At 44.7% G+C, this 71,903-nt stretch overlaps 2 protein-coding genes across 3 annotated transcripts; one reads left to right on the top strand and one right to left on the bottom strand.

Moving 5' to 3' along the window:
- Positions 1–20,068: 20,068 nt before the first annotated feature.
- LOC118583508 (calmodulin-like protein 3) lies at positions 20,069–20,518 on the bottom strand. Its single transcript, XM_036186882.1, has one exon. The coding sequence runs from the start codon at positions 20,516–20,518 to the stop codon at positions 20,069–20,071; it is 450 nt and encodes a 149-aa protein (XP_036042775.1).
- A 27,272-nt stretch (positions 20,519–47,790) lies between these two features.
- Positions 47,791–48,237, top strand: Calml5 (calmodulin like 5). 2 transcript variants are annotated; one of them, XM_036187058.1, is made up of 2 exons: positions 47,791–47,817; positions 47,857–48,237. In XM_036187058.1, exons 1-2 carry the CDS (start codon positions 47,791–47,793, stop codon positions 48,235–48,237), a joined length of 408 nt encoding a protein of 135 aa, XP_036042951.1. The 2 variants fall into 2 exon arrangements, with proteins under 2 accessions (XP_036042951.1, XP_036042950.1); XM_036187057.1 differs by having other exon boundaries at positions 47,791–48,237.
- The last annotated feature ends 23,666 nt before the right edge of the window (positions 48,238–71,903 follow it).

Raw genomic sequence — 71,903 nt, 5'->3', positions numbered from 1 at the left:
GAGAAAGAAAAGACATCTTGTTGTGGGTCTGCCTGTCTGCTGCAGGGTAGACAACTGAATCTAGAGAGGCACACTCCATTTCAGTGAGATGGAGAACCTCTCCCACCATCAGGAACAAAACCCTCACTACTGAAGTGCGCACGTGCGGTACCTACTCTCCCCTCTTGTCCTTATTTGGCCACAGGTGGAAGAGAGTTAAGAGAGAAAGAAAGAAAGGAAGAAAGAAAGAAAGAAAGAAAGGGAGAGAGAGAGAGAGAGAGAGAGAGAGAGAGAGAGAGAGAGAGAAAGAAAGGGAGGAAGAAAGAAAGGAAGGAAGGAAGGAAGGAAGAGAGAGAGAGAAAGAAAGGAAGGAAGGAAGAAAGAAAGAAAGAAAGGAAGGAAGGAAGGAAGGAAGGAAGGAAGAAAGGAAGGAAGAAAGGAAGAAAGGTAGATAGATAGACAGATGGATAGATAGATAGATACATAGATAGATTGAAAGACAGACAGAGATTTGGGTAGTACACCAAAATCATGTAGTACAATAAAATCTGTGTTAGAAAGACATAAGTTGTTGGTCTTAAGTTCTGTTGCTGTAATTACATCCAAATCAACCACTGGTGGTATACTGAGCTCATCCCCCAGCAGTGATGCCTGACAGATAAGCCAGTGAAGCAGTGCTTCTGAAGAGGGGAGTTTCTTGGACAAGACCTATTTCTGTCTGTGTTTATCCACATTATAAATGTCTCCAGACAGAACAACACAATACTGATCTTCAGGGATACCTAACTGGGGACAGCAGGATGTCATCTTTTTTTTTTCTGGCCTTTAGCTCTTTATGTAGCCAAGAATGACTTCATGCTCCTAATCCTTCTGCCTCCACTTACTGGGCACTGACATTACAGGAATGTGTCACCACCACACTTGATTTATATTGTGTGGCAATTAGGGCCTTATACATGTGAGGGTAGTGCCATACCAACTGTATCCTGAACCTGGTATCTCCATAGAAACTCTCCCCTTCCTGTCAAGCTTATAATTACTGCTCAAAGCAGTTGATTGTAATGAGCTCCCAAGAAGTAGGCCACCCACTGTATAACTGCAATTTCTCCATTGCAGGAAAGGAGTTGGGCCTGTAGGGTGTTGTCAGGAAAAGGGGTTTCGAGGTGACTTCAGAGTAATTTTCTTTCCTGCTCTGTGATTATTGTCTGTTGCTTGGTTGGCTTCTAGGAGCTGGGCAATCTCCCCCATCCAGCGTGGTTAGTCTGCAGTTTCTCTCTGGGTCATCTGCTCTTCCTTCACAAGCAACCACACTCATGGTTTCAGGCAATGCCCTTGCTTTCAACTGTATGATATTCTCCTCCAAATTCACCTCCTCCTCTGTGGATAGCGCCATCTTGACCAGAACAGGCATGGTGCAAGCTCTTCTAAGGTAATTCCAGGGATGCCCAGGATCCATCAATGAACTCTTAGCCACACTTGAGGACCCGGTGTATCAACACTATCTCTCTCATGGTTCCCTATTTGTTCCATATGCAGCATTAATTAACAAGTTAGCGTTTGATACCAGCTAGTTGCTTCTTCTGTGATTTTAGGGGCCTTAAGTACACCCTCCATCTTGTGTAACCATCACCTGATCAACCATTCATTTCCAGGATTTTTCTGTCCCCCTACACAGGAAAGCTCTACACATTAAACCATAGTCCCGTCTGCCTCTTGTATTTGAGGACCGTTGCCTTACAGAAATCTAGGCAGCACACAATGTTAAGATGCCCTTGGAAGTATACAAGGTATTGACCGTGTTCCTATCAAGTTTGATGACATTTTCAGAGAAACATGAATATTCTTCAAAGCTAAAACAACCAGAAGACTAGATGTTAAGGTGTACTTTACAGTTCTTGGGTTAAACAATGCTCGAGAATGAAATTCTGTCCTTCTCACAAACATGGTCAGAACTTGAGGTCATTGGTTAAATTTGATAAGCCAGGCATGGAAGATAAATACCACATACTCTCACTCCTTTGTGTATCTTGATCTTGCAGAGGAATGAGATGGACAGTGGGCATTAGAGCCTGGGAAGACGGTGAGACTGATGGGACAGCAAAGAGAAATTCAATTGAGAGGAAGAAAAGAGGAAAAATTATGTTTTGTATATACCACGGTAGGTTAACAATTAATTAAAACATTCTTGAATATATTTCAGAATGACTAGGAAAGTATGAATTTCCCCACACCTAAAAACAGTGTTTAAACAGATAGAAATGCTTATTATCTTGATCTGATTATTATACATGACTTGCACATATCAAATCATCATAAGGTACCCCATAAAGATGTATAAACTTATCTCAAACAATTTTTAAAGAGATACCATGAGGACATCACTCTTTCCTGGACTATAAATTATGTAATCTATGACATAAATTCTGATTAAATTAATTTTATTCTACTAATATGCATAGTCATGTGAATAAAGTGTAAGCTAAAACAATGGGTTCTTCTCCTGAGAGTGCCCATAACCTAGTGTAGGGCTGAGAGGATTGTCCTTATCATCTCTCTCTCTCTCTCTCTCTCTCTCTCTCTCTCTCTCTCTCTCTCTCTCTCTCTTTTGGTTTTTCGAGACAGAGTTTCTCTGTGTAGCTTTGGAGTCTGTCCTGGAACTCACTCTGTAGCCCAGGCTGGCCTCAAACTCACAGAGATCCACCTGCCTCTGCCTCCTGAGTGCTGGGATTAAAGGTGTGTGCCTCCACCACCCAGCTTATAACATGTCTTTGTAGCTTTTTGCAATCATGGTTTTTAATTATGGTGAGCAGAGCAAAGGAACTTTATGCTCGGATCTTCTTAAAGTCTGATCCAGAAAGCTCATTCAGATAGAGAGATGAGGAGATACAGAACTCTCAATGCAAAACATATACTAGCTATCTTAGAACAGTAAGGGTGGGTCTCTGAATATCAAATTGGCAGGGGCCATCTTCCATCTACTTGGCAGTAATCATTTATGATTTAGAATCTTGAGAAAGACTTGATTAGGTGCATGTAATTCAAGGTCTCATGAATTTTCAGTCAAGTTATCATTAAGAGCTAACATCACATGAAGTGCACTTACGTGATTGTTGGCAGGTGTGAGCTACTGATGGCTGTTAGCCAGTGATCTTTGCTCCTTACCAAGTGACCTCTTCAGAATCTGCTGGAAGTTCTCATCTATATGGCAATTGACTTTCCCCAGAGCAAAAGATCCAAGAGAAAGAGGAAGAGCACAAAACAGAAGCCACACTCTTTATAACCCAACCTCAGAAGCAACATATCAGTTCTGCTACATTCTGTTGGTGACATACACAAACTCCAGTCCACATGGCTACAAAAGGGTTTGAATGCCAGCAGTCTGAGATCACTAGAGACCACCCTGGAGGCCGTATACCTTAGTTTCAAACCCCCTGTTAAATCTTTCCTTGTCAATGTCATCAACAGCCCTCCTGTGTCCAAGTCCACTGGCTTATTCTCAGACTTCAGTTTAGAAGACCCTTTGAAGGCCGTATAAAGACTTTTTTTTTTTTCATTAAAAGATTTTCTATTCATTTTACATACCAACCACAGATTCCCCTGTCCTCCCTTCTCCTGTTCCCCCTCCCACCTTTCCCCCAACCCACTCTTTATTCCCACCTCCTCCAAGGCAAGGTCTCCCATGGGAAGTCAACAGAGCCTGGTACATTCAGTTGAGGCAGGTTGTAAAGACTGTTTTCTTGTGCCATGGTTGCAATGCTCTCTCTGAAGTCCATGTTGACATTTAACTGCCCATATGGCAGGAGTAGGAGGCCGGGCATCAAATGGCAGTTAGGTCTTGGGGCACTGCTCTCCTGAAAGGACTAAGGTCATTATGGTGGGACAGAGTTAGTTCTTGTGCAAGTGGCAAGCTCCTGATAAAATCCTCTTTAAAGGGATGACTCTGTTTTGATTCCCTTTATCTTGGTGCGGATTGCCTTCTTTGTTGCCCTGTTATGACACAGCACAAAGGGCCTCACCAGACACCAGTACCATATTCTTCTACTTCCTGATCACCAGAACCATGAGCCAAATAAATTATATTACTTATAAACTACCCAGTTTTAGTTATTTGTTATAGAAGTGAAAAATAGACACTAGATTTCCAGTGTTCTTCTGGCTTATTTCTTTTGTCTTATTGCCACCAACCTCCTATGTATTTTAATTTATTTATGCTAATTATCTCACTTGCAGCTAAGTTCCATGTGTGTGCACGGATTCTTTCTGTTTTCATTGCTATTACAGCGATCCTTGAGAAGGTTGGTACCAGCCATAGTAGGCTGGACTCCCTCCAGGAAAATAAGGCAGTTCTAAGCCTTCTTGGAACAAACACTGGAACTTGAGAAAGGGCTCTTTTGGACAATGGGATTTTATTTAGTTTTCTGTGGCTACTCCTTGGATATTCTGTGTGTGAGTCTGAAAGTTTATAAGTAATCTGCCCCACTCCTGGGAGGGGTAGAAAATCACACTCAGCTGAGTCCTTATCCCCAGTGAGATACCTTTTAGAGGCCTCAGTGCAGGCTGGGTTTTGCTCTTGATGTTCTCATTAACTAGACCAGGGTGCTTCAGCCCTGGTCTGGCAGGACTTGGACTGCCTACATTTTTAACTCCAAGAGACCCAAGGAAATTCCAGGTAGTGGAAAGCTTCCTCTTGGGTATAGGCTAGAGGTGAGATCTGAGTGTCCCCAGAAGGTGTATGTGTGGGGGGAGTGCATTCACAGGAGTGGTGCATGTGTGGGTGTGTATACAGTTGTGTGGAGACCAGAGGTCAGCATGAGGCATTTGTACTCAGGTGCCATCCACCTTGATGTCTGAGTTAGGGTCTCTTTCTTGGTTTGGAATTTGGCAAAGATATTTAGTTCTCTTGAGCTGGGATTACAGATGTGTACCACCATATCTGTCTTTTTCTTTTGGGTTCTTGAAGTTAAATCCAGGCCTTGTGTCTGCTTTGCAAGCACTTTATAGGCTGAACTCTCTTTGTAACCTCAACTCCTTAACTTTGTGAGGTGATGAGTCTTTGCTGAGAATTAAATGTTATGTTCCTCCAACTTCACGTATTTTAGCCCTAACTCCATTGTAACCATATTTAATGCCTTTAAAGAGGTAATTAAGGTTCATTGGCAATGATAAGATGGGGCTCTAATCCAAAAAGATTAATGACCTTATTGAAAGAGACAAAAGAGACTTTGTTTTCTCTCTGCCCCTTGAAAGCAAGGTCAAACAACAGTGGCCTGCAAGTCAGGAAGGCAGTTTTTACAAGAAATCAAATCCTGCTGGTACGTTAACCTTGGATATGTCAACCTTCCACGTTGTGAGAAATGGCATGTCTGCTATTTAAGCTACATGCTCCATGGTATTTAGTATGGCAACTTGTGCATAATGAGACAGGCCTCCATCCCCACGTCCTACCTGTCCTGGCTGACTATCAGTATCTGGATCAAGTGGTCTCCTCACTCTCCTCAGACCCTTTTGGCATGTGTTCCAGGTTCTGGCTTTGCTCCACTTGCTATTTTGAAGACGTTCTCTTTCTCTTCTGGTTCTGTAAGCCCACTCTCCCTCCATTGACAGCCCAGCCTTCTCTTTTGCAAAGAATTCAGTGGCCCTAGGCTCTCCCTCTTCTGACCTGGCACATTCATCATAGTAAACATCATATGTTTTATTACTTGCATGTGATCTTTTATCTGCAATGATGGCTTTATGTCCATAAACCCCAGAGAAAGGGTTTGTTTGAGGACAAGTTCTTTGCTTTATTCTTTATAGTAAACCAAAGTTATGTAGAAGTCATTAATACCAAAGGACCTGGTAGGACCTGTGTGTGACGTGGAACTGTTGGACAAGTTACCACTGTTCTGGCCTTGTGTCCTGGTCAGCAGCATGAAGGCAAAGGGTCCACAAAAGCTTCTCAAAGTTATGGAAGGTACTTGGAATAGACAGAGAATCAGAGGAAGAGGAAGTAACAAGGAGACAGAGCGGGGGTGGGTGGGTGGTGGTGGTGGGGTGGGAGGGATTGGGAAGGGGGAGACGCAAGAGAGTGAGAAGGGAGTTAGTGAGAGAGGCAGAGATTCTGATATAAAGAGAGGACAGAGAGAAGGAGAGGAAAGATATGGATGAGGAGGAAGGAGAGGAAGATGGGAGAGAGCAATCACAGGGAAAATGAAGCATGAATAAAAAGCTCTGGGAAGACTTAGTTGAAGATGATGAGACTCAGAAAAGGACAACATGGAAAGGCAGCAGAGGACACTCCCAACAATAAGGAACATGGGGAGGACCATGCGAAGGAGGGTAGAAAGGAGAGCAGGCCTAAAGATGGAAGAAAGGCTCATCATCATCTTAGCATCTTTTGCTGGAACTCCTGAAGAAGCCTGTTTATGAGTCTTGGACATAAATCTGCTCTAGCCTCAAAAGCTTGGCATCTAGGCAACTGGAAGACTTCTCTGTTCTCCCAAGGGGGAAAAGTTATTCAAGGTTATGCAAAGGGTTGAGACTAGTTAGAATGTCATAGCATTCAGGCTTTCTCAGACATGCACTGAAATCAGCCTGGGATCAGAGAAAGAAGGTGCCTCCCAAGGCCATGGGAGGGGTTTACTTATGCTCACTCAAGCACTTTTCAAATTATTTGGGAAACCAATCTATTTTAGCTGCTATCATCACAAGGAATTGCTGTCCCCTTCCCTTTCTTAGGTGCTTTGTCCTATTGTAGACATGGCTTCCTTCTGAGCTACAGCAACTGCCATCTGACATTGTGACTTGAGGGTTCAGAGCTTTGTATCTTGTTACCTTGTGGATGTTCCCCATGGTTCTGACTTCAGAAGGATGAAGAAGCAGAAGAGAAGATGTTTGTAATGTACAGAGCTAGAAGATGGCCTGTAGGAAACACAATCATCAAGTGTATAAGAGTGGAGAATTTCCTTCCTAAGAAGGCCCAATGGTGAATGTAGCTCTTGTTTAACAGTAATATGAATTATAATGAGGCTTAGACAATTAATTACAAATTATGTACTATGTATGCATATGTCTTTTTCTTCCTCTTTTGAATTTTACATCCAGTATTAGAGATTTCCTCCCTCTCTCCCCCTTTCTCCTTTCCTTTCCTTCGTCCCTTTCGTTCATGTATGTACAGATATATGTGCGCATGTGCGTGTGTCTGTGTTGGTACATGGACATGGGTTTGACTGTGCATGTGGAGGCCAGGAGGCAACCTCAGTTATTGTTCTTTAGGTGCCTTCCTCTTCTCCTATTTATTTATCCCTATTTGTTTGTTTGTGTATTTATTTACTGTGTGTGTGTGTGTGTGTGTGTGTGCCTATGTGTGTGGGTACTTGCCTCAAGTGTATGTGTGGACATCAAATGACAGTTTATGTGGATCAGTTCTCTGTTTCCACCATGTGGGTTTGAGGATGGAGGAGCTCAGATAGTCAGACTTGGTAGCAAGCACCTTTATCTCACCAGCCCAAGGGTTTTGTTCGATTGTTTTTTGTTTTGTTTGAGATAGGTTCTTCCAATGGCCTGGAGCTTGCTAAATAAGCCACGTCTACCTGTGCCACAGGGATCCACCTCTCTCCACCTCCCCATTCTTGGGATTGTAAGCATGTGTCATACCTGGCTTTTAATACATGGGCTCAGCAGCTCTAAGTCAGTCTAAGGCGAGCACTTGCCTGATGGAGCTATCACTCCAATCCCATGCTGGAGATATTTTAGTTATGAGATGTGTTTGGCATATCTCTGTGTGTTTATATGGACTAAACATTAGGACATTAGCTGTCTGAAAGTAGGGGACTCTCTGTCCTTAGTGCCTGACACGTATCAGGCATTCAACAAGTAACTGTAAGGAATGAATGAAACACATATTGAAACGAATATCTGATTGTTTGTTTTCTAAACACCATCAACATAGCATTGTCTTCACTATTGTAAAGGAAACTGTGACAGACTGAGAAATGTCTTTTTTCCATCTATTACCCAGGTCAGTGCAGGATGGCGATGTGTAAGGTATGAACATTATGTTCTGAGTCTTGTAGATCCCTATGTTCTAGTTTGGAGAAATGTGCCTTAGCTTTCCTTTCAGCTTTCCTGGTGTCCCCAAAGCTTTTTTTTTTTTTTTTTTTTTTTTTTTAAACATGAGGCTTGGTCATTGCCAAACCTCTCTGCATGTTTTTGTTCCTTTTCAGTGGAAACTTCAATTTGTCCGCAGAGCTGAAATTTCCTCACAGGCTTCAGATTACAAATAAAGGCTTATTCTGTCCCCTCAAGTCTCCTTTGGGAATACTTGCCTTATTTTACTTTTTAAAAGTTGTCACTGTGCCAAATTGGGACTTGCACAAGACTACCGAGACTCCAGACTGAAAGCCGAATAATTTCCTTTTAAATTTAGGTAGAGAAGTTTGACCCAGGATTTTTATTTGGATAGCCTAGTTCTTGGAAATGCAGCTGGTATCTCTTGGGATCATTCAAAACAGCTTCCCTGTATAATTCTCCTGTAAACCTTGCTAGAAAGGACTTTCCATGCAAAGTGCTTTGGTAGGGATGTCAGGAAGCACAAAGGTGCTTTTATTGGATCCAGGCAAAGCCCCCATGTGGGGTAATTTGCTCTGGTTTGGTTTCCCCAATAGCTGTCTCCAAATTCAATCTTTTGTAAAATTCTTTTGCATGTCTAATCTAAATCTCACCTGTTTCAGACAACTTTTTTGTTTGTTTAAGACCATTTAGTTCTTTCTGGGAAAGAAGTATTCCTCACTTTCCACCTAATCTTTCTTTCTGAATTAAAAGATCCTAGTCTAATCACTATAAAGTATTTTTGTACTTGTCCTGGAAGAAGTGGAGACATCCTGTACTTGATCTTGGCTGAAAGGTGGAGAAGTGGTAAGGGTGAAGATAGTTTCAACAGACACTGTACCTTCTGCTATTGTCTATGAGACCACTGAAACAACGGACTCCAAGAAATTGGAGTTTTCCCTGTAGTTCTTCCATGCTGGGAGAAAGAAAAAGGTGTGATGGAGCCTGGTACCCATTACAAGGGAAGCTTATCTTCTAGGAAGAGATTGACAGCTTGGCAGGCAGACTAGATTCAGACAACAATGGGTCAATGACAGGCAAGACCACATCTTGCCCAGGACTGCTTAGTTAAGTATAAATCTTGCTCTCTACTTGAAGAGTTATTTATTAGTTTGTTTATTGAATGGGTCTTACTATGTAGCTTTGGATGGCCTGAAACTTGCTGTGTAGACCAGACTGGCATCAAACAGAGATCTACCTGCCTCTGCTTCCTGAGGGCTGGGTTTAAAGACATGTACTAGGTGTTTTATTTTTATATTTAACCCCTCTCTACATGTGTGTATGTGTGCTTGTGTATGCATGTACACATATAAGTACAGATGTCAAAGGAGGCTAGAAGAGAACACTGTGTCCCCTAGAACTAGAGTTATGGTTGTCACTTGATGTGGATGTTATGAGTGTTACCTTTGAGTCACCTCTCTAGCCCAGTAATGCTGTCTATTTAAATATAAACTTTATGTCAGTACCCCAAAGCACTTGGGATTGGAGGAAGGGTCAATGGACTTCTTAGTTCCTCTTTCCATTGTGGCTGCATTGAAACCCCTTTTCTGCATTTTACTATAACTTGTCTCTTTAACTGGTGTATGGAGTACAGGTGGTCCAGACAAGGTTGGTAATGCTATTAGGACTCAGGTGCTAACACTAACAGCTTTAGTAACATTTTCTTCCCTGAGAAATTTAATCAACTTTAACCTGAGCTCCTGCTTGCTCCTCCATTTCTTGGTGGTGTTGAAAATGGAAGATGCAGTACTCTAGGAGAGGGATTACAGTCTCTGGCCAGGTGGATTTCATAGTCTGGGTTGTTAGGACTTTATTCCCAACTATATCTGTATTCTTGTCTGTAGTAGCCTAGGGAAAAATATGTGGTTCCAAGCCTGCTATGATCACCTGAAGATCAGGCATGACTGTGACTAGTCTGACCAACCAGTCCTGTAGGTATTGGAAAGTGTGGCATGATACTTGGATTCTCTCAAGTTCCCAGATGATGTGAATAGTCAGTCATCTGCCCTTTCCATTCAGAGTGTGATGTGTCTGTGCTTTCTGCACAAAAGAAAAGGTTGAAGCTATGTCCACATTCTGGGTGGAAATAAAGACTGGCTCATCGGCAAAGGTCTGGTGGAGAATAGAGAGCTCTGGTGGGGACAGATATTCACTGGTGTGGAATGTCCTCATGGTAGGATCTTTCTAGAGCTAAAGCTACAAGAGTGAGCAGGAATGGCTGCATATCTCATTGAGTCCAGTGCAAAAAGCAACTGCAGAGTCCATTGTTTGACACAATAATAGCAGAGTCTTAAAAGAATCACGGGCTTTTCTGCAAATGGCTCTACATCTGCAGGTATACAAGGTAGAAGAACTCAGGTTACAGTTTTGCTTTGCTCCCTCTACACCCTCCCTGGCATACCTTGTTTGTTCTTGAAGCTTTGTGCACACTGATGTTTTCCCAGATCCCCAGACAGGACCTTGCACTTCATCTGTAAGTGCTAGCACCTGAAAACCAATTTATCATCTTGTCCTTCCTTCCAGGTCCTCAATCACCAAAACACTCTTCCCTTTCTCAATTTTCACTTTCAGAGATTAACAATAACTATCAAGACATTTGCCTGAGTCTTTCTTGCCTCTTCTCTCCTTGAATTCTCTGTGACATTCTAGCTTTTAATGTATTTGGATAATGTCTCTCTGGCATTAATCACCTATTGCTTTGTCCTTGCTCCAAATCCACTGAGATTTGCCTTTTACTTGGGTTAGTTCTATCTAGTCTCCTTGTCTTCCCCAACCTCTACTCTTTATCTTCCAAGAGCTATCGTTGTATTTTCTCTTTCTCCTTGATCAATCCAAAACTCACCATTGCCTCCAGTATGGCCCTCTGAGTCCTGCAAATGGCAGAGCAAGCTCTTCCCGAGCTTTCACATGCCCATCTTACCATCACCACCACTAACATCTCTAAATAGATCATACTTGGGTGTTCCATTTGCCCCAATCAACTTACTTATTTTTTAATAACAACTCTAAGTTGGGTTCTTTACTGCTTATCTGGCTGTGAAGATGACTAACCAGATAAGTAAATGATTTAGAGAAAAGGAAGATGTTAAACATACAGATCATAGAAATGGGATAGAGTGTGGAGTTTATGTAAAGTATGAAAATGTAGGGAGGGTCTCTAATCTAGCCTGGGGCTGAAGTTAGGGCCATTGGAAAGTCAACTGGAGTTCTCAGTACTTCCAACATCAGAATTTGATGCATAAGGATTCAGAGAAAGTGACCACCAAAAAGATAGCTCTGTACCTCTGAATTTTCATGTCTTGTTTGTTTTGCTTACACTATCCCTGACAACCTTATCTGCTTGGCTGCCTTCAAAACATAGGTTTAGAATCACCTCTTGAGAGACCTTCTCATTTTGTGAGCTGGCAGATCTTCCTCTCTGCTTCCAATGCATTCCTCCTTCCTTCTTGCTTCTTACAGCTACTTTCCTATTGAGCTTTCCATTGTATCCTATATATTTTTTATTGTTTGAATATGAAATGTCCCATCACAGGTCGATGTGCTTAAATGTTTGGTCCCTATATTGTGGCACTGTTTGGGGAAGGCTGTGGAACCTTTGGCTGGCAGAGGTGAGTCATTGGGGGCAAGTCTTTAAGGGTAATAGCTGGATTCTATTTCTGAACCTGTTCTCTGTATCCAGGCCTCCACTAAAAGATGAACAAGTCTCTGCCACATGTTCCTGCTGCCACTGAGCCTTTCTGCCATGCCTTCCCCACCCTGATGGACTGAAATCCCCTGAAACCACAAGGCAAAATAGACTTTTCATCTATTGCATTCCTTTATTGGCTATTCCATGACAACAGTGAGAAGACTACTGATAGGATCTTATCTTCATGTCTTCCAAAAATGTGTATGCAAATAGTGCTTGACAATATTTGCTGAGTAAATGCCTTATCATTTGAGCACAAGTCTGTGTTGAACCAGTAGTTTTATTCTTTAAAGTACTATGTTCAGGACATGGAGAAGATGTTCTTTCACTGTGGATATTGGTTGGATTTTGCTGGGAATCTGGAATCTATCATTATGGAAGATTTGGGAAAGCTGACAAGTGTCCAGAGCTGAGCAACTACTATAGTGAGAAGGCCTAGGGATGGCTTGCATAAGACAGTCTTGAGGGATTGAATGCTTTTCAGCCTGGAGAAAATGGAATGGGAGGCACAGCATCATCTACAATACTAGAGATGCTGTGGTGTGGCTAAGGAGTTCTTCTCTTTTTGGATGCTCTACATTCTATCTAGAATGTGGAAAGAAGGAAAAGTTGGCAAGGTGAAGTCACATGAAGGCATATTTCAGACTAATCAAGGGAAAAGCTTTCTAAGGATAAGAATTATCCACCACTGGGAGGATAATATCACTGAACTCTCTATAATGGTTAGATGAATTCTCTTTCAAGGATATTGTTGCTCTTAAGCTTTTTATCTACAGTGGGAAATTGAACCGAACAACCTTTATATTGTACAGTTCTAAGACTCTATAAGCCTGAATTTTAAATCTCAACCCAATTTTCATCCAAGCTCAGGCTCTATGATCATAAGGCCAAGGTGCCTGTTTGTGTGAGGAAGAAGAGTGTATCCCAACTGCTGCACTCTGTACTACCTTGGCACTTCCTCGGAAGCAATGACGAAGGGTGAGCTCAGGTTCTCTCATGGTTGCTAAATGGTCCTCAGTGTGGTCGGTCTTTGGATGCTCTCTGAAATCTAGAGCCCAGGGAATTTCACTAGAGGTTATCCCAAGTTTCTTCCTGCATAGCAAGGTAAGTCTTTCTCCCCTTCCCTTTGGTTAGTCTCTGGAGCCTCAAAGCTATGAGTCTCTGCATTATTCATATGAAGCCAGAGCTGGACAAAGAAGGACAGCTTTCCAAAGAGTCTCCAGTCACCCCTGTGGGCCTGGGAGTAAAGAGAAATACACCATGGATATCTCTCAACTCCTCTTAGAGTGAATCTGTTAGTTTTCTGAGACTGCTGCATCAAAGTGCTGTAGGTTTGGCTTATTAGAAAAAGAAAGGAAAAACGTACTTTTACAGTTCTAGATGTCTAAGATTCCTTGGGGGAGGAGCTTCCTTCTAAGGGCTGTAAGGGAGAATCTACTATAAGCTTTTCTCTTTGCCCTATAGTCAACTTCTTGCATCTTTACAATGTCTTCTCTGAATGCATGCATTGTCTAAATTTCTCTTGTTTATACGGATTCCATTAATATCAGATTAGGACTAATTCTAATGACTTCATTTCAACTTGGTTACTTCTGCAGAGACCCTACCACCAAATTCTACAGTGTTGTCAATAGAACTCCCACATATGATGTTTGAAGAACAGCTCCATTGAAATGGGAACAGGCCCAATATCTGGACCCTCATGATGTATATTTTGTGGGAGTCAGATTCTTCTTTCTGCTATGGATGCTGAGAAGCTAAGAAGCTTCCCAGTTGCTTGGCAACAATGACGCTGGCTTCTATTTTTCTCTAGCTCTTCTCTGCTCTTCGATCACAGACCTTTCTGTGGAGGTCTCCTCTGCGGTGCTCTTGTTTGGGCTCACAGCCTCTGTTAGATCTGATACACTTGCTCTCAGGCTGCTTGTTCTCAGAACTTCTTTTTGGCATAATGGGTAGGATATGAACATGGGAGCCAGTCTGATGTAGGGTCAATCGCTAACTTAAGCTGCTTGACTTTTATGAAACTTATCTAAAGTCTTGAAGTCTTGATGTTCTTTAAAATGAGTGACTGAAAGTAGCTGCTGTATCAAGTTATTTGAGGATTTGGTGGTGAGTGGTTTGTGTCAGTGTGCCCCAGTAAAAGCTCTACTTCTATCATGGGAAATTGTAGGCCAGAGTCTTTGGGGCTTTTTGTGGGCTATAAATGAGATTAGTGACTATGGGAAGTGAGTGTCTCCTGTGGACTGGTATGGCTACATGTGGTTGGATTTCCATAGTCCATCCCTAAACAATCAGCCCCTCTATTGTGCAGCCTGGGCTGTAAAACATCCCAAGCCTACGTCATATTTAGTTTTCAGACAAGTACGTGTATAACACTCAGCTCCTTTGCCTAAGTGGGCAGTGCTAAGTGGTCTAGGAAGGCATGAAGGATCTTGTGAGGGTGTGTAGGAACCATTGATTATTTCCATATATATATATGGAATGCTTCTGAATATGAAAGCTCTGTCATCATTCCTAGGTCCACTTCAAGGCTCTTCTCTTCCATGAGGGAGCTGAGCTAGCCTATCCCACACCCAGAACCTGTCAACCAGACTTGTACTTCATCATGGGAGTGGATTAGAGGAGTTTTTCTGTAGAGGCTCCAAGATCAACCCCCTACCTTCCCTTGTCCAGTTCAGAGTCCTAGCTGAGGACTTGCTCTGGAAACAGTCATCAGAAAAGCAGAATGATGGAGAGGTTGACATGTGGGTTGGGTCCCAAACCTTTCTCAAAAACAGTTTTAAATTTTGTATTGTTTTATTTTAACTTTCTCCTCTCTTTTCTATCTTTCTCCCTCCCCCTCTATCTCTCCCTTCCTTAAAACAAACAAACAAACAAGACATCATTTTCATCCATTGCTTCATTCTACATAGAACTCTTTCATCCAGTATGTGAATTTTCATGTTATATTTCTCTAGCAGGAACAATGGGCCATTTTTAGCTGGCTGATTCTTAGAGTCTTTGAACTGGCCTCTGGAATCTGTAAGGATAAACAGGAGCCAGTGAGGCTGGCCTGTGTTTGATTTAAAATTGGAAACCCAGCAGTCAGAGGCAAGCTTTATATATCTGGGAGTGTGGGAGCCTCGAGTCCTGATTTATGAGGGAGCTCAGTGAAAGCACATGAAAGTCGAGGTAATATTTATAAATTCTTTCCTCCAAAGATAGATGGAATGTTCTGCCAAGCTGGAGTTATATAGCACCTTTTTTGGGGGGTGAAGGGAGGTTGTTTAAATCTGATTATTCAATGTCTGAAAGGAAAGGGGGGATGTCAGAGGCACAGCACCTGCTCCAGAGTCTGTAAAGAAGAAACAGGCCTGAGCCCTCTCTTGCTCCTTGCACACTAGCAACATTTGGTGGCTCCTTCCTCTTGCTCCAGACACTGACCTCTCTTTGCTTTACTCAGTGGGCAAAATTCTACTCTCAAATATGCTGATCACACTGCAGTATAATAAGTAAAAAGAACTGTGTTGTCTTCTTTCATTAAACAAACAACAAAGAGCATTCCTCTCATTGCTAAATGTAATTAGACAGGATTGATTCTTTGGGGATCCTAGCCATGGTGGGTAGGAAGAGGGGAAAAGAAGATGAAGTTGTGGAAGGGAGGAGAAAGATGATGATGGACCTTGGGTACCCTAGATGCTAAGGTTACTGTGTTATGGGTACATTGTTCTAGATAAACTGAGTCAGAATAGCTGATGCCTAGCTGTAGAGATTAGCATTACCAGGCCTGGTAAGAGGCTTGGGATCCACCAGCCAGTTCAGGGGAGTCACAAGCTATCAGGGCTCTTTCAGTAAGGGGCAGACCAGAGCAGCAGCCTCGGCTTTGTCTATCTGTTGTGGAATGTGCTGATATTATGTTCCCCAAAATATTGTGCACCCTAATAAACTTATCTGGGGTCAGAGAACAGAACAGCCACTAGGTATAGAGGACAGAAAATAGTGGCACACATGCCTTTAATCCTAGCATTCCAGAGGCAGAGATCCGCCTGGATCTCTGTGAGTTCAAGGCCATACTGGAAACAGCCAGGCATGGTAACAAGAGCCTTTAATCCCAGGAAGTGATGGCAGAAAGCAGAAAAATATATAAGGCATGAGGACCAGGAACTAGAGCTGGTTAAGCTTTTAGGCTTTTGAGTAGCACAGTTCAGTTGAGAGGCATCCAGTCTGAGGAAACAGGATCAGCTGAGGAATTGGCAAGGTGAGGTAGCTATGGCTTGTTCTGCTTCTCTGATCTTCCAGCATTCACCCCAATACCTGGCTTCAGATTTGATTTTATTCCTAAGACCATTTAAGATTCATGCTACAGTGGAATTCTGTCCTTTAAGTATAACAGCCATCAAGATGATCACAGTGGCTGTTGCTGTCTGCAAGAAACCTTCAAGACTGGATCCGGTGGTGTTTCTCATTGAAGTGTGTGTGTGTGTGTGTGTGTGTGTGTGTGTGTGTGTGTGTGTGTGTATGTATTTGGGGTGTCAATAGACCCTCATCTGAAATCTCAGCAACTCCTTCTTGCATCTGTCTCCTAGCTGTATGTAATTCTGTCCCACTGCACATAGTCCTAAGAGGTGCTGGAGCATATAGAAGAAGGAGGGCCTCTGTGTATGTAGCTATAGGGACATGTTATCTATGCTGGGACGTAACTTTTCAGAGATGTGCCTGGAAGGTTTGGGGTCACGCATGCTCCTTTAAGTAATCCCTCACCCATGCTCCTATCAGCCCAATAACCTCATTGGTCCACCAAGCCAGACTTGGGTGAAATTGTTAATTGGTCTGTCATTGGTGCTCTATCTGGAGTGAGTGGACTTTGGTCACCTCTCCCCAGGAAATGTAGATACAACACTATTTCTCACTCTGAACTCAACAGGTTAGAAAGCGGGGCCAGTCATATGCCCAAGCAGCAGGTGCTCACTGCTAAATAACCCTGAGTCTCCAAGACAGGAGGCTGCAAAAACAGTTTTAGTACATTGTATTTGGGAAAGTAAATATGAATGGGGCAGGACCAGGCACAGCCAGCTTGTCATAGGGCTAGCTGGCTTTGACCTTGATGCCTCAGAGCTTCCAGGACAGGAGGAAGCAACACCCTTCTGCTCCTCCCCCACAGTTTTAAACAGCACTTTGCTTCCGAGGGAGGGATCCGCCTGCTGGGCAGCTCTGGCCTGTCAGTTCTTGGCTGAGAGCAAGTAGGGGCCACTCTATCTTACCTGTCAGTTCCTGCCCTGGCAAAAGAGTTCTACATGAAAGGCTCCGAGGCCTGGAAAACATAAGCATGAGTAGTTTCAGGGCGGTGTGTGGATCACAAATAGAAGGGTTGCTTCAGCTGCCTTGCCAGAAACTGGCACAGAAATATAAAAAGAGCCTCCTAGCTGAACTCTTAGCGGCGTGTTTGTAAGTACTTCACATAACTTACAACTTTGGTTGTTAGGATTCTATGTCAGTGCTCCAGCCAGGTTATCTACAGGGCACAGGAAGATGACCCTGGAGACCTCTGACAGAATACTTGGAGATCTGAGTTATGTTTGCCCCAGCAGAGGATGTTGCTTTCTTCGGCAGATGGCTCTGGGTTCCATATCCACACGTCAGTCTCAGCTCTCCTGTTTCAGTGACTCCAGTCTGCTATCCAGTCACCTCTGAGTCCCTGGTGCTTCTGAGACTCATCCCCAAATCCCTACATGGAAATGTGCAGCCACGCCTGACTCTTAGCAAAGTCAGAGGTTAGTCAACCCAGTCAGCAACTTTCTCCTGCTCTCCTGATGGGAGGGTTGACAGTGATCCTGGCACCATGGCCAATTCTCACTTGAGATTCAGCAAGATGGCCCAGAAAGTCTTTTCTTGCCTTCTCTTGGCCTTTGTCCCTTGGGGCATTTTGAGGGAGGCAAGCCTTGTTGACTATTGGTGCTAGAAGGGTAGTTAACTGTGGTAGTAATAGTACCTAAGTTTATCAAGGGGCCTCCACTTGTACTTAGGGCCTACTCCCTGATAGGTGTGTTGAGAATATTATTATTGGGCTGATAAGATGGCTCAGCAAGTAAAGGGCTTGCCCTGTGGTCCTGAAAACCTAAGTTCCATCCCTGGAGAATGAGAGACATGATTCCATAGAGCTGTTCTCTGACCTCCACATGTGCACTGTGACACATGTACTCTCCTATAAACATCATGCACACAGAATAATAACAAAATTTAAAAGTAGTGTTCATGGGCTGAGAACATAGCTCAGTGGTAGAGTGCTTGTTAGCATGTATAAGGCCCTGGTTCAATCACCAGTATAGAATAAAAGGAAGGAAGGAAGAAAGAAAGAAAGGAAGGAAGGAAGGAAGGAAGGAAGGAAGGAAAGGAAAGAAGAAAGAAAGAGAATCCCATTCTTGTAATCCTTGCCAATGTGGAGAAAGACCACTATTGTTATCACAGTGGAGGCAAAGGGGTCATGTCCAGCCAAGAAGGATATCAAGCCTAAGCTGTGCACTCAGTTGTAAGATGAGAAGCTAAGAACAGTGGCTGCTCCATAGGATGGTAGCGAGCTCCTATATAGACTCAGCACCCTCACTTAGCAAAGACAATGTGTGGACCCTGATGTCATGAAGGGCACAGCCATGGAGATAACAGAAGGGCAGGGTTGCAGCCCTAGGCTGTCCCACTGCAGAGCACACCCTCACTGTTTTACAAATGAGGAAACAATGGGGGAGGTTGGGGCCAAGGAAGAGCAACCTTTTTGATGAGCCCCAGTCCAGGGTCCACCTCACAAAACACTAAACTTCCACTTCCCTTGACATTCAAATGTTGACTGAAGAGGCCCCTCAGCCTCTGGACAACTTGATCCAAGCTCTGGGTATGGCCGGTGTCATAGACAGGACTAACAGTCTGAATTGCTATCGCACCTTGGCTGGAGCCATCTTGCCATTAGAATCTCTAACCCTTCCAAACCTTCTAATTACCAGATACTTGACAACCAGAGTGGCTGTGGGGAACTAGGAGTCAATAACTGGAGATCCTTCTCTACTGTGATTGACACAGGCCTTTTAGCAGCACATATATTTCTTCCTTTTTCTAAAACTGGGGTTTAGAAAGCACAGGACAGCCTTGAACTGCTGATCCTGATGCCTCTACCTTCTGAATGCTGGCCTCATGCCACTAGGCCCAGTTAACGTGGTGTTTCTTGAGAACCCAGGGCCTCATGCATATTAGGCAAGCATTCTATCAGCGAGCTCTCTATGTCCAGCCCTTTACTGAGATGTCTCATTGTTCTTTGCTACCAACTTGGTCATTACACTGGAAGACTTGTATCCAAACCTTTTCTATATGCAGCAGTGCAAGAATTTATTGCGTTTACACAAAACAAACAAAAAATGACAGTTGTAGGAAATAGTGTTTTAGTTAGAAGCAGAAAAGGGAACAAAATAGGAATGTGGGTGACTTATTCATTCCCCCTCTCTTTCATTCAAATTTCTCTCCGTCTTCTCCTTCTAGATGGATACAAACATATTACAACTGACCCCCAGCTTTATACCCAGCTCAAAAAAAAAAAAAAAAAAAAGAATCACAGAGAAAAAGGAACAAGCCAGAGCTTCACAGAAGGGAACTGATGTTTTCCAAATGGCCTGACCTCAGTCATTGAAATCTCTATCACTGCCCCTCATTCCAATGTCCAGATGACATTTTTCCAGTCCAACAGCAGATGAGGTCTTTTCTTTGCTCTAAGAAGCTCCAGGAACTATGGTGTGGACTGATGGCTACAGGCCACTTTGATGCCAAACATTGGGTGCCATGTAGGACCCTACCCAGGAGGTTCTGAGGTGTTACTAGGCTAAGAAGACCTCTTCATTTTTCACACGCGCGCGCACACACACACACACACACACACACACACACACACACCATGGAGTTAATGATCATTTCCGTTGGAAACAGAAAACAAAAACAAAAAGGATGAAGCAAACAAAATAGGAGCACGGATCCTTGGCTCATTGTCTGTGCAGAGATGGGACGTCTGCTTCAGCTCTTGAGGCCTGGGATGCGTTGATGCGGGTCTCAGCCTGAGGCATTCTCTGTCAAGGGGGTGGGAGCAGGTGGGAAGCTGGCAGGAAAAGAGATGCAGAAAGGGAAAGAGGCTGCAGTCCACGTTGCCTAAGACACAACAGAGGCCAGAGGAAGCTGGGAAACAGAGAAAGACACCCATGGCCTGGGTAGGATTCTCACCACAGTGAGGGTAGCCATTGTCCAGCAAAGCTTGCAGCCCATGAGCTTCACCGGCACATGGCAATAGCAGCCTCTGGTGCAGCCTCACTTGGACACCAGCATGTGGACAAACTCCTCATAGTTCACTTGCCCATCACCGTCTGTATCTGCTGCCCGTATCATTTCCTCCACCTCCTCATCACTCAGCTTCTCCCCCAGCCTGGTCATCACGTGCCTCAGCTCGGCGGCGCTGACATAGCCGTTGCCGTCCTTGTCGAACACTCGGAAGGCCTCCCGGATCTCCTCCTCGCTGTCAGTGTCTTTCATCTTCCTGGACATCATGCTCAGGAACTCAGGGAAGTCCACAGTGCCATTTCCATCCTTGTCGATTTCATTCACCATGCCCTGGAGCTCAGCCTCCGTGGGATTCTGACCCAGGGACCGCATGACCGTGCCCAGTTCCTGGGTGGTGATGCAGCCATCCCCATCCTTGTCAAACAGAGAGAAGGCCTCCTTGAACTCAGCGATTTGCTCCTCAGTCAGCTGGTTGGCCATGCTGGCAGGTCTTGGGTGATATGGCAGAGGTGGCCAGGCTGGTCTCTGCTCCCAAGCACTAACTGTGGGCTGGGCTCCTCTCCCCAGATCTGTAAGGACAGGTGGAGACTTCAAGGGGCGGCTGTCTGTCTGGCTTTCTAGCCCTGGCTTGACTGGCTGGAGCTTAAGAAGGAGCAGGGTCCTCCCCCGTCATTGGTCTGGCAGGATTGGGCTGCCAGCCACAGACACCCCCGCCCCTGTGGTTGCCTGAAGGCCAGGTCCTGTTTAGACAAGAGTCCAAGAGCAGCAACCAGGCTGGCCTGCTAATTGAGCTGATGCCAGCCCTTGTGTGTGAAAGGCACTTTTCCTCATCAAACACCATCCGGGCCGGCAGCAGCCACGGCAACACCTCCATCCTGGTGTAGGGAAAACCTTTTTGAAAAACAGACTTGGTCTTCTCGCTGCCTGCTTCCCACTTCCTTTTGTTTTCTCAATTTTGCATGCCCCCACACAATCTTCTACTCACCTCTCAATAAAATAACTATTTCCCTTTCTTCCATGGACCAGAAGTTTTCTGTATATGAAAAGTAGAAATTGCCTGTACGTTCCTTGTCTTTCATTTCCAAACCTGGTGATTTCCTTGGATTTTCAAGACAGGTATGATTTTTTTTCTTCAGGTAAAAGCAGGGTTCTCTTGTCTTTGGGAATGTATGACATGGATGGAGAAGAATTTCCTCCAATGTGTTTATTTTCACACTCACAGCTATTTACCGAGTCCCTTGTGTGTGCTGATGCTGTTGGAGGGTAAGAATACGGGATGAATACAGCATGGGATCCTGGTCTTCATCAAGTTCATGTTCAAACTGTGACTTGGGTTATCAAGAGAAGTAACAGATAAGCCCAAACAAGGTCACTGCGTAGTTTTGACACTTGCTATAAAGGAAATGAAAGGCAGTGATAGAGAGGATGGGAGGTAGTAGTGGTTTGTGGTCAAGGACAACTCTTCTGCAGAAAGACTCTTGGAAGTGACCTAGGGAAGGGGAGGGCACGGTGGGATCGAGAGAAGGAAAGGCAGTCAGTCTGACTGCGGTCTAGTGAATGAAGGGGAGGCAGGCAGGAAAAACAGATGAGAACTTTGCAGGACTCAGCAAGGAATTCCTCCACTCTCCTTCAATCATAGCATCCTTGGGAGCTTTCAGCAAGCACTTGCCTGAGCTCTGGATGGAATGGAGCCAGAGTAGAAGGTGGCAGAATCTCCAGGAGGCAACATAGTCAAGAAGGACCTCAGCTCCTTACCTTCTGGGTGTGGAGGCTAGGGAAATGACCTTCCTAAGTAAGAGGGCTCCAACCAGATCCCCCTTGGGAGAGAAGTACAGAGTTGGCCCTTCGTTCTGTTCCTGAACAGGCAGGCACAGGGCCAGGACTGGGCATAGAGAAGATGTTATATTATGAGGACCCACAGTTATTGAGGGGCGAACATGCCAGACCACTGCTTGGCTGTTAATTGTTCCCTCTTGGAACTCTCTCCCTTTTCCATGCTGGTATTTATAATACCAATGCAAACACTTTCTTCATTCAATTAGATGACGGCCTTGCTTTTGTTGTCTTGGGTTTGTCTTCAGGAGAGAATAGGAGGTGCCTATCTGCCAGATAATTTACTTCCTCCTCAAAATGTCCCACAAAGCCTAGGCCTTAAATGAGTGAGAAGAACAAAGAAGGAAGGTGTTCACTGTGGGAGAAGCAAGGAGGCAATATGCCATAAATAGAACACCAGGCCAGCAGGATCTAGACATGGGGTAGCTACAGAGACCAAGGGTGTAACGGAAGAGATAAGATGATGGGCATCTTAGAAGCCACGGTGTAGACAACCACTTCATTAGTGGTCAAAACTCACTCTCCTCTCCTCCACATTCCTAAGTGATGGTGGTATGGGAATGAGGTGCTAGCTAGGAACCCCCAGGGTACAATTTTTCTTTCTGTATTGACAGAGAAGGGCTGAACATGAAATAGAATAGAATAAAATTAGTCGACTTAGAAATGATGAGAAGATACCATTTGTTTCTAGGCTGAAGTTCATATTCTCTCCTGACAGCCTCCCTTGTTGATACTCATTTTCTGTATTAGCTACTCATCTTGTTGCTATAGCCAAATATTGACAAAGGTGATTTGGAGGAGATGGCGCAGTGGGTAAAGGCACTTCCTGGTCAGCCTAATAACCTGAGTTCAGATCACCATGACTCACATGATGGAAAAAGAAAACAGTTCCACAGATGTTCTCTGATCTTTACATGTATACTACAGTGGTACACACACACACACACACACACACACACACACACACACACACACCCAAAAAAATCCCCAACAAACAAACAAATCAAAAAACCTCCTCAAAACAAAATACCTCTGCACACTAGGAAAATGTAGTAAAATTAGTATATATGTATATATTTGTACATTTAAACTTCATTAAACCATGTGTTTTTATTGTCAAGGGAAATGAATGAATAAAGATTGAAAAGCCATCCCTAATAAAATTTACATTTTATTTTTAATTTGTTCAAGGTTTATTTAATTTTATCTATTTGAATTCATTGCATGCACATTTGTATGTACACTGTGTGTGTGTGCCTGAGGTAGTCAGAAGAAGGTGTCAAATCCCCTGGAACTCAGGATCTGGAGTCACAGATGCTGAGCCATCATGTGGGTTCTGGGAGCTGAACTCAAGTGTTCTTAACTGTTAAGCCATTACTCCAGCCCTATTTTATTTATTATTACTATTATTATTATTATTATTATTATTATTATTATTATTATTAATTTGTGTGTGTGTGTGGGTGTGGGTGCACGTGCCCCAGCACATGTGTAGAGATCAGAGGACAACTTTATAGCATTGGCTCTCTCCTTTCACCTTTATATGGGCCCCAGGGATCAAGTTCCAGTTACTCGGCTTGCAATGCAATCGCCTTTATCCACTGAGTCATCTCTACAGTCCCACTCTTTGTTGAACTGAATATTCTCTTCTTTTTCTGAGGTTAGTTAGGAATTTGGAGAACTAGGTAATTTGAGCAACTTTCCATTTTGGAGGTTATGAGAACTGGTGAGCAGTTGTTATGAAGTAGAAAAAGCAGGGAAAAAAAATGATAATCAGCAACCTCCCCCTTCAATTAATGGCCACAGCAAGGATCTGCTTGAAGAGAGGCTGTTGAGTATTCCCCTCCCCAATCACTACCTGGCTGCTGCAGAGGGACCAGACTGTACCTGGATGCGTGGCCAACTGCCTCCTGGAGAACCAGGGCTGACATCACTGGCAAACAATTAACCCATAGCAGACAGTCCCAGGGAAGATAAGAGTCACGGCTGGGCAGGGCAATCCTGCTCACTTCAAGAGGACACAGGTAGTTGCGGGGTTCTGGTTCCTGGGGCATGTTTTTGTGGGTCAAACATCCAGTCTTTGCCTCATTGTCTTACAAAAAAGGCACATTGAAAGAGAACCCAGGAAAGACGTTAAGCAGAACTGCTCAGTGCCATGACTCACGCAGAGCTGCCTTGTAATGACCACACTGCTGCAATTCCAAAGTTGGGAAACTGTGGCAGAGGGAACGGTTCTCTTTCCAGGGCTTAATTCTCTCCTTGCAGTCTCTCACCCCATACACTGGTTCCTTTCTCTCCAGAAAAAAAATTATTTGTGATGCTCTGCACCAATAGTTCTTAACCTTTCTAATGATGCGACCCTTTAATACAGTTCCTCATCTTGTGGTGACCCCCAACTATAAAATTATTTTTGCTTCTACTTCATAGCTGTAATTTTGCTTCTGCTGTGAATCATAATGTCTGTGTTTTCTGATGGTCTTAGGCCACTCCCATGAAAGGGTTGGTTGACCCCAAAGGGGTTGCAACCCAAAGGTTGAGAACTTCTGCTATAGACACTTAAAAGTTACTGAGAAATGTATTATATACATGCATGAAGATGTTATATTGGACCCCAATATTGTTGTGTATAATTAATATATAAATAAAATATTAAAAAGGGAGTTGGGAGACCAATTATTGTGTAAAGAACTTGGCACTTAAATGTAAGGACCTGAGTTTGGATCTCCAGAACCCATGGAAAGCTAGATGCAGCATTGTAAGCCTATAATCCCCACACTCCTACGGCAAGGTGGAAGGCAGAGTGGAGACTCCAGAAGCTCAAGGGCCAGCTAGCCAGGTATATGCTACCACAAACAACAAGAAAGACCTTGTCTCAAACAAAGTGGATTGCAAGGACCAACACCTGATGTTGCCCTCTGATTTCCTCATGTATGGTCAGCACATGTGTGTCTTCACTCACAACATGAATACACACACACACACACACACACACACACACACACACACACACACTTTAAAAACATTATGTCTGTGGGTGTTTTGCCCGCATGTATGTCTGTGTACCACATTTTGCAGTGCTCACAAGGGCCAGAAGAGGATGTCAAGTACCCTAGAACTGGAGTTATAGATGGTTGTGGGTCCCCATGTGGATGCTGGGAATTGAACCCAGGTCTCTGAAAGAGCCGCCAGAGCTTTTAACTGCTGAGACATCTCTCCAGCTCCAACAAAGATTTATTTTATAAAGTATATCTAAAAAGTCATCAGGAACACCAAGGAGCTTGTGGCTATGTGTGAGATATATATATATATATATATATATATACACATATACTGTATTTAAAGGTAAAACTGTGAAACATTATATATATATATGACATAGAAAATTAGAATACAAACAAAAATCCCATGACTTGTTCACATAAGTAATATCTTTTTATAGAAAACAAAAATGAAAAAAACTTCTTTCTCCAAGAAAGAAACTAGGGAAGGGAGTGGCATTCTGAAGAGGAGTTCTATGGTCTCATCCATGCCCGACTTTCCACAGTAGATGCCCATCTGGCTCAGTCTGTGGCAAATGTTATTCTGAATCGAGTGATGACCCAGCTTCACACAGACAGGCAGGTGGGGAGGGATGAAACATTTAAATGGCCTTTGGTTTTCTTTTCAGAAAATTGAGTTATTTGTCTTTGATGTTATATCAAAATCTGACAACTGGCTGTTGCTTAAACATCATTTGCAGTGTGGAATCTGAGAATGCATCTATGAAATGTTCATGGTCTCACATAAAAATCTGTTGCTCTTGCTTGTACTCTAGAATGGTACCCATGTGTGATTTTATAATGCCATGCATTGGTTGCTTGGGAAAATTCGGGCTCACTAGTTCTGTGGGACTTTTAAATATGAAACCACTAAGTATATAACACAAAAAACTTAGAATAATAAATATTACCACCAACCCGAATGGAAAAATCTTAAAGCATTGAAGAATCTCAAATTCACAGTGGCAAATATCAATAATCCAAACTTTCAGTTTTCATTTGGAAGCTCAAATTTCATTACTAGCAAATACCACCTATTGTTTTCTTTGAAATTACAGGCTTACTTTTATCACTTTTGAGAAAATGTCTGGCAAATGTCAAATCTGGCGACCTTGGCTTGCCTGCTGCTCTGCCAATAATGATGATTCTATGAGGAGAAAAGAAACATCACTTGGACTCTTGCAGTCAACCACACACATGTTTTGGTAATGGCAACTATCACTCTTTCATGTTCAGTAGACACTAAAGATGTGTGTTCAAAGCTGGGCAGTGTTGGTGCATGCCTTTAATCCTGGTACACTGGAGCCAGAGGCAGGAGGATATCTGTGTGTTCCAAGATAGCCAGGGCTACATAGAGAGACCCTGTCTCAAAACACCAAAAAAAAAAAAAAAAAGTGTATACAAGAATATAAAGCAAATGTATAGTTATCAGCTCTTCAAATAAGACTGACTTTTCTTTCTTTAATGAAACATTTAATAGTCCAAAATACAGTCATTTGACTCATGCAAAGAGGCTATTTCCCCATGACTGCTTTTGACTTCAGTGTAAATGTCAAGACATTGTAAACAGAAAGACACTGGAATTGTTAGAAAAATAGCTTCCCCATCCCACCCCCGGCATGCACAGGTCCTCTCAAAGGGCCTTGAGGTCATCCCCTTTACCCTGTAAAGGTCCATGGAACAAACATGAAGAGCTGTTGCCATGGAGTGTTGAGGAGCAGAGGTCAGAATGGTGTGTCAAGTCCTCTGGGCTGCAGTGTCAGATACTGAGGATCCTGCACTCACCATGGGATAATTTGGGCCATGTAGAGTATGGTATTGATGAACACTGTCTGGGTAAGCAATCAAAGGTACTCACCTGCTGTAATTACTTCCTTTGGAGAGTAGGAGTTGGAAAGTTATGAGACTCAAGGTATTGTGCCTTGGCAGCCTGAATTAGTATTAGAAATGACTTTTGTTAAAAAGAATAAGTTAAGTGCCTTTGTGAATGTAGCTCTCCCTTAGGGAGCTACAGAAGGAGGTTTGGATCAGGAAGTCCCAATTTTCAGTATTCTATTCCTGACATGGAGCTGGAAAGGGTGCATAAGTGACCATGGGACTCTTCCTCCCTTTTCTTCTTGATAAAACTCCCCACCTGGTTAACGTTTCTCAGGGTCTTCCTTTTCCTGTAATAGAAACATCAGAACCTCTATCATGAAATACTTATGGATTCATTTTCCCATCCATTGAGCAATCACTTGTATTTGCATATTCCTGTCTCAATATGACAAGTAAGAAATATGAATTAGAGTCAGACAAATGGCTGGTTGAAGGCTTGGACTGGAATCGAGACCTTGTCATTCCTAACCCCCTTAGTCAGCATCCTATCTCATTTTCTTTGTATTTATTACCAACTTCCGGTTGCAAACATTTTTGCCCAGAGGCTACAAAAGACACTGATAAGCATAGCTGTCTTTGGTGCGGGTAAATGGCAAGTCATTTTTGTTAGTTCAGTATGCCTGTAGCCTATTTATCTACCAAGCAGCAGTCACCACCTTCACAGGTCCATTACTGTGTTTAATTAGCATCTAACAGTTAACATGACCGAGTGAGGAATGGCTTCTCATTCCTCATCAGATCTGTTTCTTCTCCATTTCTGGATGTCTCTTGAAAACAGTTCAGTTAGATATTCAGAGCAAAACCCAAGAGCCACATTTAATTCTTCTCTTCCTCTCATACCACATCCAGTCTTTCAGCTCTACCTCCAAGATGTGCCCAAATGCATCTACCTCACCAACCTCATCATCTTGAAGCAACACAGATCAATATTCTTAAAGCAAACCTCCCTTCTGTTTGGCCATTTGGTGACTATTATGTCTTTTTTATAGCCTTATAAGGACATATCTCTGGCTTTCCTGTAAAATCCAAACTCCTGACTGGGAAGCTACCTTTGTATTCCATGACTGTTTCCTGTCTTCTTAGTTGTCTCCACATCACTGACCTCCATCACTGTCTTCTAGATGCTGGCCTACTTCCTGCTCCTTCAACACTTCTACCCCATTCCTACTTTGACATCTTTGTACAATGTGTTCCATCTGTCCCAGCCCTTAGGCAGATGGCTCCTTCTCTTCTCAGAAGAAAATCGGATGCCACTTCCAGGTGAGGGCTCTTCAGGACCTTAATGACCCTTACTCATCACTTCCCCCATTCATTTTTCTTCAGATTTGTCATTTTTCACTTTATATTGGTCGTTTGTTTTCTTGCCTATTTTGTTTCTTCCAATAGGTAAGGCTGTTGCTGATTTCTTTTCGCATGTTACTCTGTGAGGTAGGACAGGCCCTCTGCCTAGCAATGAGTCAGTCAATGTTTGCTAACTGACACAAGAAGGCTATATCATAAACAGCAACTTTGCTTCCAGCTACATGAGAAGGGTTGCTTCAGCCTTATCTTCCATTCAAGTTATGGTTCAAAAATCTCTGTGGTATGCCTCAAATTGTCTTTCCAAAATGTCAATTGTATTCATCTTACAAAGTCTGATAGTTTGTCCTTTTTAAAAAATTTTTTTATTTTATAATTAATTTAATTTTACATATCAGCCACAGATTCCCCTGTCCTTCCTCCTCCCACCCCCCGCCTTCCCTCCCCAATCCACTCCCCATTCCCACCTCCTCCAGGGCAAGGTCTCCCCTGGCGAGTCAGCCCAGCCTGGTAGATTCAGTTGAGACAGGTCCAGTCCCCTCCTCCCTACACCAAGGCTGAGCAAAGTGTCTCAGCATATATGCCCTAGGTTCCAAAAAGCTAGCTCATGCACCAAGGACAGGTCCCGGTCCCACTGCCTGGGTGCCTACCAAACAGTTCAAGCTAATCAGCTGTCTCACTTATCCAGAGGGCTTGGTCCAGTTCCATGGGGGCTCCTCAGCTATTCATGTGTTCCCACTAGTTTGGCTATTTGTCCCTGTGCTTTTTCCATTCATGGTCTTAATATCTCTTGCTCATAAAATCCTTCCTCTCGCTCTTGCCAGTTGGACTCCTGGAGCTCCACCTGGGGCTTGTCTTCTTTTGTTTATAAGTTTGTGTATGGCTCTATGGTAATGAGTGACCTCTGTGTCAATCCTTGGGAGCAGCTGATGATGCCGCACACCTGTACACATCTGCCCCAAGGCTTTTCCTGTTGCAAATTTCTGCAATGATAAAAGAAAACCCTTCCCCCATAGAACACATCCTACCTGCAGCCTAAACTCAAGACTTGGATTTATTCTCCCAGCTTCTTATAAGCACTCTGGTCATGTGGTGCTTTTGTTGGCCTAGCTTTTTATTCTGGTTCCTACCCAAGAAATCTGGCATGGAGTCTCTAAGGACAGATCAGGGACAATTGAAGTGATAAGTGCTGGCAGATTTATGTTTGAGGTATGAGTTTCCTCCTTAATAATAATAAAAAAAATCCATAGAGACAATAGAGACTCCAGGCACAAAGCAGAATTTGAAAGGTAGATTGATGGGCCAAGCAGAGTGGATGTAGAGTGCCTTGGTGGAGAGGTGGTGAGGGGGATCCAGAATTGTTGGTAAAAGAACTAAGGATCTGGCCTGGTGTATATTGGTAGAGTGTTTTCCTACCATGCTTGAATCCCTGACTTTAATTCCCAGACAATAAAACTGGGCATGGTAGTGCATGCTTCTAACACCAGCATTTGGAAGGTGGAGGCAGAGGGATCAAAAACTCAAGATTGTCCTCAGTAACATTATAAATTTAAGGCCAACCAGGGATACATAAAACTCTGTCTCAAACAAAACAAAAAGAACAAAAACAACAAAGAATTGAGTGAGGAGAGGGCCTTGTGAGGTCTACAGAGCACTGGACTCCAAGCTTTACCCATAGTGAGTTGGACACTCTTGAGTGACGATGGGGAACTAGTGAGTACAATTAAGAAGAGACTTTTCTGAGCCTCTCTGATTATCAGCTATATGTCATAGAGTAAGTTCTTTGATTACTTCTTGCATGGGACTGCCTTCTTACTTGGTACATGGCATGGGGAGAGCTTGAGGCTTTTTGTCTTCAGTCCTCCAAATTTTTATCGGTAACTGTCCATCAGAACATGCCTATAAGTATTCCTTAAGTAATGAGGCAAGATTGAATTTGTAGGGGGTACATGATTTTTTATGTTGATATGGGTGATCTTTGGGTGGCTTTTTGTCAGTCTTGTCCAAATTATCAAGACTCCTACAGGGCTAAGGAATGGGCTAAGATGGAGACCCAATGAGATCGATGTATGGAATCAAGTTGTAATGGGTGTGACTGAATTGGATAAGTAGCCAGGTAGAGAATCTTTTAGGATTCAAAGGAGAATGGCTTCCCCATGGCTTGAAGGCTTCTGCTGGTCATAAGGTAAAGTTCACCGAGTACAGAAGAAATAAACAACTTGGTTGTGTTGAGAGAATCCAGGTCTTCTTAGATGGAGGCCCACATGTCAAGACCTACCATTTTCTCCAGGAGGCTGGTTTATGTCAGCACCAGGCTGCTCTGCCTAGTACTAAGGCTGCCTTATCAGCAATCAAGTTCATTAGGTTACTGGATTGCTGAGGTTATCTCCCAGAGCACCTGAGGTACATGTTACAGGGAGTTATAAGGGACACCAAAATGGAATATGGCTAATTTATAAGAATAGGTTTTAATAAATCAGAAATGATCACTGATGGGTGATATTGTTCTGTGTGCTGTGAATATGTATTACTCTGATTGGTTGATAAGTAAAGTTGTTTGGCCAATGATGAGGCAGAATAGAATTAGGCAGGATATTCTAACTAGAGAGGAGAAAGGCAGAACAGAAAGGACACCAGCCCACTCTCCAGGAAGCAGCATGTAATGGCACACAGGTAAAGCCATGGAACATGTGGCAACATATAGATTAGCAGAAAGTTTAAGTGTAAGAGCTAGTCAGTAGTAAGCCTGAGCTAACGGCTGAGTAGTTTTAATTAATATAAGCCTCTGTGTGTTTACTTGGGTCTGAGCAGCTGTGGACCAAGCAGGACACAGGAAAACTTTCAGTTACAGATCACCCCAAATACAAGCAAATTAGTAGTAAGCATCATGTAAAACTGGCCAAATAAGTAAAAAATCTAATCTCAGACCTCTTACTTTCCCTGGAAAAGGCTGTTTATTTTATGATATTTGTGAAAGTTGGAACTTTTTTAGGTAAATTGATATGAGCTTACTTGCTGTCTTCTTCTGGGCCAAGATGATGAATAAAAGCTGATGTGTGTGCAGATGGGAGAGGAAGCAGAGACTTGGCAGGCCTTGGAAGTGTTGCACATGTATTAACTACTAGCCTTTTAAAACTGATGTTGGAGACTTTGAAAAAAAGAAAAGCAAGAAACAGAAATATTAAATAGAATGATATTATTGAGCTTTGGGGCTACTACAAATCTCTTTTTACCAAAGTGTATTCTTTCATTTGTTATAGGGTTTCATGAAGCCTAGGCTAGCTTTGAACTCTCAATAAACTGAAGATGATCTTGAACTCCTAATCCTCCTTCCTTTAACCTTCTGATTTCTAAGATTATAGGTAATACTACATCCAGGTGTTAGGGATTAACCCCAGGACTTTCTGCATGTTAGGCAAGCACTCTACCAACTGAGCTGTACGCCCAGTTCCTGATGCATTTGATAATTGGGATAAGTAGCATTGCCCATTGATGTAAGCCTCTACAGCCAAAGATAATTGCCACCAAGAAAACAAGTTGATCTTCCCTGAGGCAGAGAGCTCATTAAGAGCTCTTGGTCTAGGCTCCAAGTCTTTGAAGTTTATGGTTGTGATAAATGCTTTAGCATTAGTTCCAGAATCTGTGTGCGTACATGAGCATCTGGATGTGCACATGTATGCATATGTGCACGTGTATGCAATTCTGTGTGGCTCAACTATCCATTTGCAAACATGTTTCCCTGAGGTAAACATGTTGATGTGGGCATAAACTAGGAGCATGTAGGGCACAAACTCATTGCCTTGGTGAGGGGTATAAAGGAGGCAAAGTGATTCAACAAGGCACCCCATTTTATCCGCACCCACTCTAGCCATTTACCCAGCAGTTTTCAATCATGTTCTTTGACACCATGGACCCTAATAGAGATCCTTTAGTAAGGACAGGAGGCAAAGGTTCACTCCACTTCTTTCCTCTCCTCACAAGCACCCCAGAGAAGCTCTGATCTTCATATGTGCCTCAGAATCCTAAGTAACACAGTCACAAAGGTAGCATACAGGCCACAGGTAATGTGTACTGAGGCATGGAGCTCAGAAGAGCATCTGAGCCACTAGTACAGCAAGAGCTCAAGGAATATGAATTATTGTTTTCAAGTGCTATCGGTCCATTTTAACATAAAGAGCTATTTTCAAAGAGCCACACTTTCCTGATCTTATCTCATCCTAATCCGATTTCTCAAAGGACTCATTTGTCAATACCCTTACCTTAAGTATTAGGGTTTTGCTGTATAGTTTTATGGGAGGTACAATTTAGCCCCTAGTATCCATAGAAAACTCTTAGGAATTCCTGTATGTGTTAGTAAAGTAGAGACAGCAGACAGTTTCTGATTTCATCTCTGAAGCAATATGGAGGTGATGGAAAGGGCGCCACCCAAGACTGAACATTATATGCTGACAAGAGGCCGAATTTGGTGATTCAGAGAATGGATGCCCCTGGGGGCGCAGTTACTCAAGCGGTGGAAAGGGCAGAGGCTGGGAAGGAGGGAAAATGGTCTGAGAAAGGCTTGGAGGCAGGAGTAGGGAGTGGACCCTGAGAGGAGAGGGTATGGAGGGAGGGATGATGGTAAGGGTTCAGTCTCACTTCTTGGTAGTCCAAGGGAGCATAGTGAAGTAATACAAGGTGACAGAGCTTGGGGGAATGAGGGTATCTGGGATGCAGACACTTGAGATGTATCCTTAGATTGGTCAAGAGCATGCCATGGTGTGTTTCAGCAGCAGGAGAGGTTGGGGAGGAGGGGTAAGATGGAATGAGAAGGAAAGAAGGAAAGAAAAAGGGAGGAAGGGAACCAAGTTTGTCTGAAGGAGCTATTCACACTGTCTCCTGTAATGTCTTCCTCAGGGGTGGCAGATGAGGGACGAAGAGAAACCACAAACTACTTTTCTAAGAACAAGGAACTAGTGACATGTCCGTGGAGACTCCACCATGAATCGCACTGAGATGGATCCAGGCCTAGACTCACATCACATTCTTAGAAAAGGCAGAGAACTTGCTACGCACAAAGGAATTAGGTTGGGTGAAAAAAGGACTCAATACACCAGAACTTCGTATTAATTCACTCATTTACTCATTCATTCATTCATTCATTCATTCACCTGTCTATCCATATTCTTGTCCATTCATCAACTTACTTTATACTGTGAGACTTTGGCCACCTTCATTCCTGTTTTCAGGACATCCAGGTGATTTCCACAAAGCTCCCACTATCAAGAAGCTGAGGCTAGCTAGCAGTGCCCACAGTGCCCACAAAAACTGTGGGTGTACAGGAGGGGGGCTGACACTGTGGAGGAACCAGGAAAGGGAACTCACATTTGAGCTCTGTGAAGTACTAACAGATCCCCATTTATGAGGTCTCTGTGTAACAAGATGGAATGCGTCTGCTGGAAGCTGGTGTGTCTTCCCCACAAGCTCTGCAGAGCAGCCTATGAAGCTGGCCTGTGCTCAGCTCCTGACAGGGAGAAGCAGTTACTGTCTCTTCCAGAGGAAGGACTCACAGAGACAATCCTGATGCTATCGTCAGGAGGTGACATGAAAAATGTAGGACAGGTCAAAGCTGGGTTTGAGCTCATTACACTGCCCTTCCCTCCAAATGCCTTTCATTAAGCAAGTAGGAACCTGCAAGCCTGGGGATGCTATCTCTATAAAGAACACTTCGAGAAAGGTATTTCACATGCTTCTTAGGAGAAAATACTATGGCCTAAATAAACCTCATGACCGTGAATCCACATATTTCAACTTGATTTGGAAGACTCACGTTGTAAAAGCTTATTTCCCTATAAATGACAACAGCTTGGAATGCATTGGCAAAGGGGAATTGTGCCGGAATGAATCATGGGTTTATTGGGAAGAAAAAAGAATGTATCAAGAGTAAAAGAGTAAAAGGACATCTGTCTGATCAGGGGACACACATAGAATGGAGTTGGTGTTTAGAGTTGGGGAAGGGTGTGGTGGGATGGGATGGGGTTGAGGAAGATGAGAAAATTCCCATCATATTAGGAAGTTATAAAAACAGAGGAACAATTCTTCTTGAAGGAGATCTGGGCATGGCCAAAGTGGTGTATACCCATGATCCTGACCCATGAGAAGCAGAGGCAGGAACATCAAGTTCATCTGAAGCCACAGAGCAAATTCAAGGCAACCTTGGGCTATGGCACCTTGTCTCAAAGAAGAGGAGAAGGAGAAAAGCTGCCATCTTTTTTTTGAGACAGGGTTTCTCTGTGTAGTTTTGTGCCTTTCCTGGAACTCGCTTTGTAGACCAGGCTGGCCTCGAACTCACAGAGATCCGCCTGGCTCTGTCTCCCGAATGCTGGGATTAAAGGCATGCACCACCACCGCCCGGCTAAGCTGCCATCTTTTAAGATAAAGGAAAATCTGTCTTAAAGAATAAGTTCTGGGCTGGAGAGATGGCTCAGTAGTTCCCAGCACCCACATGTTGGCTCACAACCATTCCTCACTGCAGTTCCAGGGGGATTTGATGCCTTCTTCTGAACTCCCAAGGCACCAGGCACTTGTGTGGTGCACTTATATACATGCAGGCAAAACACTGGTACACATAAAACAAAGTAAATAAATCTAAAAAATTTCAATTGAACAAGAAAAAAGAAGTTCCAAAGATCTCCAGGAATCAATTGTTATTTTCACATGTTTCACAATGCAGACACTGAGAAACAAAAGTGAAGAATCTGGAACAAAATTAAAGTGAAAAATAAATTACAGAGCGATTTGTAACCTAGCATGGACTAAGTTGTCAAGAAGAGAAGATCCAATAAGAATCTGAGGTAGTTTCTCACAGAATGTTCTAGATTGCATACATTCAGAGATGACGGTTGACAAAGTGATGTCACAAACTTTTTATTTCTCAAAAAGAAAAATTTTAGGAGACAAGCTCTCACTATGTAATACTGGCAGGCCTGGAATTCATTATATAGACTAGACTGGCCTCACAGGGATTTCCCTGCCTCTACCTCCTAGTGCTGGGACTAAAGGCATGTGCCATGGCGTCCAGACAACAATAAAGATCTTGACGATCCAAAGACTGCACAGAAATGTTTTGAGACCTTCTACCTAAGGACTATATTTGCCAGCTCATTGAATTTAAACTCTGAAACTGGCTCTAAGCATTAATTACGTTGCCAAAGCCATGTATGTACTGGTCAGGAGGCAAAGCAGAGACGACATGGCCATCTCCATATCCTAACATCTTACCATCAATCAACAACCATCTTCTACAAGTTTCTGACCAGTGCCAGGGCCCTGATTAGATGTATGGAGGTGTATTGACTAAGGGGCAGTATCCACTGTGTCAGGGCAGGAAGCTCTGTTGCCAAGTCTTGTCAAGTCTCCAGGTGTGTCTTGCCTGTCTTCAGTGGGTTAGGAAGGAAGCTGAAGTTATAAGATGAACAGGTTATGCTGCCACACACAAGAGATTGGATTCAGTTTCCTAGGTTACCACAAACTAGTTTTGTGACATCAATAAGCCTCAATAGCTTAGCCTGTAAAACAAGAATAAATGAGGAGGACACAGTGGGGTCATACATAAAGGGCTTAGCATGGCAGCTGGCACAGAGAGGGTGCATTCATTTCACCCCTCTCTCAGGTAAATGGGACAGCAGTGACATCAGTGTGGCCCTACCCAGTTCAGTCAATGAGGTGTTGCCAGGCTGGAATGGATATTTAGGTAAAGGATAAAGCTGGTGGCAGTTCATATTCTGGAACTCAGGCTCAAAAGATTTCCAGAAACCCCCTTCAAAGGGTATGGTGAATACTAGGGACCATGTTTACATGAGACACAGAATTGTTCTGCAGCTGGTATGAAAACATCGATGTCACTTATTATCACAAGCTAGTTAAAGTTGACCCAAAGCTCCAGAGCAGGCAAGAGTCACTTCCTCCAAGAAGGAAGCAGGGAAGGAGAACAATTGATTGTGGCTGGCTGGGCAAAACTGTGGGGTGACAGGGAGGCTAGCCGAGGAGTCACAGCAAGAGCTTTGAGTTTTATCATGTAGGAAAAGGAAAAAGGCAATCTGATCAACTTCACCACTGAAGTTCAGATCCTCTGGGTAGAAGACATGGGAACATTCTTGAAAGTGTAAACTGGTTAAGAAGAGAAACAGGCAAAGTAGAAGTGTGTGTGTGTGAAGCAAGGACAAAATGGATGGATAGTGACAACAGACATTTGGATTTTTTAAATTATTATTTGTAGTGTGTGTGTGTGCGTGTGCGTGCACATGCCATGTGTGTTCAGGTGTCCATGGAGCCAGAAGAAAGCATTGGATACCCTGGAGCTGGAGTCACAGGGGGCTGTGAGTTGCCTGACATCATGGAGAGCAAGAAGTATCCTTATCTTTGGAGCCATCTTCCCAACAACTGACATTTGGATTTGTAAGAAAGTGATACAGGGCTCTTTGGAAAATTTGAGTTGTGGGTAAAAATTGGCAAATGTGTGGCATATTGTTTATGATTGTTCTAGTTTGGTTTTTGTTGCTGTGGTAAACAATGGCCACCTTGGGGAGGGGAGGTTTTATTTGGCTTACAGGTTTCAGTCTATTGTCAAGGAAAAGCAGGGCCAGAACTAGAGCAGAGACGACAGAGAGGTGCTTCTTATTGGCTTGCTTCTCCATGGTGTGCACAGCTTGCTTTCTTCTTCAATCCACGACCACAAGCCCAGGGTGGTCCTGCAGTGGGCTGGGCCCCCCCCACATCCATCACTAATCCAGAAACTTTCCTATAGACATGGTTACAGAACACTCTGGTGGAGGCACTTCCTCCTCGGTTAAGGTTCTCTCTCCCCTGGTGACTCTGGTTCGTGTCAATTTGACAAAAACTAACCAGTACAGTTATTATTAAACATCTATCCAACACTGGGGAAAATCTAAAAGACCTGGGGGGCAGAAATGTACAAAAGATTATAGTCTTCTGAAATAGTACATTACAGAAGCCCACAACAATGGTCGTTAATGTTGGGAATAATAAGTGGGGGGAGGTGGGAGTCCAGAGAACCATCTAATATCTGGGTAGGGACAGGAGCCATGAGCACATGAGAAACTTATACCCAATAAGGACTTTAGCATCTAACAAATATAAGTTTACATCCTATATATTTAAATTATGACTTCCTTGTTGAGGAGTGGCATTTTTCCCCCTGTGCTTTCTCAAGTTTTGAAATGGGGCAAATCATGACTACCACCCTGGATCTGGAGGAAAGGCTCATTCACAAAGGGACATTAGGCATGACCTTATGAAGTTAGGGACCATACTCAAAAAAAAAAACCCAGATTCTTCCCCTCGAACCCAGCCATTGCAAAGAGAGAAGAAAGGCTAAGGATCTTGACACACCACGGATTGGGAATCCTTAGCTGTAAAGAAGAGGCCCATTTTTGGATGGGTTTTTCTTGCTGCTAGCCCTGAAACTGAAGGCTCAGTTCCACCAAGTTGAGGGGCAGGTGCCCCTGTGAGGCTTAGGCATGTTGGCAAAGGGATGGCTCTGCCTTGAATCAGGTTAGGTTACTTGGTCAATTGATTTGATCCTCTGAAGCATCATCCATGACAATGCCAGCCCCAACTACATTAACAGGATTGCAAAGGTAGTGCCCATCTGTCACGGTTATCTTCTTGCTTACTTCACACCCAATTTGAGCCCGTACCTTGCAATGAACACGTCTGCTCACCTCAAACCTGGTCTGTACATAGATGCTTAGCAGGAAATGAGGCAGAAATGTCTTGGGAAAGGCTTGGAAGCAGAAATAGGGTTTCAGTTCCATCAGCAGGGAGGGGATACAGGGAGAAGACAGAACAGAGGTGGGGAAGGTGATGGAGAACTGGCTTTTAGAGGCAGCAGGGTTTCTTTCTTTAGGATGGGTCTAGTCTTTGTGTCCTTACAGGAGGTCATCATAGGCTTGGCCTAAGCTAGCTGGCCTCCTTTTGGAGCCCATTTTTACTCTACTTCATGAACCTACAAACTTGTGGCCAGACCTGTTAACTATCTCCATTCCTTGGTTCTAGGCTGATCTCAGAGAGGAATCTTTAAGGCCAATGTACATCCCTTTTCTCCCTCTCCTCTGGGGTGGCCCATCTCCCCTATCTAGGGAAGACTGGACCAGCTAGCAGTCACAGGACCAGCTAGCAGTCACAGGATCTGCCCTTCTCTGAGTCCCCTAGGGAACAGCCACCCTAGTTAGGAGCATGTGGTTTCTGCTGAATGGCTCAGAAGGTTTGCATAGGAACATTTTCTAACCAGTCACTTCCTGCACTGTGGGTCCCCTGGTTATAACTGCCCCCTCCCATCCCTCTTGGATCACATGACCATGCTCTTTCTCATTTTCCTGAACCAGTACCAAACCTTAGGATCAGTCTCTCTTTGCTTTGCATGGTAGAACCCAGGACCAGGCAGTGATCAGTACAGCTCTGATACATCATTCATTCTCTCCTGGTCAACTCGCAGCTCTTCTTAGCAACTGTTGAGAGGAAGGAAGGTCTACAGAGGTTTGGTCTGCAGATGAAGATGGTAAGTCACTCTTTCATCTTTGTACCACAAATCACAGCCACAAAGGGTTGCCATAGTCACTCTTCCATTCACTTTTCACAGTGGCCCCATAATTTATAAAGGCTGGAGATTATTGGCCTCTTTTTCAGTTACCATAACTAAGGTTCCAAGAACTATCATTTTTCAAAAGACCTAACGCTACTTAGGCCTGAGGCCAAATCATCATCGAATTACCCTGACTCTTGGTTTGGGTCTGTCTTTCTTGGAAGCTGGGGAAATGGCTCAGTAAACTGCTTGCCACACAAGCATGAAGACCTGAGTTTAAAAAACTTCCAGAGCTGGTGGCACATGCTTGTAATCCTAGCACTAGGGAGATGAAGACAGATTGATCCTTGGGCAGGCTGGCTAGCCAGCCTAGCTGAATTTGCAATGAGGCTACCCCAGGCCTTGCCTAATGAGAGGCCTTGCCTGTCTCAAACCACAAGTGATAGCTCCTGAGGAATGATACCTAAGATTTTCCTCTGGCCTCTGCATGCACACATATGTGCACGTGCACCTCCCCAACACACATATGTACATAAATACACATGTAAACATACACAAAATAACAAACAAACATCTTTCTCTGGGACCCAAAGTTTAGCCAGTTTAGCTTCTTGGTCACCTCCTGCTCTCCTTTCCCAAACTTTATTGTCTTTGGGGAAAGCCAGTAGGTACCTTCTTCGATGGTTTCTGCTGTACTTCTTTGGCTGTGAGTGAGTTTCTTGGTCAGAGGGAATGCTATGTGCGATAGCAAGCAGACCTGCCTTCAAGTACTGCCTTGAATTCTCCCAGTGATGTACTGTGACCTGGAACTGTAAGCCCGATGAACACTTCCCCTTCAGTTGTACTTTGGTCAGGGAATTTGACACTTGAATAGACATTGTTCTGTCCTCTTTTCTAGGGGACAGGGCCTGTTTCCTGTTCTTCTTGTTTGAACAAGTAAAGGTTCAGAAGTCTCAACCCCAGTTGGGCTAGGATATAGCAGAAGGGAAGGCCATGGAAAGGCTTCTCAGAGTCCTGTCACAGCAACAGTAAAGGTAAAAAAATTAGCTGCCACTCCCCCCAACTTAACTGAGTTATTTTTAATATGGAGCTTTAAAAAATACCTCATCTCTGAGGCTCCCTCTTCTTCCCACAGCTGCTCCATACCTCAACCACACAGTCTCATCTCAGCTAATCCTTGACTCCATCCTAGCAGATACACAGCTAAGCTAGCATGGTGCCATTTTATGGAAATTTGTGTGTTTTTCTAAGCCGGGCTCATGAATTCTGAATCCTTGGGAATGTGGCAAAATTGTGGGGTCACCATGTTCTTACAGGCCTGGAAAGCCAGTCAACTTCCCACATACCAGTGTAGGCTACACATAGTCTATACTTTGCCCCTTTAACAGACCAAGAATTTTCCCAAAGTGAGTATATTGTCTGACTTAACTTTTGTGACACTTCTAAGACATGCTTTGCTTTTTATTTTTTTTAAATACATAATAAAAATTGCTAAAATTGCCTTAGTATACATAGAAGATTGGTTCTGGGACTGCCTATCACAAAATACCAAAATACAACAATGATAATGTGCTACATATAAAATGGCGTTGGATGTATATATAATTTAGGTGTGTCTCCTGTATTTTTGTTTAGGTTTTTGAAGAGAGGGACTTATTATGTAGCTACAGCTGGCTTGAAACTCACTATGTAGATCAAGCTGGCTTCAGACTTGTAGGTCCTCCTGATTCTGCCTCCAAAGTGTCTGTCTGATGGGACACTCCTGTGCACTTCAAATCATTTCAGATTTCCTTATTATACATAAGACAATGTCAAATTGCTGTGGGGGCCAGCTATGTAGAGTCAAATGTTCCTCATTTTTGGGGAACAAAGACAAGGGGAAAAACATCTGTAACTGTTCAGTAGAGATGTGTTTTATAAGAAATGTTTCTTGGCCAGGGGTGGAGGTGGCCAGGGGTGGAGGTGGGTGATAAGGGATGTCTCGTTCAGGGATGGCCCTCAGTCTTCAGGTACTTTGGCCAGTTCTTTGTCTGCATTGACTATTGTCCATAGCTTCTTACAGGGAGCCAGTGGCATTTGATAGCTGCTGGGGGAGGGAAAAAAGTCACTCTTTTTTTAATTGTGTTCCCACTGGCAGTTCCTGGGCTCCAGTCTATGACCCCACACCCATGCATACAGGCGTAGCACTATCTAGACTTAGTAGGTTATATAACTTTTTTCAAACACACACACACACTCACTCACACACACACACACACACACACACACACACACACACACACAGATTATAAATTTAGGAAGGAAACATGTTGAGATGTTGGGGAACTTGGAGGAGGGAAATGGGGGTAGTGGATGTGGTCATATTTCATTGTGAATATATATATATATATATATGAAATTCTCAAGAATAAGGAAAAATTATAATTAAGAAACATTTCCTCCCTGTAGTTGCTTGACTTCTTGATCTTAGAAGCCACAGGTGAGATGAGCCAATTAAGTAGGGCAGATGTTGTAAACTTTTCTTTTATAACTTCTGAGTTCCTGATTACTTAAGTCTATTCCCTGCTTACACTTGACTTTAGATGTCTGTCTACTTGTATTTAGTTATTCAGTTTCATACTCCCCCCAAGGACTTTTGTGTCTGTGTCACGGTAACCAGGATGCTGTGGGCATCCCCATTTTTATCCAGTGTGCTGGCTCATGTGTTCCTGGATGGATGTCACTGATGTTCAAACTGTTTACCTGGAACTTTGCTTTGAGCTCCGTCACTGAAAACTGGGAACCCAGAACACAAGGCTCACAGAGAGAAGGCCGGGGAAGAGGGGCAGCTACCCTCCTGACAGCAGGTGACAACAATCACTCGGAAATAGGGCAGCAGACTGGGACTGTCATGGGTATGGCAGAAGGATGCCACATAAGTCTGTGCACAACGCTGCGGTGGGACAGGACTGAGCACAGCTTAGCTCCTGGGGTGCTGATCTACCTGATTCACTCATAATGACAAGGAATGGAGCACAGGATCCACCTCAGAGAGAGTTAACCTAGATGATTAGATAAAACACTTCAATTCTTAGGGAAAACCCTGCACTTGGGGCTGGGAGTGTGGCTCAGTTGATAGAGTATTTACCTAGCAGTCATGAAGCTCTGAATTCAGTCCTCAGCAATGAACAGAGCAGATCTGGTGGTGGAGACCTGAGACTAACATTCGGAAAGCAGAGGCAGGGGGATAAGACATTCAATGTCATTCTAGTAAGTTTGAGGCCAACCTGAGTACGCAGGATCCTGTGTCAAAATGAATAAGTAAAATTATGCAAAATGTACTAACAAATGAATATATATTTTATAGATCTCTCCAAAAACTTCTCACAGAAACTCCTGGGTGATCAGGAACTGTGCTTGTGGGAGGGGAGCCGACACATGGGCCCTGGGTTTGGGACGCAAAGCAGTGTGTGTCCTGCCAAGTTCCCAGGTATGTCAATGATGGTTCAGAGCGGGAGGACGGTTCTTGCCAACTAACCCAACAAGTCCAGGCAAACCTCAAGGACTGAATAAATAGCAGCCCTTACCAGCCCAAGGCTTCTCCTCCTCACCTCAGAACCCCAGACTTAAGCTCCGTGAGAGCAGGGCCTCAGCCCTCTTCCCAGGGGACTCTAGGTGACATACTGTTCTAGCTCAAGAGTTCACTCTTGGTTGGACAGTCACTGACCACGCAGCGGGGAATCCAGCTTCTGAGTCTTTCTTTACCTTGAGGTCATTTCCTGTCATCTGTCCATTCAACACACACAGCAGGACTGTGGCAGACTCTGGGAATGAGGCAGGAAGCACTACCCTTTTTTTATTAAGAAATTTTTTATTCGTTTTTACATACCAACCACAGACCCCCTTCTGATCCTCCCTCCCACTCCCCACCAGCCTTCCCCCACCAACCCGCTCCCTCATCCCCTCCTCCAAAAAGGTAAGGCCTCCCATGGGGAGTTAGCAAAACCTAGTACATTCAGTAGAGGCAGAGTCAGGCTCCTCCCCTGCATCAAGGCTGTGCAAGGTGTCCCACCGTCATCCTTATTATCCATAAAATCGGTGCTTAAGAAAACTAATGGTGATTGAGCTGTGGAAGCTGTGCCCAGTTCTCTCCCATTGATCACATCCCAGAGAGATGAGGTGACTCCACCCAGATTCCTTATTTCCCTGGAGGAGAGCCTGTTGTGCCCACTCCATGGAGGCTGAAGTGTAAGGAGGGTGAAATCAGGTTCCTGAAAGTCCCAGGACACAGAGGAGTCTCTATCGTGGTCTGTGTTTCCCAACCTGTTAGACTGGTTTCTGTGGAGTGTTTCACACACAGAAGCCAAATAATCATGGAAGGATTGGGTATGTTATGTATCTGCTCCTAGGATAAAGCCCTATGGATGCAGGAGTCAACTTTAACCATTTTTCCTGAACACCTGAGCAGGAATATAGCTACTCACACACCTCCTCCTAATCCCTGTACACACACCACACATACAAATACAAACTCATATGTGCATGTGTAAGTGTGCACACATGTATGTATACAAGGCACATATGTGAATACATTGCATACATACTGTTCTGGTTTGCTTTCTCTTGCTATGATAAAGACTGTGACCAAAAACAACTTGGGGAGGCAAAGATTTATTTTAGCTTATAGTTTCTTGACCATTGGTGAGGGAAGTCTGGGTGGAACTCAAAGCAGAAACTGAAGCAGAGGCCATGGACGACAGCTGCTTGCTGGCTTGCTCCCAGTGGCTTGCTCAGTTTATGTCCCTATACTTCCCAGGACCACCTGCCCAGGGGTGGCACTTCCCCCAGTGTGCTGGGACCTCCAACATCAACCATCAATCAAGAAAAGAAGAAAAGCCTCCCCCGCAAATACACACAGACTTGCCTGCAGGTTAATCCACTGGAGGCTTTTCTCAACCAAGTTTCCTCTTCCCAAACAATTCTAGCAAGTGTCAAATTGACAACAAACCAAAACAAACCCCCAAATGAAAACTAAGCCAGATGCATAACTATACATATGTACATACAGATGCAGATGCACACATAAAACGAATACATGTATATACTGGCAGTCAGTGCACATATACACATGTGCATCTATACACACGAGCACAGGAACACATGCCTGTGCACAGGTACAATTACGTGCACACAGAGTCTTTTTGCACAGGATTGTCCCATGGCTACTTATTCTTTCTTCCCGCCCTCAGGGCCTGGTCTAGCAGCTTTGGGGAGGTTTTCATCTCTCCTCTGCCACCTGCAGAGGTCTTCTGTCAGCCTCAATGAAAGGCTCACTAGTATCCAGGGCCATGGTCATTCTCACTTGGAAGAGTCCCTATGTTCTTGAAGCTATAAGCTGAGGGGACACGAGAGAGGACACCTCCCATACCCAAGCCCAAAGGCTCAAGCCTGCCTGCACACCTGTTCCACTCTCTCCCTCTGCTAACCACAGCCTTTCTCCTTCCTCACTTGATTCCAGATGTTTCTTATCAGCAAATCCTACTTGCTCAGGTTCAGTTCTCTCCCCCTTAATGCATGCCCTATGTCACTCACCAGCTCCAGGGTCAGCCACCATACCTGGAATACCAGGGGCTATCTTCCCTTCTCTTGATGGTGAGTCTCCTTCTCACATGTCCCCCAGCTGTGGGACAAGGAGTAGGTCTTGTAGCCTTCAGGTACTAATGAATGAACAATTTTCACTGTTCCTTTATTATACAGGTATCTCATGTGAGGTGCAGGTGTCTTAACTGCTGACAATCACAGAACCATGGCATTTCTAGCCTCCACTTCCTCCTTCCTACAAAAATCTCACCACAGAGACAGGTCAGTGTATTAAACCAGCCAATGAAGAGTGGCCTTGATTAAAGTGGGTTTGGGCAGCAATGGACACATTGTCCCCATTTTCAATCTCTAGTTTGACTCTATGAGGTTCTTGTGGCATGGCTACCACTGATGACTTCCACCCTTGGAAGTTAAGCCATGCAGTTGACAACTCACTGAGTCAGGAGACTGGGCGGGAAGGTGTAAAGAAACCATTTCAGTGTTTATGCATGTTGAAGCATGGCCTATGAGAGGAAGCAGAACCCACATGGCAGAAGGAGGAGGGAAAAGCCTCTCCTATGACTCCTTGGGAGTCATAGGTCTTTCCTTCTAAAGATCCCATTTCTTCATCTGGAATATGGAATGTGGGCATCACAAAATGATTGCCTTTTCTGTGCTAAGGCATCACTCATCTAGATTTCTTTTTTATGTGTGTGTGGTACTGGGGATGGGAGTCAAGGCCTTATGCAAACTAGGTTTATCCCCAGATTTATCTACCACTTAACTTTATCCCCAGCCAAGCTAGATTCCTCTCTTTCTCCTGCCCAATTTCTTCTGTGTCATCATTTGTGTGAAGCCCAGGGGTTGATGCCAAGTGTCTTCCTCTATTCTCTATTGCTTCCTCTGTTGTCTTGTTGTTCAAGGCAGTGTCTCTTGATGAACCTGGTGCTCATGGATTTGTCTATACTAGCTGTTCAGTGAGCCCTAGTGATGCTCTTATCCCTTCCTCTCCAACAGTGGGACTAGAAACATGTACCTGGCTTTTTACAAGGGTCCTGTGCTTTCATGGCAAGCACTTTGACAATGGAGCCCTCTTCCCAGCATCATGGATTCCTTTCTAAATAGAGTTCCCATTTTACATGAAATGGCATTGGTTAGCTGAGTGGTGGTGGCACATACCTTTATTCCCCGCATTCAGGAAGCAGAGTTAGGCACATCTCTGAGTTGGAGGCCAGCCTGGTCTACAAAGCAAGTTCCAGGATAGCCAGGGCTACACAGAGAGATTTCTGACTTGAAAAACAAACAAACAACACCCAAACAAACAGAAGAAGTGGCTTTGGTTGATGCTCAAAATCTGAGCTCAAAACAGAGACTTGGCCTGTTTGATTTATCTACAACCTCAAAGTAGGAGTAAGCTTTGGTGTTTTTGTTGTGGTTCAAACAAGAAAGGTATGATAATGAAATGGAGTGAGCTCTCCATTCAAGTAGATATTATTGGAGGCTTCCACCAAAGATAAACCAGCTTGTCCTTGAATGTGAGGTTTATCAGAGAGTCAGAAGCATAGTCTGAACTTTTTACTTTGGTCTTAATTAATCCTCAGATATATGAGTAGATACATCCTCTTTGCTTATAGATGAAAACATTGGGATGTATTTGGCCAGATTAGCAGTGAATCCAGAAGCAGGGACAGAAAAATCTCCTAACAGTGAATGCAAAGTCTTACTGAACCAAAGGAACATGATAATACAATAATTATTAAGTATTTGGATTTTAATCACAGGCTCTACTAAGAAGATGAGAAGAAAAAGACATTTCAAATATAGATGTATATCTTCAAATATTCTTAAAAAAAAACAAACAATGGAACTGGATTGAAGCTTGTTATTAAAAGCCCCACCTTTCCTGTATCTCTCACCAAGCAGGATGCCTCCTTACTCTGCTGTCCAGGTTGGAATGACATTCTCCACCCAGAACTGGTTGTCAGCTTCACTGAGAAGCTGGTTGCTTAATATTTATTGAGGTCTCTGTATTTTTCCAGCACAAAGATGAGATAGCAATCCTTCAAGAGGTTTTGGGGGAATAAACTATCTAACTGAAGCCTTTCTCTTTCCTGCTCTCTCTCCATCTGAGGCTCTCTGGACATAGGGTGGGAGTTGGGGTGGGGTGCCAAAGGGTCTGAATATTTGTCTGGCTTCACTTCAGAGATGAAGGGAATGCTGGTCCATTTAACTTATTGAACCAGAGACAGGTGGAATTTGTTAAGTTTCTCAGGAAGAAAATGATTAAGTTTGTTTCTATGGTTCAGGCAAAGGTGGAGGAGAGGAGGGAACCTTTAGAGATCACAAAGGTGCTCACTTGAAATTCATCTCGGGCACTCCATGGCAAGTGTCCACTCACATGTCCACCCACCAATGAAGAGTCTTAGGGACTACCCCATAGAGTTGAGATCTTGCTCTGAATCCAACTGCTCCAGGTTGCACGTGGATGAGTTTCCTTCCAGAAGGCAGACCCTGCACAGAAGGCGTCCCAAGGGGATTAGTATGCTTAGGGCTGACACAGGAAATCCCCTGGCGGTCAAGTTCCTATCCCAGCTGTCCTGTCCTTGGCTGGACTTGGCTGACCACACATTGCCTTCCAGGGTCCAAGCAGCAGCCAGGCAAGATGCTCCAGTCTTAGTTGTTTCCCACCCTGTGCATGGAATGCCTGTCTCATCTCCAATAGAGACGGCCTGGAGAACACTGGACTTGGCTGTGGAGTTGTAAGACTCACTAGGAGAGATAAAAAGCCTTTTCTTTCACCTCTAAAACAACACTTCACATTTTCTTTTTAAATAAATGATGCCTCTGCAGCAGAATGCAACCCAATCAGATCCTTCCCTTCTAGATGCTAAAGAGGAGAGTCCTGTCCTCTCTCCTTGCCCTGGACTGCCCTGGAATGAAGGCCATGGCTAAATCTAGGAAACCTTGGTGTTGCTACCTCCCTGTTTCTGCTAACCTTACCCTTAGGATAGGCTTGAGAAGTCCTAAGCTGAATCCCCCCCAAAGGACTGTTGAGCCTCTGAAGGCAGCTTCAACACCTGTGCCTCTCCCCAGTGAGTCTCAGTGAAGTTGGAGAAGCATTCTTGAAACTACCAACTTGGTCAAAGTCTTTAGGGGAAGCATGACCTAGGCAGATGTCCATGCAGTGGGGTGGTCTGCCCTCAGGGCAAGGAGAGGCTGGTAGTCTACGACCCATTGCCCCCATACCACTTCCCATCAATTTACCCATGGGTCTTCCCGTCCATCCCGATTACTTCATTCCTTGTCTGCAGCTGATCTGTCCCTCCCTGGGAGGAGCATCTTGCCTGAGGGCAGGTAGAGGGTGGGGAGCCTCCTCCCTTTGCTCCAATTGCAGAAAAGGAGGGGATTCCCATGCCAGGGCAAGGCTACCTATAGCTCAGCTCTCCAACAGACACAGTCTCAGATCCCAGCAGCAGCCCTGAACGCTGGACCACAAACCCCAGGAGCAGTAGATTGACATCTGGTTGACAAGCTCAGAAGCTCTGTAAGGTACAGAAGACACAGCCATGTCTCACGGGTTTGATAAGGAGCAGGTGGACGAGTTCCATGCAGCCTTTGATAGATTTGACAAGAACAAGGATGGCCACATCAGTGTCGAGGAACTGGGTGATGTGATGAAGCAGCTGGGTAAGAACCTCTCAGAGGAAGAACTGAAGGCGCTCATCTCCAAGGTGGACACAGACCAAGATGGCACCATCAGCTTTGACGAATTCTTGGCAGCAATGGCCAAGTATAAGAGAGGGAGCACCGAGCAGGAGCTGCGGGCTGTGTTCAGTGTCTTTGACCAGAATGGTGATGGCCACATCACTGTGGATGAGCTCAAGAAGGCCATGGATCAGCTGGGAGAGAAGCTTTCACAGGAGGAGCTGGATGCCATGATCCGTGAGGCTGATGCGGACCAGGATGGGAGGGTGAACTATGATGAGTTCGTGCGCATCTTTCTTGAGAAGTGAGACTACCAGGCTGCAAGCCTGGTCTCTATCTGCCTGACTCAGGCCCGACAGGCACTGTGCCTTCTTTCAGGGCTCCGCTTTTGTGTTGGGGTTATAAAGGAAAAGTCTGTGTTGGTGTATGGGAAACTACCTCATGAATGAGGAAGACTTCACTGGCCTGGATGCTGCGCCATCCAGGGCTGCAAACTCGTTCTTCTCTCTGCCTGCTGAGACTCTGGGCAAAGGATAGTCTCCTTGGGCTGGTCCCTCTTCTTCCTCCTGCTGTGGATTGGGTGCTTTCTACCTCTCAGGGCTCTCATAATGGTTTAAATAAAAGGAATGCAAATTCTACGTGCTTGGTGTTTAATTGAATAGAGAATTCCCAAGGGCTTCCAAAAACACATTCTTTGGAGCTACAATCCCTTTTATAGAACTGGTGGGAGAACTGATCCGAGAAGCTTTTTGGTCTACCTCTTGCCTTGCCTAGTTCCCAAGGAGGAGGAAAGGTGAGTAGTGGCATGTGTGTGTGTGTGTGTGTGTGTGTGTGTGTGTGTGTGTGTCAGGTCAGATGGAGGAAGCAGGTGTTTTGAGCTTTAAGGTGCACCTGAGCCACTGGGTACCAGTGCCTGGCCTAAGATGGGCAGACCAACTGCAGTCCCACCAAGGAAGGACACTCCTCTTCTCACACAGCCTGCTGTGCATTGACCTTGCATAAAAAGGTGGTGAGAATTGTCTCTATATTTGTGCCTCTGTTCGTGTCTATGTCTGTCTGCATAAGCCTGTCTATGTGTAGTGTGTATGTATGTGTTTGTCTATATTATCCATGTATGTCGACATGGGCCTGTGTGTGTATAAGTATACACATAGATGCATGCATGTGTCCCTGTGTGTATCTGTATCTGCATGTGATTTTGTGTGTGCATGTATTCTGTATCTGAAATACATCATCCTATAGTTATTTTTAAAAGAGGTGGCCTTAGGAATGGGATCCACTTTACAGAAACTACTGTCAAGTAGCCGGATGAGAAGTGATCAGGGCACATACACGATGAAAGTGGGTACTGGAAGGGGAGGTGATGGCAGTCCCATGCTGAAGGCAGAAATAGCACAGAAGGGTTTCCAAAGCTGATAGATAGCAGGACATTCGTGTTTCCTCAGGAAGAAAGACTGAGGGCTGCAAGGGCTCCCTCATCCACACAAGACAAAGAAGGTCACTATGTGAACTTGAGTGGGGATACTGATGCTAGTTTAGAACACTACACTGAGAGTCTTGCTTGCTGTTTAATAAGCTGGGCTCCTGCTTCCTCCTCCCAAGAAATGGGACCACATTCTTCTTCTTCTTCTTCTTCTTCTTCTTCTTCTTCTTCTTCTTCTTCTTCTTCTTCTTCTTCTTCTTCTTCTTCTTCTTCTTTTCTTCCTCCTCCTCCTCCTCCTTCTTCTTCTCTTCTCCTCCTCCTCTTCCTCCTTTTTTTCTTCTTCTTCCTTCTTCTTTCTTCTTTCTTTCTTTCTTCTTCTTCTTCTTCTTCTTCTTCTTCTTCTTCTTCTTCTTCTTCTTCTTCTTCTTTTCTTCCTCCTCCTCCTCCTTCTTCTTCTCTTCTCCTCCTCTTCCTCCTTTTTTTTCTTCTTCTTCCTTCTTCTTTCTTCTTTCTTTCTTTCTTCTTCTTCTTCTTCTTCTTCTTCTTCTTCTTCTTCTTCTTCTTCTTCTTCTTCTTCTCTCTCTCTCTCTCTCTCTCTCTCTCTCTCTCTCTCTCTCTCTCTTTCTCCTTTGTCGAGTGAAATTTAAGCTCACATCACCTATGATATTTCTCTTATCTTATCCCAGCTGTGCCAAGTCAGTGGCTCTCATCCAGGGTGGGAAGGGAGACAGAGACAGAGCTAGCTTCTCTGAAGAGCTATTGCAAAATACTTCAGCCCAGCCCGCCCCTCCACCCCCTCACTCTGGCACACCTGTGGGGGATGTGCACCTGTGGAGAGTATGCATCTGTGGTGATGAGTGGCCGAGCCTGTCTTCTTTAGCCCTACTTGGGCACAGAGCCCTACTTGGGCTCAGTGGAGTGAGGAACTGGTCGAGTTCACTAAGGGAAGTCTGCCGTATCTGTGAGATAAGTTTATGTCTCCCCAGTGGGCTTACTCTGGGGTTCTTCCAGTTTCTTTGGTCCTTATACATTGCTACTTTGTCCCTCACCACTCTGTCATCAGATATCTGGCCCCTTTGGATACCTTCTAGCCTGCTGGGTGGAGGCCTGGTTTGCAGGGAAGGGAAAGGCCTCGGGGCTGGAGTGCGGTGGTGCCCTGTGGGTGGAGTGGGCAGGAGAGGTCTGGAAACTGACTCCAGGCTCCCCCAACTGAGCATGAGAGGGAAGCAGCATGGACCAAATGGCAGGCAGAAGCTCTAGTGGAAGAATGAGGAGATGAGGGGAAGGGGAGATCGGGGGAAAAAAGAGAGAGCCACAGGCTCAATGTCTAAAGTACTGATTACTCCGGGGTCAAAGACTGCAAGGTTTCTGTGGCAAGATAAAAATACATGTAGACAAAATAGGCTGCAGATGTACTTTTCAGGAAAGTACATCTGTGTAATACATAGGGAGCATTGGTTTTGATTCCCAGCATTCAATAAAATCCTGTGTGGTGGTATAGGCTTGGGAGGCAGATGCAGGAGGGTTAGAAATTCAGAGTCAGCGGGGCGGTGGTGGCCCAATCCCCCCCAGCACTCGAGAGGTAGAGCCAGGCAGAGCTTTGTGAGTTCGAGGCCAGTCTGGTGTACAGCGTGAGACCCAGGACAGGCACCAAAACAAAAAACACAGAGAAAGTCTGTCTGGGGTGGGAGGTGAGGGGTGGGGGGTGGAGGGTGGGAGGAGAAAGAAATTCAGAGTCATCCCTGGCTCCATAGTGAGTGTGAGGCCAGCTTGGGCTATATGAGACTTGTTTCAAAATAAACAAAACAAGAAGCTGGAGAAAGACTTTACATTCATTTTTGTTAATCTGCTACTCCTGTGCTTGGAGTGTTGAATGTCTTTCTGTCGGGAGCTATCACGATAGCAGGGGGTCATTTGGGGTTTGGGTTGGGTTTCTCGTGTCTCCAAATCTATTTTGAATGTTATTGATCCATGAAATCTAAACATCTGATAACAACTGCTTGAATCTAAGGAGGACAAAAAAAAAATTAATTTTCTAAAAAGAAAAGAAAAGTCCCCCTTTATCTCTCAAGTATGAATATTTTTGTCTAGTGGGAACAATAAACACATGTGGTGGCTCCTTCTGGTGGGAGGAGTGCCTCAAAGAAGGAATGAGAGAAACCTCAAGGGTCTCCTTAATGTGCTCTCTTTTCCACGTCTGGCTGTAGGCTACATGGATGTCAACTCTTTTATTCTCTAGATGTTAGTTTATTTTAGACTACAAAAATACCCGCAGATTATAGAAGATTAGAAATTACAGAGGGGCGCTTAGAAGGAAATCAGCTCTCCAGCCTGAACCACACCCAGAAAAAATTACATGGCATATCTTATTTTTATTATATTTTGCTAACTATCCAGGCTCTCTCTGGCCCTCACAGTGAGAAAGCTAAGTTAATTCTCAGACTCTGAATTTATGACCTGTTGGATGACTGGGGATAAAAGAGATGGATTTAACCAACTAGGCATCTAATCTTTGCTAACTTTATCATTGAAGAGCTGGAGACGAAATATCAAGCCATTTTTTAGTTTTTCTTTCCAATAGTGACCCAAGGTCCTAGCATTTTACCATGAAAACATGTTGGAACTGAAATTCTTGTGTCTTGGGAGGGAGAGCCTAACCCATGCTGGAATTGTACACGTGCACCACCACACACCATTTATACAATGCTGTGGATCAAACCCTGAGCCCTGTGCATGCAAGCTAAACACTCTGCCAACTGAGTTATGACCCCAGCCTTTCTACATTTTAACATGTAATCTGTGTTATATAGGAGAAAACATTTCCCTTTTCAGTTTCAGTGACTGGAGTTTACAAATTAAACCAACAGAAGACAGATTAATTGGAAAGGAAGTTTACTTTGCATCTATACAAAAGAGTCACATAAAAGAAGTAAAAATCCAAAGAAATGCCTAGGCTTGAGAGCTTATTATACCATCTTAACAAAGGCTGTATATTGTGGTAAAACAATAAGACAAAGGATACAAAGTGGGCTTCTGAGGACAGTAGATAGTGGGAAGGTGTGTATATGGGAGAGTCAGTTCAGCTACGTTATGCCATTCAAAGCCCACTCTTTGGCATTCTGACCTAGAGTTGGATTAGCCTGGGTCTTAGATGAGCAATGGTGAGTCTTCCCTCACAAGCCTGGAATGACACACAAGTGATCTTGCACCATCTCTGCCTTGTGGTAAGTAAGTGCTAATGACTAGCAGTGAGTGTTTCTCTAAGGCCCTCAACGGCAATAGTGCCTTGGGTGTGGTTAGTGTTTAGGATTGTAACAAAAGACCTATGACAACCAGTTTAATGGAGACAATCAAATTAAAAGAGGTTTTGTTGATAGTTTCCGAGTTTTCAGTCCAAGCTCTCTGGGCCACATCTCTGTGGGCCTGGAGTTGCACATCGTGGCAACTTCCCTTACTACAGCCTTGGAGCAAATAATGAACTAGAGGAAGAGGTAAGGGTTCAGATACCCCCTCCAGGGACACATTCCCAATGATCTAACTTCCTTCCACTAAGCCCCACCTTTTAAAGAGGGAACCAACTTCAGGCAGTACCTTTAGTGCATGGATGTTTGGGGAAGACATTTAAATCCTAAACAAGAAGAATGGAAGTGAGGTGTGCATAAATCCCTGGATCTCTCTATCCCTACCAGAGTGGATTGTTTCTTTTTCCTCCCTCCCTCCCTCCCTCCTTCCCTCCTTCCTTCCTCCCCCCTTTCATTTTTTTTTTCCGAGACAGGGTTTCTTTATGTGGCACTGGCTGTCTTGGAACTCACTTTGTTGATCAGGCTTGCCTTGAACTCACAGAGATCCTCCTGCCTCTGGCTCCTGAGTGTTGGGATCAAAGTTGTGTATCATCACCATCCAGCTCACATGGATCATTTCCTAGGAGTTAATTTGAATTCCCAGAGTCCCAGCCTCCTTCAGCCCTCTATCTGGTACTAGAGAGGCCTGGTGGCCACATCAAGGCAGTGTCCTTGCAGCAGGAGCAGTGGAGGGGTAAGGCATGAGTTCACACTGGTTATCCCAGCACTCAGAAGGTGGAGGTAGAAGAATCAGAAGTTTGAGGTAAGCCTCAGCTACACAGTGACTTCAAGGCCATAAAAATAACACCCTAAATGAGGCAGTGGTAGCACACCCCTTTAATCCTACCACTTGGGAGGCAGAGACAGGTGGATCTTTGAGTTTGAGGCCAGTCTGGTCTACAGAGAGTTCCAAGACAGCCAGGGCTACACAGAGAAACCAGACACTGAGAACTTAGAAAAAAAAAAGATACAAAGGAATGATAAAATTCATCTTAGATGAGTAAATTTTGACAGTGTTTATAAATTTCTTTGGAGTTTTATTTGTCCAGGTTAGATTTTTGGGTTGAGCTTAGTAAATTATTTTAATGGTAGTCAACTCACATAACTATTGTAGCATGACCCAACTGAAATTAAAGTTTCCTGTGTTTTTATTTGTTTTTATACTTTGGATCTATGATTTGGGAAAAGGAGAATTGCTGGCTCATTTCAATTGACTTGCAGTCTTCCTGCCTTTGACTTCTGAATGCTGGAATTGCAGGCATGTATCAGCCAGTTCTTAGTGCTTCTCTTAATTTGCAGGTTTTTTTTTTTTTAAACCTCCTTGGTCAGTAGGCATTTTTTATGCATTTAAATTATTTGGTAGGTTCTCAGTGTCTGAGATATGAATCACACACGCACCACTGATGTTTAGCTGAGCAGAACTGACCTGAACATTCTATTGGAATTGTCTCTGGTAAAACAGCTGTGATGAAGACGAAACTAATTAAACTGGAAAATTTTCCCCAAATCTTCCAAGTCACCAATTAGTAAACTGATTTGAGATGAATGAGTCTGCATGTTTTGAACTCTATGTGTGCTGTTTTCATTGGATTACTCCATAATTATTTAGTCCTCATTTTTACGTTTATTCCCCTCCCTACTTTCAGGGTATTATATAGTCCAAGCTGGTTTCTAATGTAGTTTAAGATAATCCTCTTGCCTCTGCTCCCCAAAGGCTAGGACTATAGGTGTGCTATACCACACCGAGTTTATGCAGTGTTGAGATGAACCCAGGGTTTTGTACATGCTAGGCAAGCACTCTACCAACTTACTGGGCTATATATACCCATAGTGTCTACATCTATTCTTGACAGGTCTGGTGACCCAATCCCCATTCAAAGCCCCTTCCTCACGTCTACTCCTGGCAGCCTTTCCAAGGTGGGTCTGGCACACATTCGGTCCTGAGTGAGGCCTTTCTGAATGGACTCTCTTTGTTCTTTGCGCACTTCTTAGCCAGGTGTACCTGTATCATAATTCCTGCTTCCTCCAAGTAAGAAAGCTCCTCAAGCCTAACCTAGATCATGAGCTCTCCAGCATGCTTGCCGTAAAGCATAGCCTTCTCAGTGCGTGTACTGTTACAGCAGGTCCCCCTGGGCTCCAGTACCCATTGGCATGCTCTCTAGTCTGATAGGGATGGTTTTCAGAATCTTGTCAAGGTTAAAAGGGATGGTGAGACAGCCATACTCAACAAGGAGGAGACTTTGAGGTGAGACCAGAGAGAGGGGTTTCTTTCTTATACTCTACTCTCTGGGAACCATGGCTCTCATCCTTGAGTAAGCCTCCATTTCCAGCAAGTCACTCCTCAGTTTAGACATGTGGAGATTCTTCACTATGTGGGACAGATAAGATTCAGACGTCAAACCAGCAGGGTGTGGTTGTGCAAGCCTGAATTCCAGCATGCTGGTAGTTGAGGCAGGAGGGCTGAAAATCTGAGATCGGCCTAAGACTACACAGAGGGAGTATCTAAGAAAATATAAAAGAGAGGGAGGGCCAGCCAGATGGCTCAGCGGTGGAGGTGCTTGCCAGCGAGGCTGACAAGCTGAGTTAGAGCCACTGCGTCTACCGAGAGGTGGGAGAACAGGTTCCTCTGTCCTCCTCTGTCCTCTACACACGTGCTGTGACACTGGGACTCTCTCCCGAGAAAAACACGTGAACTACAAATACACATAATACATCATATAGATTGGACTACTTGGTTTATAGAATTTCAGGCAGTTGTGTTCACTCCAGACCCCTGCAATTCTTTGTGTGTGTATATGCATACACAGGATACTTGTGTTTGTCATATATGTGCATTTGTGTGAACGTGTGTGAGTACCTGTGAGCTCCTGCAGAGGCCAGAGGAGGGGACCAGATATCCCCATCTATCATTTTCCATCTTGTCCCTCTGAGGCAGAGTCCCTCCCTGAATGGAGAGCTTTCTTTCTTTAGCTAAGCTGGCAGCCAGTGAGCCTCAGTGATCTTGTCTTCACTGCCCTGAATGCTAAGGTTGCAGGCATGAGGGGGATGATGTTCAACTTTTGTGTTGATGCTAGAGTCTGACCTCTGGTCTTCACACTTGGGCAGCAAACATTGTTAACTACTGAGACATCTCTCCAGCCTCTGAATTATTATTTTTAAATCTTTTATTTTTATTTTATTTGTGTGTGTGTGTGTGTGTGTGTGTGTGTGTGTGTGTGTGTGTGTGTATGTCATGTGTGTGTGGGGGCCAGAAGAGGATGATGGGTCTCCTGAAGTTGTAGTTATAAGCCATTGTGAATAGCCTCTGTGGGTGCTGGGAATTCAATTGAGCTCCTCTGGAAGAGCATCACACAGTCTAACACATCCCCTTGCCCCCAGTAGACGTTCCAGATCACAGAAACAACCTAAACAAAATATTCTTTTTAATTTCCTCTGTAATTGCAAGGCCATTAAATGTGGCTGTCATATCCTGCATTCGCTAAGAGCAGACTCAGTTGTCCTGTAGGGGGCGAAGATGGGGTGTTTCTGTCTCCACCCTGCTCAGCCCACAGATGACCTCACCTTGCCCCTCCCTAGGTTTCCCTCTGTCTTGACAATGATCTGGGAAAGGGTCCAAAGGCCACTTCTGCAAGCAAGTTCTTGCTTATCTATAGGTGTTTACTATCTCCGGGATGTACAGCTGCTGCCTCACACCGACCTCTACACTGGGGGTTAGCACCTGCTTCCCATTTCAGCTCTGCATTTCCAGTGTCTCCCACCACTGTGCTACGTTGACTTAACAGCATCACGATGGGCTTGGTGGTCAGGGGAAGAGATCTGAAATTCTCAAGTCCCGGAAGCTATTCCCTAGCTGGCAACTTTGAGTAAGTCTGTGAGACTTGTGTGCCTCAGTTTACTCATCTGTAAAACGGGAAAAAAAGTCATTGGCCTTAATGTTGTGAGGACAGCAGGAGTGTTTTAAGACCTGTCATTACTGGGTACAGGAAACACCCAGAAGCTTTTGAAAATTGCCACCCGTGTGCCCACCCCTATGCTGACCCCCCTCCCAACACTGTGCATGGGAGAGGCCTGGGTGCGGTTGTCTTTTTTAACCTCCCGGGTACTTGCTCAGCCAAGATTGAGAACCTCTGCTCTAACTTGCCCCTGGAAACTCTGACTGTACTAGGCACTCCCCAACACCCAGCTTCTCTTTCGGTCTCCTGGGCAGGTTGCCTCCAAGGGGATGGAAAGAATCTATGGAGCAAGCATTCAGCTGCACAGATCTCCACTAGTGGGAGGCCTGTGGGTTGGCCAAATTACAAGTCTGAATCACTTTGGGAGCAGGGGGCGTTGTATTGGTGGCCCGTAGCCTATGCCCATTCACCACCCGGAGACAGGTTTGTGCCTGGCGTTTTTTTTTTTTTTTTTTTTACTAATCCCAGAGCTCTGTCTTCACACCCCAGACTTTCTACCTAAATGGGCATTGGCTCTTCCTTTATTATTGGAGCCGTAGATCATGACAGTTTGGCCAAGGTGTTGGTGACCTTCATTCGCCTATTTGGTCACCCCACAAGTGATTTCCTGGGTGCTCCACGTTCTTGTGGGACATGGAGGAAAGTACTACACAAGCCTGTGCCCTTGAAGGGAGGTGAGACGATTTGTAGCTATGAACAACCACATACGGGGCGGGGGTGGGCAGGCACCTGGTTATCGAGTCTGGGGCTAGAAGACTGCTCAGCGGACAGCAGAGACTTGGAAAAAGCGACACCAGTCCTGTGCAGTAGAGGTGGGGCAGCTCTCAGCAGGCAAGGGGCATGCTTGGCAGCGTCCTGTGTGGATAAAAGCAAACACCTTTTTGAGGGGGTTACGGGACTGAAGAGCTGAGGCCCAGGGTGGAAACTACTATAGAGAGACTCAGCGGTCAGACATACGGAATTCTTAAATCTTGATGGAGCCGTTCACTAGCTGTGTAGCCTTGTGGATGTCAGTGATACTCATGTGCCTCAGTTTACTTAAACGTAAAGTAAGGGATAAGACTCCTAACTGCCTTGACTTTACAAAGAGGAAATAAGCAAAGAGAGGACTGAGGGTGGTATGTGGAACAGCAGCGCATGCTCCGCCATTTCCACGTACTGTGAAATGAGACCGTTCAGTGGGCGAAGCGCTTGCTGCCAAGCCTGAAGACCTGAGTTCAATCCTTAGGGCTCATATGGTGGAAAGAAAGAACTGACTCCTGCAGGTTGTCCTGTGACCTCGACACCAGCAGTATGGTGCACCCCCACCCACCCACCCATCCACGCGCGCGCGCGCGCACACACACACACACACACACACACACACTATGCACCCCAATAATAAATAAATAAACATGTAATAAAAATTTATAGACTGAGTAAACAAGAAGCATATCAATCACATTTCTGACAAAATGCACAGAAGAGACAATGTCAGTGATCAAGGATGGCTTTGGGCTCACACTTTTAGAGGGCTGCAGTCCATTATGAAGGGGAAGATAAGAGAAGACTCTGTCCTGTGGCGTGAGCCTAGGGCAGAATGTGGAAGCAGAGAATACAGGTGGGAAGCAGGGATGTGTAAAACCTCCAAAGGCCTGTCCTTATAGTCTCATCTCCACAGCCTTCAAAATAATGCTAGAAACTGAAGGCTGGGGTTCAGAACGTTAGCTTTGGTGGGAAGTCTAGATTCACGCCATGGTAAAGCTCAGAACCTCCTGCATGCTGGGTATATACTCTGTCATTGAACTGTATCAGCAGGCCTCAGGAGAGGCTTAAAAATACATTTGTGTTACAAGTATTCATTTCACGTGTATGTGTGTGTGTCAGAACAAGTATAACATAGTGCTCATGTGGAGGTCTGAGAACAACTTGGAGGAGTCAGTTCTCCTGTGTGTGGATCTACCTCGGGTTGTTGGGATTGGCAGTAAGTAGTTTTATCCACTGAGAAGTTTTGCTGTCCCTCAAATAAGGTTTTTAATCAGAGATGTCTGGTCACATTTGTTCTTTCAGGGGATGATTCTGGAATGGAGGTGCAGGTTGAAGTAAGTAGTAAAGGCAAGTGAGGTCCCCCCAGGAGGTGAATGTGATCAATTAGTGTGAACAGATAAAAGACCTTCTGGAGGCTAGAGGAAGTGGAATATAGCATGAAGCTAGCCTGGAGAGGGCCTGCTTTAGTAATCTGTGGCTTTGAGAGCTGAGGGCTGAGTCAGAGGAAGAGCTTCTAGGAATGGGCTGATTTAGTAATCATCTGAGCCAAAGGAAGCCTCTGGAGTTTGGGAGGAGGTGAGTGTGGACTGGGCATTAAGGGACCAGGCTGTCTCACCCCTGCACTCACAGCTCAGGTCAGGTGTTACTGATGCTGTTTGCTGTCCTGGCTAACACGAGGCCATGTGGCCTCTTGCCTCATCTGATGGTGAAAGCTTGTCAGAGTTCTCAGAATCCTGTAGCTACTGAGAAGCCAGTGGGTCTCTTGTTCAGTTTTTTGCTAGAAACAGGGCAGAACGTGCTGTTTCTAACCGTTTGAGTCAAGCCCAGGATTTCCCTGGTGCCTGGACAATGTTGGCCAAGAGCTGAGAGCGTGGGAGGCACATGTTCCTCATACTCAGTTCAGGGAATCTGGCTATCAGGCCAGTCTGTCTCATCTCTCCCTGCAAACCCAGGGCTTTCCACCTCCCCTTCACATCCCACCCAAGATGAGTTCTGAATCCCACACTCTCCTCCTTCCCCCGACCGAACGTCCTTAGAAGGAAAGGGGAGTTTCTGAGCTATTACAGGCAACTGTTCTGTGGCAGGCTGACCATGGAGAGCTAAGAGTCAGGCGCTTTTCCAAACATGAGGACAGAAAGAGATGCCCAGTTCAGAGAGGTAAGCAGGTGTGGGAGGGGCAATGAGCTTGCCCCTCTCCTCCTCCTCTTCCTCCCTCAGTCCCTTTGCTCTACTTCTTTACTTTTCTTCCCTCAGCAAAGGCTCACCATTACCATGGAAGGCAGCCACCTGGTCTGCCAAGAAGAGTGCTAGGCCCTGGAGATTCAGGAAGAGCTCTCTATGGGGGAGCTGGACACAGTCCCAATGGCTGGAGCTGGGCAAAGTTGCTAAGATACAAGTTTCAAACTGATACTGCCATTGGGGTTTTGGAGACTCCAGGTAGTTCCAGGCTGGCCTCAAACTTGTCAAGCAGCCCAGGATGACTTTGAGCTCCCCACCGCCACCTCTTAAGTGCTGGGATTAAGGTGCCACCATGCCTAGTTGATACAGTACTGGGAACTGAACCCAGAGCCACACCTATACTAGGCGAGCTCTCTAGCAACAGAATTATACATCTCCAGCCCCTCGGCTAGCTCTTAAAGCATCTAATAGCTTTATAGACCAATTGGGTATTGTTGGCTTAGGGGAGTTGAGAGTTTCTTGGAGATTTAGGGCTTCATTGTACTTTATTTCTGTCCAGTCTCTCAGGGAAGATGACCAGGCAGAATGCTGGTGACTTTGAGAAGAATCTGGCAGTATGTAGATGGGAACGGGGTTACACTGCTTTAAGCTACTTAATCCTTTCTTCAAGCTCCTTGAAATTCTAGTCTGAAATTACCATCATTAATGGTATCCAGAGGGCTTTTAAAGATGAACCTCCTTTCCAGGGTGATTATCAGAGCGGGTTTGTACCTAGCCTTCAGCCCCACCCTTCTGTGTTAGTCTTGTAGGGGAGAGGCCAGGCGGCCTGACAATCTGGAGGACTCTCAGCCAGGGTGGCTCAGAGGATGAGCTAAGTCATCAGGAGGGGAGAGGGTAGGGTGTTCCCTGATGCCTCAGGTTCTCTGTTTTAACTGGCCTCACCACCAGGCTCCTTCTTACCTCCCAGATCTCAGCATGAGTGTCAGCCCCTCTAATAAGAGCCGTTAGTCATCGTGTTGCTCTTTACCACAAGGCCTTACTTAACTCTGTCCCACTCTGCTTTTTTTCTCATTCCTCATTGACTTTGTCACTCCCACTAGTGTGGGAGTAGTCGCAGCAATGGGGCAGTTTGTTTTGCTCACTCAGCTTATCCCAACACCAAAGATTCTGCTCTGTATGACAAACAACTTGGAGATCCCCTTTGCTCTCAGTTCTAGACACAAGTGAGTCTCCGGAGTCTGCCCAGACAAGAATGACAAGAAGACCTGCCACGTGTGCAGCAGGAAGATACTGAGAAGTCATTCAGCCAGCTTTGAGAAGACCTGCATATGGAACAGATTGAGGAGCACCCAGCTGCCCTTGAAAGTGATCCCTACCTGCTCCCAGTAGCCTGAAGGCTAAAATTAGGGCTTCATGTGGAAGCCTCAGGATGCTGCATTTTAAGTCAGCAGGAGGACAAGGGGGTGTGGTCTTCTTAGGAGATGGATAGGTGGGAGGGCGGGAACACGCAAAGGGGATGGGGAAGGCACATGACCCAGACATCTTTCCTCCTTCTGAGATTCATAGATTATTTCAAGAGCCTTGTTTCATTGGAAATAAAGATTTTGCTTTAGTTCTCAACATTGGGCACCTGGGTATTTGCAATCATTATAGTTTCTCAGACATGGTCCTCTTCATGATTAATGGATGTTACAATGGGATTTTTGTAACTGAAAGCAACGGATTCACACCTCTTAATGGATGCAAAATCAAAATTATGCACAGTCAAGAAAAGTAGAGGGTAATTTATTACCTGTAGCAGGTAAGGAAAACATGGAGCTTATTTCCAAAGCAGTTTTCTCTTTCTCCTCCTCTCCATACCAACTCAGTATCATGTAAATCAGGCTGTCCTTAGATGTTCTGTGTACCTGAAGATGACCTTGAATGATGGATGAGCTTCCCACCTTTACCTTCCTAGGAGTACAGGTGCAAGTCACCATGCCTGGTTCATGTGATGGTGGGGACTGAACCCAGCCAGAGCTTTGTGCATGCTAGGCAAGCATTCTACCAACTGAGCTGTATCCCCAACTAGAATTCTTATTTTGTAGATGAAATATTTTAGATTACTCAACAGATACACTATGTACTCTTTCCATTGGGACTGAAAAGTCCACATCAACTTTGAGAAATTTCAAGATGCCTGTAAACACCACTTAAGGGAATTCTCATACCAGAACAAAACAAAAAAATCATGAAGAATTTTAAATTTGCAGGGAATCTTTATAAAAGTCACATGTTTGTATGATATGATGTTAGTTATTTTTCATGTCATTATGGTTGTTTTTTTCTTTCATAACATCCACTCTTCCTCTGTCTAACTGAGAACTGAGCTAGACTCCACCATGCACCCATTGCTGATGCTCAAGACCAATCATACAGTCTGTCTGTTGTTCTACAGGTCCAATCTGGTGTGGGCAGGGAGGTGACCGAAGGAAGTGATGAGAAAGAGAAATGTTGGGTAGGGGATAGAGTGGGATGAGGTGTCACCAGCAGACTTCAGTACAGGAGCCAGCTGTCCAGTGTGCTCAGGACTTGATGCGCTCCAATAAACATTTCTAATGTAAAGGTATCCAACTGCAGAAATTCCCCAAAAATGGAAGAAAAAAAATATATGTAGTGCATTATGTATCACATGCAATTCAGAGTGAAGTCTGGGGAGAGATAAACAAAAGGCAAAGGTGTGTGTTCTTTTACCTGTACTAGCTTGAAGACAGCTGGATCACCACCATTACTAGCATGAACAAACTGGTCTTGTCATGTGGTCAGGCTCTTGTTGCCTGGGCTCTCTGGTCCAGATGAGGTGGATGATGATGGTCTCATCCTCTATGATATATCATTCCAATGTTCTTTATGGTGAGGTCATGGATGCCAGGATATATGTTTATACGAGTCCCTTTAATAACAACTTTGTGAGTCTCATCTTTCTGGTAGTAAGACTCCCAGAGAAATAATCATCTGCTACATTTTAGAAATCCTCTTAGTCCATTTGATGTTGGTATCACAAAATACACGAGTGAGTTCTTTATAAGGAAGAGAGGTTTCTGGCATTCATGGATTTGATGGTTGAAAAGGCCAAAGTCAGGCAGCCACTTCAGACGAGGGCCTTGTGCTGCTTCATAGCATGGTAGATAGCATCACATGGTGGGGGTATGTGGGAAAGCAGTTGGTGATGCCTAAGGAAGATACTGAACATTTTGTGAGGTGGCCTTGTTTTGTAATAACCCATTATCAGCAACTAATCCAATCCAAAAGACATAACCCACTCCCTTAGGATGTACATTAATTCCTACTGAACATGGTAGCCCATGAGCAAATCAGGCCTTAGGCATTTTTGTTTGTTTGTTTTCGCTTTCTATTTTGTATGCAAATGTGTACACGGTAAGTGTACTTATGTATATTCATGTTGGCATGTCTGTGAGCCGTGAGACCCGAAGTATGCAGAGACCCGACGTTGATGTCAGATGTCTTCCCCTTCACTCTCTACTGTATTTATTGAAGTAGACCTCTCACTAGCCCTGGACCTCATCGTTAGCCAGCTTCCCTGGGAACTCTCTGTCTCTGTTTTCCAAGTACTGGGATGACAGGATATCTTCAAGCCTGTCTGCCTTTGTTCAGATTCTGGGGAACCAAATTCTGATCCTCACACTTGCACTGCAAGAACTCTATTTACTGATCCTCCACTCCATGTTTTAAAAGGCCCATCACCTCTCCACATCATTACCCAGGGGCCATGCTTCTACTACATGAGCTCTGGGGCATAAACTACATCCAAACCATAGTAGAAAGCACAGCAGCAACTTCGTGCATCCACATAGGATTCTAGTCTGTGCTGATGGAAAATTTTCACTTATGGGAGCCTGGGTGGAGGCCGGTCACCTCCATTGGGGCTGCTCTGTTCCTTTCTCTGCTTTTCCATGAGGCAGAAGGGGATTTCCTATCAGGAACCACCATGGTATCTGTCTCAGCCAGCAGGAGGGGATTTTGGAAACAGGGTCCTTTATCTCTCTCAAAACACAATGCTGGTCTCTTGTGCTGTGGGCTGGCTGTGGAAAAAAAATAAAGGTTATTTAAAGCGTGCACTTGCAGACCAGGGAATTGTGTTTTTGCACATGTTCTAATTATTGCAGCAGAGTGTCAGTAGCAGCTGGGAAGGAGAGCTGAGGAGCAGAATCAAGATGGTGGCTCCGGAAAAGACGGCAGAGTTGTTTGAATGCTGTGTTTTCCAAAACTGGGGACACATTCTCCTGTAGCATCTGAGATGATTTTAGAGCTCTCGTGGGCAAACTGAAGGAGGAGCGCAGACCTTCCCTACAACGTCAACAAAAGTAGCCAGGTCTCGTTAACGTGATTTTGCTTGCAGTAGCTTATTGTTACTCTTTCCTTCTATTTTCAGCTAAGGAAGCTGGTTTTCCACTTATAACAATGACATCAAGTGCTCATTTCAAATCCACTTCTTAAAAACGGGAAGTGTAGATTAAAAATGTCAAGGAGATAATGTATTTTAAATGTGAAAGTGTGATTGTGCCACTCCAATAAGTGAGCTTTTGAAAATAACCCTAATCTCTCAAGCTACTGAGAAAGATCAAGACCATGGTCACAGTGGTGACTGGCCAGGGTCTCCTGGAGAGATCATAGTAGAGACAGGATGTAAGTGAACTGGAACAGCTAAGGTCACAAGTTCCCCATTTCTGTTCTTGGTCCTGCACATTGTACCCTGGCTTGGCTCCTGCCTCTCCTCCAGTGAGGAGGTCCCTGAAATGGAACAGAACACCACTTATTTCCCATTGGTTGCTCAAATCCAGACAAGAGGTCATGATGTGTATCAGAGGTGGAAGCTTGGCCCCAGCCACAGAAGGAACTTTTCTGATTCATTTCACCAAAGCTTACCCAGAACTCCTTGAGGCCTTAAAATTGCTTTCTTTGCTCATCAAGAAAAGAACAGGGAGCCACTTTTTATCTGTGACCTACAGATTGTCAGCATACCCAAGGGGAAGTAGGGACAAAGGGAGACTTTTGGGGCTTGACACTATTTGACCTAAATTTAAAAAGAAGAAACATTTGAGGTCCAGGGAAATTTGACTTGAAGCTCAGTTTAACTAAAAGAAGAACCCAGGGTCCATGTTCAATAAATCTCAACAGCAATTGAGTCATTTAGTAATGTGTGTGGGTCCTGAAGCCAGGTGATTAGACTAAATGCCTCCTGCAAGTTTATTACACCCTAGAAGTCTCTCAAGAGAGAAGTTTCTAACAGAGGTGGCTGGGGAGATACATTAGTAAAGTGCTGGCCATGTCGGCATAAGGACCAGGGTTCAAACCCCCAGCCACCGTGTAGTTTAGTAAAAGGCTAGGTGTGATGATGTACACGTGTAACCTGTATAGGAAAGGTAGACAAGTTGATCCCTGGCTACAGGTCCCAAGGAAAGACACTCTCAAAAAAACCCAAAAAACAAGGTGGGTGGTTACTAAGGAATACCACCTATGGTTGGTTGAACACACACACACACACACACACACACACACACACACACACACACACACCCCTCCTGTGGGAGGATGTGATTTTCTCCAAGGCCAGTCCCTCTCTATATATCTTATTTTCTGCAGGGGGAGGACTAACAGTCATTCAAGGTGTGAGGCCTAGAATAGGGTTCCCCGGGTGCCTCAAGACAACATTGTGGAGGACTAATAGCCACTTTCAGGTATGAGGCCCACACCCTCTGAAACCTTGAGCTAGGATAGTGGTTCTCAACTTTCCTAATGCTGAGATCCTTTCATATAGCCCTTCATGTTGTGGTGGCCCTCAATCATAAAACCTCATGTGGTGACCTCCAACTATAAAATTATTTCATTGCTACTTCATAACTGTAACTTTGCTACTGTTATGAATCACAATGTAAATATGCAGGATATCTGATATGTGACCAATGTGAGAGGGGTCAGGACCTCCACCTTGGCCTAGGACCTAGTGAACTACAAGCTTTCCCAGAGGGATCCTGAAGGACAGGCAAACACAGGGGCCCTGACCATCCCTGGAGGCCTAGGATCTTTAGGTGACAGGAGTCTACAACCAAGCCAGTGTTTCAGGCCCATATTTGGTTGCATGGATTGCTATCTCTAGGGAAAGAGGTCTCTCAGTTAGGGAGGTGGGAGCAGGAAGGGTGTGTGAGGTAGCGGGGAGCCCAGTGAATAGAAGAAACTGAACACACCTCAGGTGATCTGGAGGAGTCAGTGTGCAGGAAGAGGCGACCTTGACTGAAATTCTTGCAGCCCTATCATCTCTCATATGTCACCTGAGCAGTCAGAGAATTTTGCTTAAGCTTTTGTGAGTTCTTTTAGTTTTGTATATACTCCTCCCTCCTTCCAATATTAACATTTTAGCAGTGGTTCACCTTTAAAAATTCAATTAAGGTCTGGTGAGATGGCTCAGAGTAAAGGCACCTATCTCCAAGCCTGATGACCTCAGTTCAATTCCCGGGACCTACACAGTAGAGGGAGAGAACCAATTCCTGAAGGTTGACCACTAATTGTTGTATATCTGTACCCTGCCTCCCCACAATAAATAAAAAATGTTAAAAAAATTAAATCAAGGAAGGATCCAGGAAGAAATGGTTAGGGATTGGCCTAAATTTATTCCTAAAATGAACTTGGAATGAGCTGGTCACTGGCCTTTTGCAGGCAAGTCATCAGATGAGGCTAAAGGAGTTTCCTCAACCCGAGGTGCCCGTGGGAACTGAGTCCTCTTGGCCACCCCGAGTAGAGCTCACAGCATTGGAACTTCAGATTCAAGCTTATATTTGAAACCCTACTTTTCTATCTCTGTCTATGACATCTTGACATGTAAGTCACATGTGTCTCCATCCCAGATCCTTGAGGAGGGTAGGGTATGGAGAGTCATTGCCTTTGACATGTCCTGTAGGCGCCTTCCTGGTTTCCCAAAGTACATGTCGAGAATATCTCATCTGTGAGTTTAGTTCACATTATTCCAACACTGATTTCAAAGTTCAGAGGAAATAACAATTTTCTTGTGATATAGTAATAAGGACAATTATACTTATGGATACAAGTAGGCATTTGAACAACGCATAGAACTAAAATAAGAAATAATGAAAATGATCACCGGTCATCATGCCCCCAACCTGACCCCCTATGCTCCTTCACTACAACAAGTGTGTGTGTGTGTGTGTGTGTGTGTGTGTGTGTGTGTGTGTGTGGTAATCTTGGCAAGCAGTCACCACATCATGGACTCCCTGAAGAGTTGGAGATGTAGTCATGTGAATTGTTGAGGCTTTGCCACAGTAGCAACTGACCATCTCAGGCCAAGACTAGCACCAACCAGGGCCTTGAAGAGTCTGAGAGGACACTGTTGGATCACATTTGGGGAAGCTTATTTCTAACTTCTAGAGTAAACATAGAGTGGGATGGTTACTTTTAATTATCAACTTGATATAGCCTAGAATCACCCAGGAAGAGAGCCTCCAGAGACAAAGTCTAGTGTTGTGGGAATTTGCTCTGCTAATGACTTTGGGGTATCTGGCTCCATAGAGGTGTGGTTTTCTCTGGGTACATGGCTGCTTAAAACTGAGGAGGGAACACATGCTTGGTCTGCCTTGAGGTGGTCGGAAACTGGACAGCTGGTTCCATTCACTCCTGGGCAGAACAAAGGACCACAATGGCTGTTCACTTTGTTCTGTATTCTTTGAGTGTATTTCTCCCCATGTTATATCTTAATAAATCCACTGATACCCTTTAACAGACTCTGGTGGGTTCGCTTAACAGTCCAGGTCAGGGTGGCCTTGTGAGTGTGCCTGTAGGGGATTGTCATGATGACTTTAATTGATGTGGGAAGACTCTACCCTGCAAATAGAAAGCACCAGTCTCAGTTTTTTGAGTACTAAGAATGCATACATTTATTTATCTCTGTATCTGATGTCAAGTGACTTAATTCCTTGAGTTCCTCACAATTACAGAATATAACCTGGAGGTGTAAGACAAATAAACCTTTCTCCCCCAAGATGCTTTTTGTTAGAGTATTTTATCACGGAGATGAAACTAAGGCACATACCTGGCTTAGCCAGGCAGGAGTAGGGGTTGATGACTGGGGATTTTAGGACCTGAAGATGAGGGTCAAGGGTGACTCTCTGAGAAGAGTCTCTTCAGTCTTCCACATGGCCACGTGGCTGCCACTTGCAGGATGAGAAAAACTTGGTATTGTTGCTGTGCGTTGAGGGCTACGATGACCAGACTGCTCTGCTTTTGGAGAGAGGTAGAGAGCAAGGAAGCAGGGAGGGAGACAGAGGCCTAGGGGGGCAAGGGAAAAAGAAGGTAGCAGACAAAGAGGCTCACTGTAATAGGTCGTCAACTTGACACACAGCTGAGACCCTTTCCTCCCCAAGCTGCCTTGATCAAGGTGTGTAACACAGTCACAGTAAACAGACTGGGACATCCACACAGCAGGAACCACACGCAGCTCCACTGCCCCTCAGAAGCCGTGTGCAGGGACACGCTGACTCCCTTTAAGGTCTGTTCCCTGTTACAAACTGAAGACAGACTGAGTACAATTGGGAAATTTTAGGTCAGGTTAATCAGGCTTTAGGCCATGAGCAACACCCAATAGATGTGTATGCGGCCTATTCCTCTGTTCTGGGTCTCAGGAGACAAGGCCTCTGTGTCTTGTCCTGAAATTTCCTTCTTGGTCATTTCCTCTGATTTGACCTGTCTATTAGGGGACTGATGATCTGGCTTTCTACTGTCCTGCCACCACAGGGACAGCCTGGTGTGGTCTTTAGGATATGAATTGTTAGCACACACACGTATATTATAACCAACATTACAAAAGCTTCACGCCTAAAGCAAAAATAAACACACTGTTTCTCTAATGCAACATAAAGAGGTTCCATCTTTTTTTGTTGTTGTTTATTGTTTTTGTTTTTCTTTTCACTGTATAGTTTTTGGAGCCTATAGACTAGGCTGGCCTCGAACTCACACAGATCTGCCTGCCTCTGCCTCCTGAGTGCTGGGATTAAAGGTGTGTACCACAGCCTCAAGGTGATTTCCATTTTAACAGCTTCCATGAGCATCAGCTGAGGCACCGGTGGGTGGGACAACATTGTCTGAAGGCTTGACTGGGCTTTCTCACAGACGTGTGTACTGGCTGTCTGCTGTGGGCCTTGGTTTCTCTTGGCAAAGACCTGTCCATAAGCAGCTTGAGTGTCTTCATGACATAGTGGCTTCCTTCAGAGTAGAGAATTAAAGCAAGAGTGGCAACATTTTTTATGACCTGGCCTCAGGAACCACACTATCACTTTACCACATGTTGTTGGTCTTATTCTAATGTATTAGCCCCAGTGCCTTGTGGGGTGCACAAGTCTCTGGAGCTGGGATCCTCGGGTGCCATTGCCTGGCTACATAGGGCCATCTCAGGTATGAAAGGCTGAGTCTTGGATCAGCTTGCTCTTTACAATATAAACTCCTGCTAAGGCACAGCTAACTAACACCATGCAGCCTTTGTGGTTCACTCAAGGAACAATTCTAAACGTATTCTCTAAGTCAGGAAAAATAGTAAGGAGGAGATTCAGAAAGACCTATAAACGTGTAGACTAGCAGAAGCAATACCTGGCCTGAAAAGTAAGATCATAGGAGTAGCAATGGAGACCATGGCAGGGTGAGAAGGGGCCAGCATGGGCAGTGACCAGCTCTGCAGCACACTCAGGGAAGGCTGCTGCAAAAGAGCACCGGTCAGCTGGGCGCTGAGGGCTGGGCAAATCACTGGGCAGTGGGAAAGGAGGGAAGAAGTGTGGATGGCTTTCCAGCCTAGAGTAACAGAATAAGAAAACTGTAGGACCATCACCACCCTGAGCCTGGCTGGAGATACCAATCTCGGACTCTAGAATCATCTCAGAGAATACATTTATCATCCTGTGAAGCCAGCAGCTGCTCTTGTCTGTTATTGCCAACCAGAAATTCATCAGAAAGTTCTGGAGTGGTTCCACCATGGTGAACCTGCCTGTCATGTTAGAACAAAAGAGAATGCCCAAAACAGTTTCCATTGTGGAAATGACGGTCTCGTGCTCCTTGGCTGCAGGCAAACGTAATTCAGTAAATTTGGACTCTTCTCCGCTTGCTCTCAGAGAGGGAGTGCATATATGTGGATTTATAGGCCCAAGAATGATTTTCCTTTGTTTTGGAAGAGGCCCCTACCTGCTGGGACCAGAGGAGGTCTGAAAAGAGCACGTGAGGCTCACAGGCCTGCTGGGACCGGAAAGTTGAAAAGCTGTTTTGGGTTTCAGCCATCTCAGAAGTGCAATTGTACATGCCTTTGATTGGCTGGGAGAATGATACGTTGTGTGCTCGTCCTAATGTTCAATCTGTGAGCCTGCTCAACCCTTGCCCCATGGCCTGCTTTGTTGCTATTTTAGCTTATATATTCCTTCAGGGGAGTGACTCCACTAAACCTCTCCCCTCTGTCCTGTGTACAGAGGGCACTTAACACACATCTGAGATGAGACAGAAAAGGAGAAGCAAGTGGAGGCCATGGTCTGCTGACCCACACCTCCTTCCCTGTTGTCTGGAGTCAGCCCAGCTTCACCTGCTTCCCTCTCCCTCATGGCTTGTTTACAATGCTCTCCTCCTCCTTATTCTTCACAGAATATCCATGGCCCCCAGGGTGGGGAGCTGAAGAGCTGAGAGCTGAGCTTACACCTGGCAGTGCCCCAGGACAGAGACTTGTTCAGGCCTGAGCCTTGGGTGGGGAGATGTGGGGACCAGCAGGCCTGCACTCCACGGTTGGCAGAGGTAAACAACTTCAGATAACAGACAGCCTTTTTTTTTTTTTTTCCAGCCCTGCAGCACTTTCCAGGCATGCAGAGAGGCCTGATCCTGATGCCAACCTCCCAAGTCACACTCAACTGACAGGTGAGGTTTGAAGTGCTGAGAGAGAGGCCTGGCAAGAAGAGAGATGCATCCAGCCAGCCAGGCAGCCTGCTGGCTCATGACTTCACCATGCAGGCCTTCTACTGGGGAACAGGGCTGTGCTGTTGATGTAGTCCAGTCCCAAAAGGTGCCCTTGATCTCAGTGAGATGGCCCTTCACAGGCAAGGGAGAGGAGGGAGACACAAAAGCAGACATAAAAGCTGCCAGAACAGGTCAGCCAGCAACAGCCCAACTCCTTGATTGGTGAAGGGTAAAGGGGGTCATGGGTCTCCTCACCCAGATGGGGTGCTGTTTTGAGACTCTCAGGAAACCTGTCTCTTCCCCTCCCCCGGTTATTCTGTCCTCTGCCTTGAAGAACAAGTCCAGTCAGATTTCTGCACATGGAAGGATGGCCAGTGCCTGCTGGCTGTTCCATCAGATACTTTGCCTGGGTCAGGCCCTGGGGCTCTGATCCTCTGGACAGTGTTCTCTTGGGAGCTATGAGAGAGTGAAGGCTGGGACCCAGACACCCAGGACAGGCTCAAATCACCTTGCTGAGCACTGACATTCAGTTTCTGCCTAGAGAGCTTATATCGCGTGATTCCAGTTTGTGGGTATTAGTCGAGGGAAAAACAGACATGGCTTTTGAGTCTGGATAATTTCTTTTGTTAAAAATAGACTATCTTTTGGGGGCTGAGGCAGTGGTCCAATGGGTAAATGCTGGCTGTACGAGTATGAAGACATGAGTTCAGTCTCCAACACCCATGTAGAAGGAGTGTCGGCACATGTCTGTAATCCCAGTGCTAGAAGGGTACGGATAGGTAATACATGGGACTAGCTGACCATCCAGACCAACAATTCAGTGTGCTTCCGCTTCAATGAAAGACCATTTCTCCAAAAATAAGGTGGAGGGATGGAGGGAGGCACTCAGCATCAATCTCTGTACATGGACACACACACACACACACACACACACACACACACACACACACACATGATTATGTTTCAAGAACAGGTTTATAATCACAGCTGAATTGTGTACCAAGTCTAGGGAATACCTATATGCTCCTGTCCACATATATGCACAGCCTCCTTGGCACTATGGAAGTGTTTGCTTTCACACACAGATTTATCTTATTTCATTATCATTACCTACAGCCCATGGTTTACATGAGGGTCTACTTGGTGAAGAGTGTTCCATGTGACCAATTTGAGAAGTTCTATATTGACCACCTCAAACGAATCATGTAGAACACTACCACTATCCCATAAATCTCCCATTCTCTGCCTAGTCCCCTTCCCTTTCCAAACAACCACTAATCTACTGTCTCCATAGTTCTGTGTGATACAACTGAAATCTGTCAGTGACCTTTTCCAGTTGGCTT

This window comes from Onychomys torridus, chromosome 5, assembly GCF_903995425.1.
Source record: "Onychomys torridus chromosome 5, mOncTor1.1, whole genome shotgun sequence".
NCBI lineage: Eukaryota > Metazoa > Chordata > Mammalia > Rodentia > Cricetidae > Onychomys > Onychomys torridus.
Note: the sequence above shows the minus strand (reverse complement) of the source record. Positions and strands in the feature narration are given on the sequence as shown.

Excerpts from the sequence above, each read along its gene's own strand:
- LOC118583508 (XM_036186882.1), bottom strand. The coding sequence starts at position 20,518 with ATGGCCAACCAGCTGACTGAGGAGCAAATCGCTGAGTTCAAGGAGGCC.
- Calml5 (XM_036187057.1), top strand. The coding sequence starts at position 47,791 with ATGTCTCACGGGTTTGATAAGGAGCAGGTGGACGAGTTCCATGCAGCC.